This window comes from Miscanthus floridulus, chromosome 2 (assembly GCF_019320115.1).
Source record: "Miscanthus floridulus cultivar M001 chromosome 2, ASM1932011v1, whole genome shotgun sequence".
NCBI classification, from domain to species: Eukaryota; Viridiplantae; Streptophyta; class Magnoliopsida; order Poales; family Poaceae; genus Miscanthus; species Miscanthus floridulus.
In genome coordinates, this window is record NC_089581.1 from 139,480,459 (window position 1) to 139,551,118 (window position 70,660).

Consider the following 70,660-nt stretch of genomic DNA (forward strand, 5'->3'; position numbering starts at 1 on the left):
ATCTGTTGAAATAAATTTGTCTAGGTTCCTTATCATCAGATCTACTTGGGAAAATTTTTGCATGTCATTTTTGAGATACTTTGCTGTAGAATTTTATTTAATCATGTATATTGCTGATAGCTTGAAAAATATGTAGAAAAATCTATAGGTTTCAGAAAAATATGATTCTAAGTTTGTTAATCTTCTTATGTCATATACTTCCTAGGAAAAATATGTTTCATACATGTGTTGTGGGAAAATTTTGAGGTGTAGTTCAAGTACCTTTAATGGCTGATTTTTGTTATTTTAGCTAGAGAGCAAACTTTGTATAAAACATATATGTGATAATTTTTGTATAGTAGTTGTATGCTATGAAGAACATAGGAAAAATACTAACTCTATTGTTTGACACTTTTCCTAGTACAAAGTATTTTCATGTTCATAATCATGCCATAGCTTGTTATTTTTGTGTAGGCTAACCCACTCATTCAAACACCATGAAAATCTGATGGTAGACTACTTAGGGTAGTACTTTGTTGTAGTAATTTTCTAAGCAAGAAAAATAGATATTGCTATTCAAACCTATTATTAATTAGGTTTTAATTAAGTGTTGCTTTTTGTGGGATTAAGAAATTAGTAAAGCTTTGGTGTATCTTTGAAGCATTTAATAAGATGTGTTGAATTAACATATTAGTAGTAGAAGAGAATGCAGTAGATGACATGTGCTTGTAGTATATTTTCTTGGATGATGTTGACTACCTTGCATTCAAACATATCCATTGTATTCATCTCATCCGATGCACCGATTGCATAAGCACTTACGCACCTTGCATCATACAGGATCACAAACCGAGAACTCAGTCATCATACACGAGGAGCCCGAGGAGCAGTTCGATGTGCAGCCGCAGGAAGTGCCAGAAGCCAACGAGGAGGACGTTGAGGAACTTCCAGAGTGCCCCGATCACCGTCCGAGCTCCTTCGAGAGAGGCAAGCCCCGGAATATTTTCTCTCGGTTTGCAATTATTTAATTAAATGCTTTATTTTAATTGATGCATTACGTTCAGGAGTTGTTTGCAACCGTTGCTGCATTATACCTTGTTTACCTTTATTATACTATATCCTTGTTACCCTGGTATCCGCAGTCGAGTCAATGCTTAGCTGGCTTAGACCAGTAGAAGTTGGGTGATTTCCTGTCACCTGCGAGCTATAGGTGGTTACCTGGATCTGCTTGGATTGACTATGAAGTCATGGTATAACTAAGTGTTAAATGAAGTTGAGACCGGACGGAGACTTGTAGAGTTTTGGACTGTAGTGTTTTCGTCTGTGTCGATTAAGGACCGACCGTTGTTGGGCCTCGAGTCATGTTGAACGCATGCCTTACATTTAGCTGGTCGGATAAAGTACCTTCCGCCCATGAAGCTGGGAGATTATTCGGGCCGAGTAGATTGCCCGCAACGCACTGTGCCGGAGCAGGTGTGGTAGGACATGGGGGCGAGATGATAAGACCAAAGTGCAGTCGGTCGGCCCCCGGGTACATGTGGTTCCTGGTAAACTCGAGATTCCTGGATAGTTGACTCGGTGATCAATATCTCACTTTAGCGGGTGAGTAAGGTTTGTGTAAGGAATAAATCACCAGCTGGTTAGGAATCGATTCGAATCGCCATCGCTCCTGGATAGTGAGCACTTGACTTGAGTTACTTCATCGTAGTAAATGTTTATGGAACACTTGGACAGTTATAATGAATATGACAGTATGGAAGTTGTTTAATGATCATTGGTTATCATTATCTGCTTAATCACATGTTTGCTCTAGTATAGGTGCAAATTTAGTCGACAGGTTAATAACAATTAACTTGACAATAATGCTTTAAAAAGAGTTTTGAAATGCTAAAAATGCTTCTTTTTGCAAATGAGTCAGCTACCCTACTATAAAGCCCTTCATAATCCTTGGTGTCATTATTTTCGGTTATGTCGGGTAAGTCTAGCTGAGTACCTTCTCGTACTCAGGGTTTTATTCCCACTTATTGCAGATGGGCAGATGTATTACGGCTACTGTATCAACTGCCTTTATCCTACGATGGGTGATGCTTAGGACCATGGGCATGGTCATTCCTTACGTCTCGTCTGATGCTTTTGTTGGAGATGATCATTCGTTGGCACTATATTTGACTCCACGTGAGTGTGTGTGGTTTGAACAAATGACTTTCGCTACTTTTATTCGAACTTGTTTTGTAATAACTATGTTGAAACTCTGATGTATCTGAGATGCAAACTTTTATGTAATATGTGATGGTGACCGCTAAACTTATTACGATCTTGGCTGGAATGGAAGTTGGCTTGAAATCCTTCGTGATTTCACGGACTACCGGGTTATACGGGCTTAAGTTTGCTAAATCGTCTGCTCTGGCGGATGATTTTCTTACTTAATTTCGTATAATTGGTCGGTTCTGTTACAGTGCCGCCGTCAAGACGAGCGTGCGAGCCTACAAGGCTTTGAGCGCATTGAGCTTCTCGGCGAGCGTCGTCGCCGGGCACGAGCGCGCGCACGGCGTGGGAGCCGAGGCAGAGCGGGCCGAGCAGGCGCGCCGCCTCCGCGTCAGAGAGGGAGCTGTGGAGGTTCGCCGCGCGCGACATGGCGCTGGCCACCTCGAAGGACAGGATGCCCACACTGTCGTCGTCTGCGGCTGCCGCCTCGGCGCCGCCCTTGGCGATGTCGTCGCCATGGAGAGCACCTTGTGCACCAGCGGCTCCGCCAACATGCCTCCGGCCTCGTCGTCAAGCGCTCAGCTCAGGAGGATTTCGTGCCTGACTGGCTAGGTGCCCATGGACTGCACGAGAGCTCCTCCCCTTCCTCGCTGTGTGGTGATGGCCGAAGGTTGAAGAAGAATATGACTTGTGGGACCCGTGTGCTAGTAACGGGGGAGGGATAAGCCAGGGGTAGGGGCGGTCATTTTCCCTGAGGCTGCTGACTCGGATCCGAACTGGACAGCGGAGTTGGCGTGCCATACGAGCATAAGTGGTAAATATGTATAGTTTTCTCTCTCTGCTGCTAAAAGCGTAGCGCCAAACCTAAAACTGCTATTTGAGAAGGTATCATCTGTTATAATGGTAAACAGTTAATTATCCCTATTTCTCTCTGTTCCTCAGATCTGAACGCCCACACCACACCGTTCTTAACCGTAAGCCACTCCATCTTGATTATTGTGTGTTCTCTGATGGCCGATTTTTTACCTGGTGGCTGTTTTCTTGCTGTGTGATCCTTTGCTGCTTGTTCTGTTGCAGCTGGGCTGTGCCAGAGATGGAGACGTGACCTGCGATGCCGGGATTTTCACGTTCTTCGTTGTGTGCATCGCGAGAAAAGGTTTTTGCTGTGATGTTTTCCACTATGCTTGTGCCTTGCATTATCCTGTTCCTTACATTAATTTGCCAGCAGATGTGGCCTAGGATTTGTTTGTTGCGTGATTATTTTAGTTGTACGGTCTGTTCGCTGGTTGGTTTCTGGACTGGTTTAGGCTGGCTGGTGCTGATTTATTGTGAGAGAAAAACACTGTTGGTTGGCTGGTTTGGACTGACTGAAACCAACAAGCGAACATGTTGGTAGTTCGGAAGAGTCCTGTTCGAGTGTGTATTGGTGGACTACAATTTCACCTTATCTTGAACCCGACGATTAGCACAGAACATTTCTTTCCGTGGCATTTAGAGTCTGAAAGATGAAAAATTTGTGTTGTACCCCACCGCTCTTCGTTGATCTTCCAATCTTCTTGGGTTTGGGCTGGTATCTACGATCTTAGAATTAGTACTCGTGTTAGCCATTGTATGGGTGAAAATTATAGCTACGCGGGAGCAACGACAGCATGGGGGGTGCCTTTTAAATCTAGGACAATTGGATGACCGCAATTGGGGCATCCCTTTTTTATCTGATCTCTGTATGCATACATCTTATGGTCGTAGCTAACCTATACAAACTGCTTATATGTTCCTATTCTCTGCGGCAGATGTCATTGGTGTTGTCATGATGCTCTTGCATTTTTCGTCGCTGCGAAGCAGAGCACGCCAAGCTGAAATACTGAAGAGGACAGTCACTATATGCGATGCAGGGTCAGTACCACACGACTGTTATTCATGACATGTTTTTTGGATTCTTGTATAGTATGGTTGTGTCAAGTTCCAACACATATGTCCTTGCTTCGAACTGATGTTAAGTTACGTTTCACTGGTGATAGCGGTGCCTCAATGGATATTACACTTTGGGGCTAGCGGGCAACCACATTTCTAGCTGAACAAGTCCATAAAGATGGGCATACCACCCCACAGGTCGTGATATTTGTTAGCATTCTTGCCGAGTGTTTCACGGGTACATGTACTATGTCACCATGCATTGTTTGTCGATGCAAATCTTCTCCTATGTGTTTAAGATTTCTACCTTGCTGTTACAATGGCTACATTGTGTGTAGGGTGCTCTACATAAAGACAATAGCCTTGCCTTAACCTCAGCGATGACTATTCCAGATCCTATTGATGCTCCAAACGTGCATCTGGTTTCACATATAACTAAGGTAAACACCTCGCTCCTGAATTCATGCCTTTTCGGTCTACCTGTTTACTAGGTTATAACGTCTCTGGTTTTTTATGTTGTGTTGTGCTTCCCTGCAGATTCTACAGCTGATCAAAATGCTCTTGATATAAAAACATGACAAAGAAAAGCATTGCAGAAGTAAATTTCTATAATCATTTTGCGTGCTATTGCATGATATCCATATGTCAAAAAAACAGCAAAGAAACTTTTCACTGATGAAGATACCACAGATGGTAACGGTGATGAATGTGCAGATGCTGATACAGATCCTAGGTACCTCCTTGCTCCAGCTTATGATTCGATGCTCATCCAGACACTCATCAAATACGAACCAGCAGCAGCTAATAGATAGAAGAAAATTTCCTATAACAACTCACCCTCATGCGTGTCTGAGGTTATTAGCCACCGTGGTCGAGTTTGGGTATCAGTCACTTTCATAGGATCTGTTGCCTGATTTCTACCATGTGCTCATGTGTGCCTGTTTAGCATATTGCATCGAATAGAGACTTGTATTGCATACATGAAAAAGGTCTAAAATATATTTATAATCTTCATGCATGTACCTTTTTTTATGTTCATTGATATGTTCGTTAGGCAGTGCATAATTCATTCGTATAGTTGGAACTCATATTTTTTTACACGCTCTCGGTTTTATGGGTACCCTTTCCTTTAATTACAATGAAGTATTAACTTTTAAAATAATTTGATGGAGGTAACTATTGACTTTGGCTTTTGTGTTCTACTATTTTGTACATTAATCCCTGATAAAATCTATAAACATCATGGCTGATGACCTTTCCGGTTTACAGTGCAGTTAAGGATACCTGATCAACGAAGAGGAAGGTCACAATACTTTTGTCTGTCCCAGTTGCAGCCAGATATTTATGTGCTAAGTGCTGATTCCATAATCAGCTATGTCTTTGAAAACATCATGTCTGCAAACCTGTAGTTCGCCACTCTTTTGTCTCTAGCATTATTTACCTACTCTAATGATCTCTATATATTTGGATCGACATTCTAAGCTACCGGCTATGGTGTTTGCCTGTTTGGTAGTCATGAATTTCGATTGTAAACTGTAATGTATGTCTATTAATGTTTGGTTGAATAGAACCATAATAGCTACGATAGCCATGCATGTAATGAATGATCCTGTAATGTATGGTTGAACTGAACCATGAAGGTTGCAATGGCCAATAAACCGTATTATATGCGGATGCTTCTAGATTTGTGCCAAGTATGTGATATCTTTGATATTAGGTGCTGATGCTCTGAGAATAGTAATAATGGTTGTGCTTTGTACCTTAGCCATTTCTTTGGTCATAAGTTTTTTTTTCTAGAGTCATTGTAGGACGCCCGGTGCCTGATGTTCTAATCTACTCTTATTAAAGCAGTTTGCTTTGGCCGATGCTCAGGGTGTCCACGTCAGTGAAAAAAATTTACAGCGTCCGATCATCTTTCCACGGTCCAAATTTATCCCACCGTTTGTACAGTATAACACTTCAGCTGGTAAAAAAAAGAACTCCCTCGTCCTCTCCACCTAAGCCTCAAGGGCCGCATCCTCATGCCGCTTTCTGCCCTCGCGCCCACCGCACCGCCCTCTACCGTCGCCTCCGCCGCCCGCCAAGGCCGCCAACGCGGAGCTCCGCGTCCTCCTCTCCGCCCCCAGAGCAGCACGTAGGCCTGTGCGGACGGCCCCTGGTGCCGCCGCCATATCGACCTAGGGGTTCGACAAGGAACCGGCCCTAGCCCTAGCTCAGCCGGCGTGCCGGCGCGGGTGGTCACGCTCCGCGGCCAGCTCACCATGCGGCGTGCTTCCGGGCCGGCTGCGCCCCCGGTTTGCTGCGCCCTTGCTCCGGCGCCTCCCAGCGCCGCCCCCATCGCCCCTCCACCCCTGCTGAGCGCCTCTTCCTGGACATGGCCTAATCGACGACTACATAACTAGGTAGCCGCATCAATTCCTGATTTATCTGTCCATACTAAATTAGCTTCAACATCTTATTTCTTCTAATATTAAATTTGGGATAAAATAAATGCTGACAGTATTTCGCTCCGTCAAAATTTTACCTTCCTGTATTCTATGGTTGTTGCCCCAAGGTAAGCCCCTGCTCTCTGAGGGGGTACAGAACATGGAGGACAGGAACCTAGGCAAGCTCAATTCGTGAGGTCTTACTGACCAACCATATTTGATTATTTTGTTTTTAAATTATTCTTGACACATGCATATTTGCCGTGTTGGCTTCTTGTCTTTTTAGATCTATGATTCAGTGTGCTTTGAATTGACACGTGCATATATCCTGTGCCAGCTTTTTTTTTATGATTTAGTGTGCTTTGCATGGAGAAATATTGATGTTGTCGCATCACCTACAAAAACTCTTACCAGTTTCCCTCTTTTTTGGTGTAGCGGAGTAATAACCCAAGAATAAGATACTATGCCATTGATATTTGGCAAGTTCATCCTAAAGCAAATTTCTCGATCTGTTTAGGGAGTAAGTTCTGTCATGTTGTTCTCACATCGATTAAAACTCTTATCAGTTTCCTTCTACTTTTGGTGTAGTGGAGTAAAATTGAGTACCCAAGAATAAGATACTCAGCAATCATCAATATAAGTATTGTGCATCCATTCTTAGTTTAAAGAATTGCTGGCAACAAACTTTTATATGGACTCGGTTCTGTCAGGATTATTCTACAATAGATATCCTATTTAGATCAATACGTTTTATGGTTCGAATTTTGATACCTATATTATCTGATTAGATGTACCTAATATTGGAGATCTTTCCTATAATTGCGGTGCCTTAATTAACATGTTCGCTAAGAAAATTGATTTTCCATGAGATTAAATTTGAAGCATTATATTGATTTGCTAATTTAGTCGAGAACACGCAAAAAAATTAGGGAACATCAAACGGAGGTGTCCCAATCTGTTATGGGAGTTGAGAATTCTCTTATGTTACCTGCTTGATCTAATGATGTTGTTTACACCACACCATTGTATATTCTGGTACCGACATTCGCTAATTACTTCTGCCTGTTATCGGAGTTTTTTTGTTTAGTTAAACTTCCTGTTCATCCAGTTAACTGCTGAGCTAACAAACATGGTGTTGGATCTTGTTTACCCCAATCCACTGTCTATTTTTATTGCTACATTCGCTAATTAGTTTTTCGTGTTATTGGACATTAGTTAAACTTCCTGCTCATCTGGTTAACTGTTGAGTTGAGCTTAAAACCCATGGTGTCGTGTAACGTTGGCTGGATTGAACCACTTTGTCTTCATCCCTCGGTATAACCCATTTTGGGAGTAATACTAGGCTAATATTGGGTGTTTAGTTAGCTGCTAATTTAAATTAGTTGGCACTGTTGTCCTTACCTTCTTCTGCTTCTGGTTCTGCTGAAATGCATTAATCATTAGGTTGTACTCCAAATTGGCCCTGCTCTACATAAAATATGATATTGGTTCTACTCCAAATTGATTAGGTTCTGCTCCAAATTTGTTCGTAGCGGTGTCAATGGTGTCTTCTTTGGGTTAAACCTCGCGGTTCTACTGTTTGGTCACATGAAGTTTCACCTTAATTTGGCCAGGTGCCTCTCTTTTTTGGCATTGTTTTTTCTGATTCATCTTTTTAGCTAACATGCCAGATTAGCTGGTTTTCTTAAGTTGTTTTCCACCTGTTCTACCTCTGTCCTATGTTTGAGTAGACTTAGATATGCTCATTTGGGACACAGGTACATACTACTATCTGATACAAGCATTTGCTATAGGGAATTCATTCCTACATAATATTTCATACTTTACACCCTTTGCACATTTTGTTGCTCCCTCCATGTCCACACTGCTGCTTTATCCCTAGTGCCTGCGGCAAGCAGTGAACATGCTTTTTTTTTTGTTGTTTTATCCCATATCGCTTTACTTTTTTCGCTTTTGCTTCTCCTAAATATTTAGTCCATCAGCAAGTTCAGTCCACATAGAAAAATATGTTCTGAGCAAATTTTAGTTAGCCAAGCAAATATTGTAGATTTCTAAACATAATGTGTGTGTTTATATTACAAATTGCTCTAACATGATAGCTTCCTGTGACTGCTCTACCTGCAGCATATTTGGAATACATTGATATATCTTAACATTATGATTTCCTAACCTCAGTGTCCAAATAAGAACGATGTGTTTTAGTATCTTTCTTGATGTCCATGTATTTTTACTATATGTGGTTAGTCAGTGATTTCTTCTTTCTTCATATTTTGTATTGTGGTCATTGGAAACATATTGATTGGAATGCCACATTTTACAGCTCGTGTTATTTCCTAGTGCTGCTATTTATTGAGTTCTTAAATCCTTTTTTGCTCTGCAGTACACTTTGGAGTGCCATTACAGCAACCCTAGCTTTGCAGACCTATCCACACGCCACAGGTTGTGCCTATTTGTAGATTCATATTTGTACATTTGATGTACACTGATTGGAAAATTATATTTCACAACGCCTGTTACTTATTGATGGTACTATTTATTGACTTCTTAAATTCTTCTTTGCTCTACAGCAGACTTTATGCTTCCATCATAGCGAGTAAAGCTTTTTCAGGTCTTTCCATACGTCGTAGGTTGGTGCCTATTTTTGGATTCATGCTGTTTGCGTTGGATATGTATTGATTGGAAAATCAGATCTTACAGCGCCTGTTATTTCCCGCTGATGTATATTAACACATGTACACTTGATTATGCAGTACTGAATGTTCATGTAGTTACAACCTCTCTATTTCGTTCTGTTCATAGACACATCTATATCTGGCCTTGATCAATTTTAGTTCTCTTCTTTAGTAACCTTTGAGTAATGTTAGATGACAATATGCGGTCATGATTATCACTCTTTTATGATTTTTTTTTCTCATTTCAAGTGAGGCATTGCCATATGTCAAACCATTCCAGCTACCTACCAGAATACCCAGGGAATTGATTCTGTTAGAGATCCAAACAATGCTTGTCGGTGCAAAAAGTGACTAACAAGTAAATATTTGTAGTTTTGCCGTACGTTGTGATCGGAGGTGGCCTAGCACTCAATGACACAGGGTTTATACTGGTTCAGGAAACGTGCCTTACGTCTAGTTTGAGTCGGTCAGTGACTTTATTCCTGAGCCCAGGTGCTCGAAGTTTGCAGTGGGGTTACAAACGAGAATGAGAAAGATGGCGGGTACAAGAGGTCCGGTCGGACTCTGGCTAAAAGGGCCGAGAGTGACGGGAGCCCCGCTATGAGCTAAGTGTTCGAGCGTGTGCTCGTGGTTTGAACCCGGTGGTTCTGCTGTTGTGTGCTAGTGAACTTGATCGATCTCAATGAACTTATCTATTGGGAGCGCGCATCCCCTTCTATAGATGAAGGGGATAGCCTTACAAGTGAGAGGGAGAGAGTATGTATGCTATTGAGCCTTACTTCCCACGCCGACAGGTACAAGATGATGGTAGGCACCCACAACACTGTTGGATGTTAGATGCATGTGGAAGGTTGTGTTGTCTTCTTCGGGCATGGCAGACGTCGGCGCCTACGACATTGTTGATACCTGGAGGCATGCAAGGGGTTTTATCATGTTTGCCTTGTATGGTAAATGACGGCGCCCACAACACTGTTGATGCCTAGAGGTATGTGGGGGAGCCTTACCGTATGGGAGTTAATGGCGCCCACAATACTATAGAGGGAAATGTCAGTGCCTACAACACTGCTTGGTTCTATCGTGCCAAGGAGGTCGCAGAGTGCTGTTTCTACAGGTGTGCAGGGTACGGTCACTGGTATTGTGGTTTGACTCGTGTGCCCTACCTTACTTTCTTTGTCCGTTTCCTGGTCCTTACCGAGCGGGCATCCTCAGTCGATTGGTTCCAGTCAACTCTGATCACGCCAGTCAGAGAAGAGTAGTGAGTAGGGGTCTGGCGCATCCCTGGTCGGAGACACGGGTCGAAGTTGGAAGCGGTGCTTTGGCCAGGCCTTCTGGTCGGAGAGGCCATCCGAAGGCGGGCTGGAGACCAAAGCGAGCGCTTCGGTCAAAGAGGTGGGCCGGAGTAGGAAATGGTCGTCGTTCCTCCTCTGCCAGGCCTTCCGGTCGGTGATTGGATCGCTCTTCTGGCCTGTCGTTAAGGTACTTGGGCCGTCCCATGAGTTGCGCGTTGTTTGTAAGATTGTCTGCTGGCCCGAGCCTCTATTGGGAAGTCGGTTCGTGAGAGACCCCGGGTTTATGAACCCTATAATGCTACTGAGGGTATCTGTAAATACTTTTTTCTTTTACAAATTGCATGGTCAATGTTTATTGGGATAATTGGTTTCGTAGCATTGAAAAATCAATGCATTCATAAAATACCATCAAAAGACGATCGTCACGTAAAATACCATTAAAAGAGTGGAATGTTACCGTCAAATAGCATTCCGTCATGGTAGACACCAATGTCGTGAATCCCTCCATCAAGCCCTCTTCTTTCTCAGTCTAGCAGCTTCTCCGTTCGCATGCAGGAGGTATAGCAGCTCCGTGCCCCTTGGTCTGGCAACAGGGTGAGCACCGTGCCTGTACCCAACACCGCGTGAGAGCGCTCCGTCGTCGACGCGACCAGGGTGATCGAGGCCTAGGACCTACCCATCGAAGTGCCATGGCGAAGCAGTGCCAGGTCAACGGGGAAGAGGCAGACGACAGCAGCGGGCACAGCGATGGCAAGGCGGACGAAGACGACCTAGGAGCTCATCGCCTAGCTAGGAGCGCGCAGCCACTCGGCCATTGGGATTTTCCATGAACCGCTGCAGCGATGCCTACCATGAATATGGACATGTCTGTGCCAGGCATAAGAGGGAGTACTGCCACCGTGCCCGTAGAATGCGCCTCCACCGCCGCCGTACGCGTACTAGCATGGCAGCATCTGTGCCGTAGTAGTCAGTAACCGCGTATAGTGATAAATGCCGACATGAACACAAGCACCTTGAACGATTGGTCGCTCATGGTCTGCAAACACATCCTTGCAGAAGAGTAGTAAAAAAGGTAGTGAAAATCACGGAGGCCAGTGCAGCCACCATCACCAGCACCGCCGCTTGCATGTTGATTATTTAGCTATGTTCGTGCAGGATGAAAAAATAGTGAAAATCACGCTGGCCTGGCCGGGGTCTTCGCGATAATGAAGCATTCCTAGGTTCCACAGTGACGTAGTCCAGGTTCCTTGCCATGTCCACAGCAAGCAGCATAAAGGAACAGCTGATGCCGGCGGCGGCGGTAAACAGGACGCAGTGGTCAATCACGACGCCGTCGAGTAGCCCGTGGTAGGGTCCCACCCGATGTCCGGTGCGGCGAGGAGGGGAGGAAGGTTCGATTCAAGATGGTTGCGGCATCGGTGCGTGCTGCGATCTCCCAGGAGGTTCACCGGGAGCTTTGGAGCCGGTGGTGCGCACATTCAACAAGGCTTTGCGTGCAGGGGTTGTTCGCTTATACGTGAGGTCCTTCATCCTCGGCGGTGTTGCCTCGCGGGGACAGAGGAGGCGAGGAGCTGCTAGATGGAGAACTCATACGGACGATGGAGGAACCGCTGGATTGGGGAAGAAAGGTGCCTGACGGTGGAATTCACGGCGATAGCAGCAACCGTGACAGAATGCTGTTTGTAGGTAACAGTCTACTCTTTCAGTGGTATTTTACGTGACGGACGTCTTTCGATGGTATTTTCCAAATGTCGTGATCTTTTGATGCTATGAAACTAATTTTCCCATGTTTATTTTCTAGACTTTATTATTTGCAGGTATTTGTTTTTGGTCTTGACCTAGGTGTGACAAATTAAATTCTGAAGTAAACCTTTAGGTCCATACGGATGACTTCTCTATGTCAAAATATCTGCACGAAAGTGTTGTTGATCTGTCCAATATTCGAACAGGTATGAAGAGTATCCTCTTCTGTGTATTATGCAGATCAAGTTATAGAGCAGTCGATGCTCAGTAGTAATGCCATCTTCAGTATTCGTTCCATGTTGAAACCTTTTTTTGTCAATATTTTACTGCCAAAATTAGCACCCAACTGGTTATAGTAATTCCACATTAACTGAGGAGTGTATTTTATAAATTTAAACCATATGACAAGTCATTCGAAATTTATAGTGAATGTTTCTATAATTTTCTGAACCACATACTACTATATGGATTTTATCTCCTTAAAAAAACTATTTCTTTACAGCATGACCTAAGGAGGCCAAAAAGGTGCTAAATGGAAGGCACATGCGAGGCCAAAGCATGAGGCTCTTAAGGGGTGGTAATGAGGTGGAGCCAGGATTCAAACATAGGGGGGCCATGGTGTCCGCGAAGATTTAGGATCCAAATAACATGGGAGTCAAGGTGTCTACGGAGATTTTTAGAGGCTCATATCCAACAATCTTTAATTATTTGCCCTTTGTTCTAAATCATAGGACATTTTGGCTTTTCTAGATTCATAGCTTTTGCTACGCACCTACATAGACAATTATGTCTAGATACAAAGTGAACACTATGAATACCAAAACGTCTTATAATCTGAAATAGAAGGAGTAGCTGATGAAAATCAGAATGTAGCCACGTTGAATAGAAACCATAAGAGTGAAAAAATATGCCAGCAATTAAGTAAGAAAGGAAAATGAGATATGTATCCAATCCAGAATGTATATTTATCTAATGTAGAAAAATTGTAAGGTATAGAATTATACATGCAACTAGATATCCATTACCATTAGTGATTCATAGCCTTTGTGCTACATCCCACTACATAGCGATAGAGCGGCTGACAGTGCGCTGGACTGTGCCTCTGTGCGGATTGCATTTCTAATTTGGGCTATGTTTAGTTGCCACCAAATTCTAGAATTTGGTACTATGCAAAAAAAAAAAGATTCTCTGTCACATCAAACTTGTGGTACATGCATGGAGTATTATATGTTGACGAAATTAAAAACTAATTGCACAGTTTGGTTGTACTTTGCAAGACAAACGTTTTGAGCCTAATTAGTCAATAATTGGACAATTATTACCTAATAAAACAAAACGACACTGTAGCTACAGTGTCGCTACAGTTATTCGGCGGCGCCGGATCTGGCGAACTAAACACGGCCTTGCTGTGACGCGTGTGATGGACTAGTTCTCTTTATTTCTGTATACCAAAATCGCCGGCTCCTTGCACCACGTCATCATCTCTTACTTGCCGTCCGATTGCACCTGTGCTTCCAATCCGTTTGCTCCCTTCGCCTCCTCCTAGAACTCCTCGAATCTTGTGGCCTTCTCCAGCGTACAGCCCAAGCCCGTGCTTTTCCCCTCCCCCGCTGCACCGCACACAGGTGCCGTTCCATGCTGCCTCCGCTCCATGCCGTACCCGCTCCAGGGCCGCTACAATCGCGGCCGGCCATCGCGTCCCAGGGCGGCCACCTCCATGGCCGCCCATGGAGCCATCCCCACGCTGCCTGCTCTGCCGTCGTCGGCCCCCCGAGCGTCAGCACCGGTTTGAGCGCCCTCCCTCCCCCACCACACCGTCGTCCGCGCACTGCCGGTGTGCCTCCGCTACCACCCTGTGTTGCTGCTGCTGCTGCTGTGCTTCGTTGCCAGCGTTGGCGTGTGTGTTTCGTGGCGTCTATGGCTGGTCGCCGTCGCCGCCGCCTCCGTGACGCCGATTTCGCTGATTCGTCTTCACTTGCGACTACGCCGACCCCGCACTCATGTCTTTCCCACGTTCTCTTTCCTCTCTGAGCAAGGTACGGTCCGGTAAGGTCACACGCTTTGGTTTTGTGTACCTTGGTTGTTCTCTGCCCTTCAAGTGCTCGCTAAAATGCCCAAAACGAGCCTGCTTGCTAACTTTGCATCTCTCCGTTGTCTTCTGCTGCTCCTACGACATCAAAGTCACAGGCATTCTATTATGTGTAAAAAAGTCTTCAATGCTACAGAGGTATGCTCTATCTTCCTACAAGAATTTTATGGCCCGTGTTGTTTTAAGGTTAAAAAATACGTTCGCTGCACTCCTTGGAACATAACCACCTAATGCTCTCCAATCCAAGTTACTTCAGCGCTGCTAATTGTAAATTTATTAATTATCTATATGAAAAAAACATATTTGTGATTCTAGGTTACTTATGTGTGCTTTCAGGTTACTCTACTTCTAACAGACTAAGGTTCCGTAGTTAAAGATGTACGACCAACTTAGCAGTACCATAGTTATGTGTGATTCTAGGATACCATGTCAATATCTGTAGTGGCCAGCCTTGCTTCTATATATTTATTTTTCTTTTCGAGTTTGGATCCCAGATCACTACCAACCTCATCTGCAATCCAACCACACAGCTTTCACATCTTTGAGTTCACAATGTCTGCGGCAGCTCGCAGGGTTGGCACCAGAAGCACGGAGAGCTCATGATTTTTCTGTCTCATTGCCGATCCATGTTTACAGACTGCCTTCTCACCAAACCTACAACAACACAAATGTTTAGTGCCCATTATACTAATTTTGCAAGTTACAAATAAATAAACATAGGTTTAATTGAGATTTAATGTATGCATATTTGTACATACCAGGATGTACTTCTGCCATTATGGATGGCCAAACCCCATACATTGAATCTTTAACTCATCAGGTTTTCACGTGTGTTTTTTCCTCGAACAACGTGGTAGAGCTAGGTGCCAGGAGAGCATGTGTTTTACATTTACCGTTTATTTTATCATTCGTTTAGGTTCTTATTTCCTTATCACGACTCACATGCTTCCATTATACAGTTATCATAGTTTGGTTCCTCTCATTATGTCTTATGTCAGGTTGGTTGCTAGGATCTACACTTTGCTTCACTCTGTTTTCCTTCTCACTCCAAGAATAGAATAGCTGAACTGAAGGAAATAGAAGGTACGATGCAGGAGCACGAACTACATCAATTTATTGGTGAGATCCATGGTTTGTATTGTCTTTGCATTCATAACTAATCTGGTGGTAACGAGGTGCTTATGCTATCATATTGTTCTTCCAGGGTTTATTTGTTGCCAAATGGAGCAGTGACTTGGAATAGGTTCACCTTATCCAGCGAGGCTTGTGTGCAACAGCAGCTGATGCCAACCATCAGTTCATTTGCCTGAAGTACCAATGTCCTTCCATAATTCTTTTGTGCTCATCACCTGACACCAGCCCATGATATGCTGCTTTATACATCATGATGAGGACATCGCCAAGATGGAGTCGAGGACGACTCCAATTCTAGAAGGGGAGGATGATGAGGACATCGCCACGCTGGACACATCGACGCCATGGTCTTCCCCAAGTTGCAATTCGTTCCCAACTCAGCTGCCACGTCGCCCTCGGATTCAGCAGACACGTCGTCGCTGTTTCGGTCATAACTTTCTCATACGACATCGAAACGGGCCGTTCTTGGATGCGTTGGAAAGGGGACGACGACGCCGTCGTTTTGGATCTGGTCCCAGCTCCAGAAGGTCCGTGGATCATTCTGTGTGACCACGGCAAGGTGCTGCGTCACCTATTTGGGCCAACTTGGCCATGTATCGTGTCGGGCCTTAAGCCCAAGTTGTGGGCGCCCAACCCCTGGCCGTCCTCAACCCTAGGTCGAGTCTTAGACTATAAACACAGCTGCCGCCGCTACTACACAATTGGGTTTTGTTTAGAGTTTAGTTTTCCATCAAGAAACTGAATCGTTCATTGTAACTGTGGTGACAAATCCTTTTACAGTGATCCAGGGCCCCCGTTCTTGATCTCCTCCACTGTGTCGATTAGTCCTTTGGAACCGAGTTCTTGAATCCTCTATTGATATTCGCGTCATTCATATTTGCAATTTCAGATTGCGTGTTTTACCTTCTTGCTTGTGCTCTTCGATTCGCTTGCAGGAAAAGTCTTCTTGGCGAGGTCAATCAAGTTGTGCTTGGTTGATAACCAACGGAGCAGTGGTGTAACGGTTGCAGGGTTCGAATCGCGTCTGATTTGAAGCCGGATCGCCAACGTCGAGATCTCCACAAAATCGAACTTACCGGCTACCTCTCGGAAGATTGGGTCTGTACTCATCAATTGGTATCAGATATTTCAGGTTTACCGCGAGGTATAATCTCGTTTGCCTTAAATTCATATTTGTTCATTACCTAGAGTCCACAAAAAGCCCAAAAATATTTCAATTTCCGCTGTCCTATCGCCCTTTGTGCCTTTGCAATTTCGTTTCAGATTCGTGTTGTTGAGTTTGTGTCCGTGGTCGAGTCTTGTTGCTGGTTTAGGATTGTGTTCGTGGTCGTAGTTCAATCGCCCGTTGCTGTGATTTTTGTTTTCCGCCGCTATCCCATCCACCATTCCCAAACAACAAGTCGAAGCCACCACATTACTCGACTTGCCCCGCTAGCCGTCTTGTGTAACTTCTCGTCGCCGCGCAAACCCTAGATAGGTTGCCAGCCGCTTTTATTTTGCCTGCATCGCAGCCCTCTTTACATCATCAGGCGAATACCTACTTCTGTTAGTCACAGTGACAATCCTGTGATCGGTGTTAGAGTTTAGGGACGCTTTGCCCTAACTGCCGCCGCCGTGTTATGCCTTCCGGAAAACATACCTTGAGATACCTTCGGTAAAACAGGCATAACTTTTCGCTCGTTTATCAGAAAAATCTGAAATTTTTTCAGCAGCTTCTTGACACCATTTGGAGCCGACCCAAACTCGGCTACACCCTGTTTGGTTTCATCAGAATTGCCAAAAAAATTCAGGAAAATATAGAAAAAAAATTGTCAAAGTTTTTGCACGTTTTTTAGAGAACGTGCTGAATTTCTGTAGACCACATCCCACCTCAGTTGTAGGTGCCAATTTTTGTGGTTGCATCTTTTGTGATCCTTGTTCAGAGAAAAGTATATAAAAATAGTGAAAAAAATAAAAAAAGTTTGTTTCCTACTAGTGCCTTTTGGAAGAATCCGGGAAAAAAATTCAGGAAAAACGGAGAAGTCTGGGCTATTTGCTTGTTCTGTGAGTCCTTTCGATCGTCCTTTGTTTTCACCTTGTTGCGCTACGTCTCGACACGTTTTAGCCAGCACCTGTGATTTGTACTTTGGATCCGGATTGAACAATCGTTACTCTGCACTCGTTAATTGCTAATCCTTGCTGTCATATTGTGTGCCTACCCATAGCTCCACATATTCTTCTGTCAGCACAGGTTCATCTTGCAACTATTACCCACGCTCAACAACAGATTGCTTCGCCACTTTGGTTTTGCTCCTGTTTGGCGTTGGTAAGAATACAGGCAAGACGGTGGTAAGCCGCTTGTGATTTTGCATTCCACTTTCACCATCATCACCACCACCACCACTTCTTTCCTTTTAGTTGATAGGGATAATACTTTGGTGTTGTCTTTTTCTATCTTCTAACCATGGCAGGAACTCCGACGGACTTCAATGAGTGCGTGTCCAAGGGCGAGCTTACAACGTTCATGAGTGAATAACGCAATCTTATGACCGAGCTGACGCACAACGTGAACAATCTGGTCACCCGCATTGAACAGCTTGAGCAACACCCTCCACCTTATCGTGCTGATGATGAAGATATGGATGCTTTTGGTGATGAAGATGCGTATGCTGACGGTGGTGCCCGTCACCGCCTCAACTTCAATCGTCGCGGTATGGAAGGTAATAATCATGGTAATAATGATCCTTTTGCTAAAATTAAATTTAGTCTACCTCCTTTTGCTGGTAATGTTGATCCAGAGGCATATTTAGATTGGGAGCTTGCTGTTCAACAAAAATTTGATTCTCATAATGTTCCTGCTGAGCATAGAGTTAGATTTGCTACTAGTGAGTTTACTAATTTTGCTTTGTTCTGGTGGAGTGATCTTTGCAATGCCAATAATGCTGCTGCTGTGCCTCAAACTTGGAATGTTTTAAAGCAACATATGAAATCTCGTTTTGTTCCTCCTTATTACCAACGTGATTTACGTTTGAAACTACAAACTTTAAAACAAGGTGATAAAGGAGTAGAAGCATACTATCAAGAATTGCTTATTGGTTTAGCACGTTGTGGTATAAATGAAGATGATCATGATGCTAGTGCTAGATTTTTTGGTGGTTTAAACCATGATATACAGAACATACTTGATTACAAAGAATGACGCAATTTTTCTCAATTGTATCATCTTGCTATTAAGGCAGAACGAGAAGTACAGGGACGCAAACAACACCAGCCTTTCAGGTCTAACAATGGAAGGAATTTTCAGCAGCGTTCCGAGCCGGAGACGCCCAAACTTCCTGTTGCACCACAGCCATCTACACCTTCATTTTCTTCTGGGGTAAGTAAATTGTCTAATGTGCAGTTTCCACAGCTGAAGAAAGGTGGCACTCCGGGTGCTTCTACTAGCTCCTCCTCGTCTAGCTCTAAAATCATTTGCCACCGATGCAAAGGCATGGGACATGTCATGAAGGAATGCCCCAGTCGTCGCGCTTTCATTGCTACCGAGGATGGATATGTAAGTGCTAGTGATGTTGAAGATAATTTAGTCCTTGCTGCTAACATTGATGCAGATCCCACCGAGGGTAATCAAGACAAGGAGGCCATCACCATTGATTCCGTGGCTACTGTCGCGGACTACCCTAGCCTTCTTGTGCAGCGTGTGTTGAGTACACATGTGGGACATGAAGAAGAGATGAAGATCCAACGCCACAATTTGTTCCACATGTATCTCATTGTGCAGGGTTATCGTGTTCTCACTATCATTGATAGCGGGAATTGCAACAACTTGGTGAGTTCAGATTTGGTTGACAAGCTTGACTTGACCACACGATAACATTCGTATCCATATAAACTTCAATGGTTCAATAATAGTGGTAAGACTAAGGTAACTAAATCAGCACGCATTAGCTTTTTCACAGGCTCTTATCATGATACTGCTGATTTTGATGTTGTCCCTATGCAAGCTTGCTCCATTTTGTTAGGTCGCCCATGGGAATTTGATAATGATGCTTTACACCATGGTAGAACTAATACATACACTATCATACATAAGGACAAGAAAATTACATTGCTGCCTTTGTCTCCTACGGATATTATTAAACATGCTAATGAGATAAAAAAATAAACCTCTAACAGACATTGCTAAAAATAATGGGATTAAGTTAAAAGGAGGTGCTTTTTTTGCTACAACTTCTGCTACTGCTAAGTTATGTGATAATCCTGATGCACCATGTTATACTATGTTTTATCAACCTGTTATGTCTGGTGCATTGCCTGTTGTCACTAACCTTTTGCAGGAGTTCACTGATGATGGGATGGAGTCGAGGACGACTCCAAATCTAGGAGGGGATGATGAGGACATCGCCAAGATGGAGTTGAGGACGACTCCAATTCCAGAAGGGGATGATGATGAGGACATCGCCACGCTGGACACACCGACACCATGGTCTTTCTCAAGTTGCAATTCGTTCCCAACTCAGCTGCCACGTCGCCCTCGGATTCAGCAGACATGTCGTCGCTGTTTCGGTCATAACTTTCTCATACGACATCGAAACGGGCCGTTCTTAGATGCGTTGGAAAGGGGACGACGACGCCGTCGTTTTGGATCTGGTCCCAGCTCCAGAAGGTCCGTGGATCATTCTGTGTGACCACGGCAAGGTGCTGCGTCACCTATTTGGGCCAACTTGGCCATGTATCGTGTCGGGCCTTAAGCCCAAGTTGTGGGCGCCCAACCCCTGGCCGTCCCCAACCCTAGGTCGAGCCTTAGACTATAAACACAGCCGCCGCCGCTGCTACACAATTGGGTTTTGTTTAGAGTTTAGTTTTCCATCGAGAAACTGAATCGTTCATTGTAACTGTGGTGACAAATCCTTTTATAGTGATCTAGGGCCCCCGTTCTTGATCTCCTCCACTGTGTCGATTAGTCCTTTGGAACCGAGTTCTTGAATCCTCTATTGATATTCGCGTCATTCATATTTGCAATTTCAGATTGCATGTTTTACCTTCTTGCTTGTGCTCTTCGATTCGCTTGTAGGAAAAGCCTTTTTGGCGAGGTCAATCAAGTTGTGCTTGGTTGATAACCAACGGAGCAGTGGTGTAACGGTTGCAGGGTTCGAATCGCGTCTGATTTGAAGCCGGATCGCCAACGTCGAGATCTCCACAAAATCGAACTTACCGGCTACCTCTCGGAAGATCGGGCCTGTACTTATCACATCATGCCTAAATGGTCTTTCTGATTGAAACATATTTTCCAAAGTACTTATAGTAAAGGAATATTTTGCTTGGTTTTCCATACCAAAGTGTACAAATCTGTCACTTGATAGTTTCACCCTTTCTCCACAAGATTAAAATGTCATAGTGCTATCAAAATTTTTTAATACAATATTTGAGTTCAGCCCTTTATTTTCTATGTACTCATAACAGGTACGTACCCTCAAATTTTCATAAATACTTTCACAATGTCACAAGCAACAAATATGCATAATAAATACATGGATCCAAGGAGGCATTTTCTACACCGATTGTTGCCTTTGGTACACGCGCGGGGTACTGCCTAGTTAATATTATTACTAACTCCGTCTCGAAAAAATGCAATCCTAAGTTTGAATTGGGCGAAAATTCTTTGAAGTTTGATTAAATGTATAAAAATATTATTAATATTCATAGCTCAACATAGATACACTATAAAAATGTATTACCTGATTAATATAATGAAACCTATTCGTTATTATAATATCAATATTTTAATAGTTCTGGTTAATCTAAAACTATTTGACTTTTTTGATAAGTGAGAATTACATTATTTTAGGAACAAAGGTAGTGTATATTATAAATCAATAGTGGTACATACTAGAGAGAATTCCTTATTTGACACTAGACAAATGACCCGTTCCTTTCTTGGCCCTCAAAAAAATTTTGTTCCCTATTTGACACCGAGTTCAACTTTCGTTCCTTATATGACACTCCGTTGGATTTTCCGTCCATGGACCATTAACTGCCATGTGAAAAGACGATTTTGCCCCTATGGGCTCCACCACCCTTCTCCCTCTCTCACTGCACTGGCGTAGGCGGCGAGATCGTCGGAGCAGACGGGGCAGGCGTCCGTCCGGGGCTCGCACGCCTTGCACATGCACAGGTGCCGGCACGGCAGCAGCACCGACGCCTCGCCTCCGTCGCACGCCCACTTCGCCGTCGGGGTCAGCATCGCGTCCTCGGCCGCGTCCACGAAGCAGCACGACTCCGTGTCGTCCGTGCCGCCGGACTCGCCGAATCCCTCCTCGGCGGCGGGATGCGCCGTACCACAACCACCACCAACGCTGGCGCGGAGGAGCAGGGCGTCGAGCGTGGCGCGCAGGCCCGACGCGGCGGCCTCGTTGCTGCGCGCCAGGCCACACCACAGCTGCGACTCGGTGGCCAGGAGGGAGAAGGGGAGGAGAGGAGGGAGAAGGGTGGTGGGGCCCACTGCACTGTGTGCACTGCTTATACGGGCGCGGACAAGAGGGAGAAGGGGAGGAGAGGAGGGAGAAGGGTGGTGGGGCCCACAGGGGCAAAATCGTATTTTCACATGGCGTTTAACGGTTCACGGATGGAAAATCTAACGGAGTGTCATATAAGGAATGAAAGTTAAACTTGTTGTCAAATAGGGAATGGAAATTTTTTGAGGACGAAAAAAGGAACGGGTCATTTATCTAGTGTCAAATAAGGAATTCTCTCTACATACTATGGGGGTGTTTGGGACTGCTCCACAAACTCCATCGTGGAGCAGCTTCATAAAAACCTAGAGTTTACAGCCCCTTTAGTTGCTCTCACAACTCCACCTTTTTTCGTGGAGCAGAGTTGCGTGGAGCTTAACTTGTTTTATTGGCTGAAAAACATGAAGCGGAGCTGAAAAAACACGGAGTGGAGCACTCTCAAACACCCCCTATATGAGATCGATTGGATCCAAGATACATTTATGAAAGACTTCCTCAACAAGGCATTGATTCCCATGTGAGGTGTAAGGTAATTTGCAAGTAGAAGATCTGGCCTAGGAAGAGAATGTGCCATGAGATTACGAGTTCTACAGATCTTGTAATTATGATGACGTACTTCTGTGTTGTTATTAGCAAAATCTATCAACAAAGGTTTAACAATCCAGTTCTCTATAGTAGCATGTTGTCGGTGATCATCTTCACCAATACCTCATCGTTGGAGATGTAGGCTTATTTGGTTCGCAATCTCAGTCGCAAGGTGATTGAAAATCGATGTCCAGGAAAAGTTGCCTGGGCGCCGAACCCAGTCCCATGGATTACTTCTCCGAATCTCAAGATGCAAATGCGAGAGATATTGCTTCAGCCATTAGAACTGAGTATGTTGTAGTTGTTCGAGCTCTGATATATAATAACAGCAGGGGGTGGTTGTGCGCTAATATTGAAGACAACTCCTTATCTCCATCTGAGTATCTATGTTGTTATCCGATGCTAGAGCTACACTGGTTTGAGAAGAAGAGTGACAACATCTTGCTCTTCTTGTCTCCTTGATGTGAATTGTGGGCCAATAGTGTGATGTTGGTCATGTGAGTTGGATTTTCTCATGGCGCCATGGTGGTATAAGAGAGCACACAAACAATAAACCTTGACGAAAACTTCATATATAGTACGAACCAACATGAGGACATGGATTTCAAAAGTTTTTTGTTCGATATAAGAAGATGCCTATTATGCCGTTTATGAAGTCGTTTGTGTTATGTGTACAGTGGAGGTCAAAAAGAGAGTGATACTTCATTGGCCAAGACGCCAAGTTAAACTAATCCCTGAATCGATATACAAATAAGAAATTAAAGGAGGGTGTGCAGAAAAAAAAAAGGTAAATCCGACGGCCCACAAGAGTCCAGACTGAGCCCATAAATCTTCCCGCCCCCATCACTCTTGTGTCCTAAAACCCTAACCCCTCCGCCGCCCCTCGGCCTACCAGCAGCTGCCGCCGCCATCCGCCGGCGAGATGGCGCTGTACCTGCTGTTCGAGTCGGCGTCCGGCTACGGCCTATTCCACGCATACGGCATCGATGAGATCGGGCAGAGCGTGGAGGCCGTGCGCTCCTCCGTGCTGGACCTCGACCGCTTCGGCAAGGCCGTCAAGCTCACCGCCTTCAACCCTTTCTCCTCTGCCGTCGACGCGCTCAACCAGTGCAACGCTATCTCTGAAGGTTCTCTCCTCCCCACCTAAGCACGCAGCCTCGCTGCGAGATGCTTTTGTTTTGACCCGGGCTTTGGACTTTCCTTTGATCAGGGATCATGACCGATGAACTGAGGAGCTTCCTGGAGCTGAACCTGCCGAAGCCTAAGGTGGGGAAGAAGGCCAAATACAGCCTCGGCGTCGTCGAGCCCAAGGTCGGCTCCCACATCTCCGAGGTCACCGGCATCCCCTGCCAGAGCAATGAGTTCGTCCAGGAGCTGCTCCGCGGTGTCCGCCTCCACTTCGACCGTTTCATCAACGAGCTCAAGGTATCGCCTTTTCCCCATCCTATGTTCAGAGGCTCAGATTCTGCATTGTTAGTTTCCCGTGTGGCTCAAAGTTGCGTGAATATGATTGTGAAGCTTTGCCTGCTCGACTTGTGTTTAGCATATCATAGGCCTTCTTTTTTGGTAAAGCTGGATGGGTGGTGTGTAATTTGGTTTTCGGATGTTGATTGTCTCAAAATTGTGTGAATATGCTTGCGAAGCTTTGCCTGCTGGGCTTATGCATAGTGTATCATATATCTAAATTTGTTGTGAAGTTGGATGCCTGTTGCTTAATTTGTGTTTCCGATGGTGATTGTAGGATTCTGACTTGGAGAAGGCCCAGCTTGGCCTTGGGCATAGCTACAGCAGGGCCAAGGTGAAGTTCAATGTGAATCGTGTTGATAACATGGTGATCCAGGCAATCTTTCTGTTGGATACACTTGACAAGGACATCAATTCCTTCTCCATGAGAGTCAGGTCTGTTCCTTGTTCTCCTATAACTGTTTATTGTTAACTTTCTGAGAGGCGTAATAGGCCGTATTTATACAGTCTCCTCTGGTAAGAAACTCCGAGAACATGAATATGCCAGTATGCCCTTAGTATGATTATTTATTGCTTTCTCAATAAAACACTGCAGGGAATGGTTCTCATGGCACTTCCCTGAGCTTGTCAAGATTGTGAATGACAATTACCTATATGCCAAGCTTGCTAAGTTTATCGTGAACAAATCTGATTTGGCGGAAAAAGATATTCCGGCTTTGGCTGATATAGTTGGTGACGAGGACAAGGCTAAAGAAATTGTTGAAGCAGCGAAGGCTTCAATGGGTAATGGGATATGATGCAGTCAATTTAGTTTGACTATGCTGATTGTAGTAAATGCTCTTATGTTTTGTTTTCTCTTGTTTGTTTTCAGGCCAGGATCTGTCACCAGTTGATTTGATCAATGTCCAGCAATTTGCCCAAAGGGTTATGAATCTGTCCGAGTATCGTAAAAACCTTTATGAATATCTTGTGACTAAGATGAATGATATTGCACCCAACCTGACATCGTTGATTGGTGAAGTAGTTGGAGCTCGCCTAATCTCTCATGCTGGCAGTCTTTCAAACCTTGCTAAGTGTGCTGCCTCCACCCTTCAAATTCTTGGTGCTGAGAAGGCCCTATTCAGGTTGGTAAATTCTTAAAACATCTTATGGTTTCCCACTGTTTCAGTAAATTTGAGTTAACTCTCTAATTTGTGGTTATAAAATGGTCGTATTTGAGTAAATTTTGCTAGTAGGAAGATGTCTCTTACACTTCTCCTTTGTCCACCAGAGCACTGAAAACCCGAGGGAACACACCGAAGTATGGGCTTATATTCCACTCCTCTTTTATTGGCCGTGCTTCAACCAAGAACAAGGGCAGAATGGCTCGTTACCTGGCAAACAAATGCTCGATTGCTTCACGCATTGACTGCTACTCAGGTTAGTTCTAGGAAGCTCTGTTACCGGACTCTTACGTATGCTAAGTTTGCTCATTCCAAAAGCATCATATTGATTGTTTTATACGGTATATTTGACTCCAGAGGCTAGTACCTCTGTCTTTGGGCAAAAGTTGCGCGAGCAAGTCGAGGAGAGACTGGAATTCTATGACAAGGGTGTCGCTCCTCGTAAAAACCTTGATGTGATGAAAGCCGCTATTGACAGTATGGTCAATGGCACCTCAATGGATGATGATGGTAAGCATAGGCTAATTCCATCTCTTAGAAATGCAAACTGTTTTAATTTTAATTGCCTGTAGGACAATGCATTATTCAATGCATTTATGGTTGAGTAATATTTCCCTGTTCTTCAACGTGTGCAGATAACCAGAAGACTGATGCATCTGCCAAGAAAAGCAAGAAAAAGAAAACCAAGGCCGAGGCCGATGGTGATGCAGTGGATGTGGATAAGCCCTCCAACGTTGCTGATGGAGAAGCTGAGCCTGGAACTGAGAAGAAGAAGAAAAAGAAGCATAAGCTAGAGGAGGCACAGGAGAACGGTGCAGCACATGCTAATGGCGATGCTGAAGAGACCGAGACTCCCAAGAAGAAGAAAAAGAAGAGCCGTGAAGTTTCGGAAGAAGCTGAACCTAAGACGGCCACTGAGGGGAAGAAGAAGAAAAAGAAGAAGGCCAAGGCTGAGGATGACGAGTAGCCAAGTTATCTGTTGTATGGCGTATGAATCCGAGAGTTTGTTGAGAACATAGATAAACACCTAGCTTCTAGTTCATGAGGCGTTTGATGCAATCCAACTCAACTATGAAGTTTTCCTATCGTCTCTAGCCTGCTTGTATTTTTTTGGTTGTTGGATAGGCTATTTAACTCTAGTGACTGCGTATGAGTGCAAAACAGCATAACCAAACAGTAACCTAGTTTGGTGTTCGATTGTTATTGAGTGCGAAAACTGAGATTTGAAGGCATCTTCCCACTGTGTCATGCTCACCATACATGATGTCAGTGGATAGGCTGTAGGCAGGGTAGCATTGAACTGTGAAACAGATGATGCCTTCCAAGTTCCAACATGGCTTATCCATGACCAACGACTATTTTATACTCTCCATTCCAAATTATAAGACGTTGGGGTGGAGTGAGTATATATCACACTGAAATACGCAACAAGCAACGAACTGAAACGAAATCAGACCCAGCATTCAACCATCCATGTATCTCAAAAACAGCAAGAGCCCCAATAGGGACGGTTATAGACAAATCCCACAGTAACAGCGACGAGCCGTGCCAAAAGAAACAAGTATTAACTCATTTTCAATGTTCTATATATACACGCACGAAGCTAAATGGCAAACGGAGTATAGTGCTACGTCGTGAGTGCATAGGAAGATGTCCTACACCTAACACAAGTTTTTTATACATATTTACAGTCCACTGAACCTGAACTCCTAAAGCACTGAGCTCATATCGTCTTTCTGTCTCCACTGAGATGTAAGTTACATGCTTGAGAATCCTGCTTTCTAGTTTAAATTGAAACACTTATAATCAGAGCAAAAGCAAGCTTCATCTTAACACCCAAAATTTAGCATCTAGGAGCATCAGATTAAACTCTTAAATTTCTCGATCAATCACTATGTTCTGCATGTATACTGACTCCTGTCTTACAGTTACAGATCTGATCGTTTCGGATGATCCTATAAATCTAGTAAATGTAATAAGATGATCCGATGTTTATTGCAAGATTGGCAGAGGATGTATTTCTGATGCCTGCACATTCGTGGAAAAGATAGTTATGTGAAACCCCTAATGTTTATTGCAAGACTGACAGAGGATGTTTATTGCAAGACCAGCAGAGGATATGCTAATCTTTTTGAAGAATCACGTCAAGATTGTTAGAATTGGGATTTTAGGTAGGACCGTTTTTAAAATGACAATATCGGATCATAGAATTTAAGAATAGTAGTGGAATTCTTTCGGATTGGACGAAATATGTACTTGTATGTAAGGTTTGTAATAAGTTGTAAAGATTAAAGCATATAATATTGGTTTCTAAATAATTTAATTGACTCTTTTATTAAATTATTAAGTAGATTCATTGACATTTTTAATCCACCTTAACTTTAAATGATATTTTATCATTATTATGTAGGATGATAGGACCAAAGGTTCTATGTAAGATATTGCCAATATTATGAGATGCATGTTTAGAATCTAAGGTTCATGTTGAGATCATTATCGTTTTAGTTTGGTAGAATTATAAGTTTATAACGTAAGATTCTAGGATCCAAATCGGGATCCTGACAAGCTTAAAACACTGCTCGTTCCTATCTATTTTATGATTTACCAGCCCGTGGAAAAAGTACAGGTGCAAATGCGGTGCAGCACAAAGAGCCGATATTCCAGTATGTTAAACCAAACTGAAATGCAAAGCAGTATGTAAAAGCACATCGAGATATTCAGATTTTTTCTTGTAACAATAAGTATTCGTGTATGGCACTTTGAGAAATGTTTTACACATACATGCGTGACAAGCTCTTTTCTGATACATTCGACAATCCATTGAAAACCTAATTACAATGCTGTTTTCATCTTTCAACCTCCCTTGAGATGTAAATGCCATTACTTTGGGGCATGAATGTCGGTAGGGTGAAGCTTGTTTGTTTAGGCACAAAAGCTTTCATACCTTCGCTCTTGCTGATTTCAAGTCCGCATATTCCACAAAGAGATTCCAGTTCCGATTCCTAAGCGTTTGCCAATAAGCTTCAGATAGTCAGTTTTGAACCTTGAGATTCAGAAACAGCAACTTCCCAAATGCTCATCAGTAGTGGATCGAATGGTTCTAGTTTACAGTAAGATTACCTCGATCATCAGGATTCCTGATAGATGTTCCAAAGGGTGGTGTTGGAGTTTGTAGCCACTATGGTTGAAGTACATTAAGGCCCTAGCTCGGACCTTCAGCAGAGAAATGGGAGGAGTTAAAGTTGATGCCAATACAAATGATCAGTGACAGTTTAGCTTGTGCACAAGGCAAGAATAGTATTTTGTTTATTTGCCCCCTAACAAAATGGTGCAGGTTTTGATATAGAACAACTGAGCAAATGTCACTAGCGCCAGAAACTTCAGGTAGTAGTTTTTTATCTGCAGGGATCAAAACACAACCAAAGGAATAATTGGGAATGAAACTAACTTGAAATCTTTTATTCCTTTTGCCACGGAAGAGATCATCTGTTCAGTATCATTTAGGCTTCAAACTCATTTCAAGGATTGTTTTAACTTTTAAATAGCAATCGTGTTTGTAAGAAGAATAGGCTAAAAATCCAATATATAAGGAAAATGTTATGCCTTCAACTGAAAATGCCGAACTTGCCATCATGGACTCACCTCGTTGAGAAAAGGTTCTACAAGGCGCAACTGACGATCGGTTGCTTCAGCTGCTACCATGCAAAAGAAACGCTTGAAGTTTCCTAGGCGATAGCATCTACAGAAGATATATACAATTATCTAAGATTGAAAAAAAACATGGCGCAGCATGAAAGTAGTCAACTATGAATCAACAATAAGTACTTATGACCAAATCATACAAGTGGTCAGGCACAGAGAAAATGAAAAAGCATAAAGAATGAAGGTTTACATTGGCAAGCAATTCGTCTAGATATTACCTTAACAAAGTTCTAGCAAATATCATTTCCTTCGACCGTCTGACTGGACTAGCCAATTGACCATACCACAAAGAGAGTGAATCTATCTGAAGATAAATAGAAAGTTAGCTATGAATACAAGCTGTAAGGTAAAGTATAAAGCTCTTGAATAGGAATAAAACAAATTTGAACATGGAAGCAGTAGGAAAACGAAAACAAATTACCATTTTGTGTATTTTGCAGCCCAAATGTAGAAGCACATAGAAGGAATAATACTCGGCCTCCTTTTTGCTGTGTGAATCACGCTTATGAAGTACATGATACATATCATACAGAGAAAGCAGGCATTTTGTTAGCTGCTCCATGTTTAGGTAACACAGGGAAGATGCATCTGAAACCTGGCAAGACGTGGAAAGTCTTTGATGGGACCTGATATGAAATGTTACCTGGGAAGTAGGCAGGTATTAGATAAAGCTTAAAGAAGATTATTTTAATATAAGTTTACACTTGAAGCAATGATATTTAGCACCAGGAAAAAAGTATGCCAGCAACATAATAAAAAGTAACAGTGCCAAAAAAATAAAAGACCACCTAATGGATAAAAACTGATGGCTAAAATGCATGACAGAAACTAGCACTAATAAAACAGTAGTTCAGAAAGAAACATAATTTCCCTCCCAAATTGGAACAAAAGAGAGACTAAAGAAAGATTTGAGAATATCTAGTTACACTACCAGATATCATATGCATAGAGTGATCAGCCGCCAACATTATTAAAAATACTGCAACATTGCTTCAAGGAGAAAAACGAAAATGAAGACTGTTCTGTAGAGTACAGAAAATCTAACTTAAAAAGATGGAGTTTGAATCAAGAAAAAAGCCTACCCCAACTTGCTTGGGACTGAAAGGCTATGTTGTTGTTGAATCAAGAAAAACTTCCATCTGATCAGACCAAACTTAGCTTCAAGGGTCATCAGACTAAACTCTATTGAAAGTTTGATTCAACAAAGCTGAAGTTTCAAGAAGAACAGAACAATCTAGGATCATAAAACATGTTCATGCAATAAAGAGAGTTCACAAGATAGGAATATACCACATCCTCATATATTTGAACCGCTTGATCATTCACTATATTCTGCATACTTAAGTCTTGTCTTATAGATCTTGTCCTATCAAAGATGAAATCATGTATTGTCTCAAATGGATGTTCTGAAGAATCCAGTAAATGCAAAAGATAATCCATTGTTTCTTGTAAAACCGGCAGTGGACGTATATCTGACGGCAGTACATTAGTGGAAGATATAGTTCTGCAAAACTAGCGGGAAACCAGGGGTTAGTAAAAATAAAAATGAACTCCATAGAATACTTATTGGTTATTATGTTCTTTTATAATGTAGACAAAGTCCACGCAGTCACTCAGACAACAGAAAAGCATAAACTGCTACCTGAAACAATGTTTCAGTTGGTAGATCAGCTATACCATGTGATTGGTAAATGGAACGATCACATCAACACAGTTTGCGATTTTCTAGCCATAACTAATGGCGTGCGTTCTTACTCCCAATTCATGGCAGCATGAGAGAATTCATGTTTGAATCAACATGTAAAACTAATAAGTCTTCAATATCCATATTACTACTTAACATTTATAATTCAGCAGTTAGTAAGGACCACATGAATGTAGAACAGGAGCTTCTATGAGCTCATCATTTTAGGAGATAAAACATGTGTGTCTCTAATGACCTGCTAGGCTGCTCCACTGCTACAGAAAAGCTCTCTACTGATTTACCACCACCTACTATGACACACTTCCTTCTTTCTCTGAAAGTGTGATTCCTTTGCTGATCTTCCATCTGAGCTTTTCAGGGAAACAGGATTGTGTCCTATCTGATAACTTGAAAAAGAGGGAATCCCAAAGCAAAAGGAAATGCTAGCCTAACTATATGTAGGACCATTTGCACATGAAGGCAGGTGTTGTCATTGGTGGCATATGCAATGCAACAATAGTTGGCAAATAACATAAAAAGTTCACCAGTTCCAGCCATGCTTACTAACACATGGATCTCCCTGTGAGAACAAATGGACAGTTGCATGAACATAAGCATACAATGCCATGAATCCACAGAGAGCAGGAGCTAACCTAACTACCACACGGAAAAGCCAAGCTAGTTAGGCCATTTTGCATCGGGGGAAGATTACAAGCAGTCAAGTGCATATACGGGCAAAAGGACCAGAAAGAAAGACTAAACCTTACACATCAGCGTGAATAGACGCAGGACCAATAGCAAAAGGGTACAAGCATGGGCGAATGGATGGCTCACCTTCTTGACGGCGAGGGAAGGAGACGTGCGCGTGGGGTCGCCGCCCACCCGCTCAAGCACGGCCAGGTCCCTCAGCCGCTCTCTCTGCGCTCGTTCCCTCGCTGCAGCAGAAATCATGGCAGCCATAAGCTCGAGCATCGACAACTGATCCAACCGGACCGCTGCTCGCGCAATTTGGTCGAACAGGTTGTGCGCGTTGGCGCCACGGCAAGCAACACCAACGCCCGGCTGCCGGCTGGTTTCATCGCCTTCGCTGAACAGGCGGCTAGCGCCGATGTAAGAAGGGAGGGGGTTACCTGGGCACATGTCGGGGCAGGTGCCCATGATCGGCGCTGCGTCGTCGACAGGAACGGCCGGGGTTGGGGTGGGGTTGAGCGCCGCAGGGGAGGCGGTGGAGGAAGGTGGTGATGGGGAGGGCCGGCCGCCGCCGCGTCCGCGTCCTCGCCAGCCGCGTCCGCGGTAGGAGCTCTGGCCACGGTGGCTCGCCTCGACGCGGCGGTCCATGGCTGTCTGTCTCTCCGGGGCTTCGAGGCTTCGATCTAGACCGGAGGGGAAGAAGAAGCAGTTGGAGTAGTGGCTCAGTCAACTGATTAAACTGCCTCAGGTCACTTTTTTGAGAAAACTCCTTTAAACTGATTCGAGCCATCGACTTTGTATAAAATAATATTTTGTTTTAAAGGATACTCGTAACACGTAAACATCTAGGACATCAAACAAGATTGATTAGATACATCATGATATTTATTTTACTTGTGTATTTATTTGATAATGTAGATGTTAATATATTTTTATAAAACTATTCAAAAATTGAAATTAGATAGATTTAACTGAGGACAAAACTAATGACGTAGTCCATGAAAGAATCAATTCCTGGAGTTGTTCGAAGTGAAACTTTTTAAACTTTGACCGAATTTATAAAACAAAACATCAAGATTTATGATATCAAACTAGTACCATTAGATGTATCATATAATATATTTTCATAATATGCGCATTCCATGTCATAGATGTTGTTATTCTTTTTTAAAAGCTAGTCAAACTTAAAAATGTCTGACTGGCACGGATTCTTAGAATTGATTTATTTGGGGATAGAGGGAGTACAACTTATATAACTTGAAAAGAAGGGAGCGTGGTTGAGTAAAAAGACATAAGTTTTAGTTTTCTGTGTAGAATAATGCTTTCTCCGTTCTAAATTATAAACATTTTGGTTTTTCTAGATAGTTTTTGTGGCTGATAAGTCGACTGATTTTATTTTATTGTGAGAAAAAAACATTGTATTATAATTGACAAGCCAGGCTAATAAGTTCAAATGAACAAAGCATAGCAAACTACTTACTAGAACGGCCAAACTATCTTGTAATTTGAAATAAACGGAATAATATTTATATGTACATGCCATTGTTACAATGAAGAGGTGTAATTCATGTCATGCATAGAAAGGTGTTGCCCTACCATAACACCATTGGGGTTAAACAGTGAAAAATCAAGCATGACATGTAAAACACTATTTCTTTCGTTATAGCTTTTTCTAGTACATGCTCTTTCTATTCTAAATTGTAAATTATTTTAGTTTTTAGATATAATCTATGTCTAAATACTCCCTCTGTTTCAGAATAAATATCGCTATGGTATGGCAGTCAAACTTTCTCAAGTTTGAAAATATTAGCAATATTTGTATCTTCAAATAAGTTAATTATGAAAAGAGATTTAATGATCTATCTAATTATACACTATAAATATTATTAATTTTTTATATATTTTGTCAAAGTTAAAAGCGTTTGACTCTCTAGGAAGCGAGAACAACTCTTATTTTAAAACGGGGGAGTACATAGTAAAACTTATAAATCTAGAAAAGTCAAAATATCTTATAATTTAGAATGTAGAAAGTAATAACAGATAAAATAATTTTTACTATGCACTAGATATATGCTAAGCCACATTAGCCACTATTTTTTGTTAAAGCATACTTAAATATGATAAATCTATACTCTACGAGATTTAAGAGAGTACACTCGAAGGAAGTATTTCTGGGTTTTTGTTACCATCTATATGTTTTTAGAGTCTTTCGTGGCTATAACTTTTTTAAATTACATAATACAACGTAGACGCCCACAATATACGCACACTTATCCCTTTGAACAAACGCACGTATCTCCATAGGATTGAGCCTACAAATTTTGAAATTCACAAAGTCATCATTGGCGCCTCGCTGTCGACGGAGACATCACCTACCATTAAAAACATAGCACAGTTAAATCCTAAAATAAATCTAGAAAAATACGAGCATCCGTGCCAAGTCGAGAACTTGAACCTAAGTGGCTAGGTTGAACCCAACCGACTGATCTATGATCAGTTCGCTTCATGGTTTCAACCTTAAAAATTTGAATGGCTCTATCCACAACAAAGTACTCCGTCCGTTCCAAAATAAGTGGCATTCTCGTTTCTTGAGCAGTCAAATGCTCTTAAGTTTGACCAAATATATAAGATAATATTAATATTTGTAGTACACAATTAGTATCATTAGATAAATAGTTGAATCTATTTTTTATAATAAACTTATTTAGAGATACAAATGTTGTTAATTGTTCTGTTCTGCAGCACTACTTTAGGAGTACTTTTCAACGAACGAACAGTGTTTTTCTCTCACAATAAAACAGCATAAGCATTAGAATAAGTCAAATTTTCGCGAGACAAACAGGGCCAATATTTTTTTATAAACTTAATTAAACTTAAAAGAATTAACCGCTACATATTTATTTTGAGATGGATGGAGTATTTATTTATGAACTACTAGTGGGGTATTGTGGTTCCTTTAGGCTGTCTCCAACAGAAGATCTATTATGAAACCCAATCTTAAAATGGGTCTCCAATATAATACCTATAGTCTTCATCAGAGTATTTATATGGAAGACCTATTTTAGATGTCAGGAGAGGCGTAACCCAAATCTGAGTATCCTCTTTTCTATAGACCTATTTACAGAAATGGTTGTCTTCTGGGTCTTTGAAAGGTCCTAATGGCTAGAGGGGAGGTGAATAGCCTAATAAAAATTTCTACAACAACACTTAACCAAATGGTTAGACAATTATGAGATGAAGCAAGTGTTACGCTAGCCTACTCAAAATGCAAGCCACCTACCACAATTTTAGTTTAGATAGTGTCAATTCACACAAGAGCAATGACACTACCCTATATTAGTGTGCTCTCAAAGGCTAACTAAAGAGCCACACCAACCAAGCATACAAGCTCTCACAACTAGCTACACTAAAAAGCTTGTCAACTAGTTTACGGTAAAATAAAGAGAGTGATCAAGAGGGTTATACCGCTGTGTAGATGAATGAACCAATCAATCACGAAGATGAATAACAATGATGACCAATTACCTCGGAATCAATGATGAACACAATGATTTTTATCGAGGTTCACTTGCTTACCGGCAAGCTAGTCCTCATTGTGGCGATTCACTCACTTGGAGGTTCACGCGCTAATTGGCTTCATACGCCAAACCCTCAATAGGATGCCGCACAACCAACACAAGATGGGGATCACACAAGCCACGAGCAATCCACTAGAGTACCTTTTGACGCTTCGCCGGAGAAAGGTCAAGAACCCCTCACAATCACCATGATCGGAGCCGAAGACAATCATCACCCTCCGCTCAATGATCCTCGCTGCTATAAGCCGTCTAGGTGGCGGCAACCACTAAGAGTAACAAGCGAAATCCATAGCGAAACACGAACACCAAGTGCCTCTAGATGCAATCACTCAAGCAATGCACTTAGATCACTTTCAATCTCACTAAGATGATGAATCAATGATGGAAATGAGTGGGAGGGCTTTTGCTAAGCTCACAAGGTTTCTATGTCAATGAAAATATACAAGAGAGTGAGCTTGAGCTGGCCATGGGGCTTAAATAGAAGCCCCCACGAAATAGAGCCGTTGTACCCCTTCACTGCACTGAACACGGGCCGACCGGACGCTCCGGTCATGTAACAGAACCGACCAATTATACAAAATTAAGTAAGAAAATCATCCGCCAGAGCAGATGATTTAGCAAACTTAAGCCCATATAACCCGGTAGTCCGTGAAATCACAAAGGATTTCAAACCAACTTCTATCCCAGCCAAGATCGTAATAAATTTAGCGGTCACCATCACATATTACATAAAAGTTTGCATCACGGATACATCAGAGTTTCAACATAGTTATTACAAAACCAGTTCGAATAAAAGTAGCGAAAGTCATTTGTTCAAACCACACACACGCGGAGTTCAAATATAGTGCCAGCGAATGATCATCTCCAACAAAAACATCAGACGAGACGTAAGGAATGACCATGCCCATGGTCCTAAGCATCACCCATCGCAGGATAAAGGCAGTTGATACAGTAGCCGTAATACATCTGTCCATCTACAACAAGTGGGAATAAAACCCTGAGTATGAGAAGGTACTCAGCTAGACTTACCCAACATAACCAAAAATAAATGACACCAAGGATTATGAAGGGCTTTATAGTAGGGTAGCTGACTCATTTGTAAAAAGAAGCATTTTTAGCATTTTAAGAACCTTTCTAAAAGCATTATTGCCAAGTTAATTATTATGAACCTATCGACTAGATTTGCACCTATACTAGAGTAAACATGTGATTAAGCAGATAATGATAACCAATGATCATTAAACAACTTCCATACTGTCATATTCATTATAACTATCCAAGTGTTCCATAAACATTTACTACGATGAAGTCACTCAAGTTAAGTGCTCACTATCCAGGAGCGATAGCGATTCGAATCGATTCCTAACCAGCTAGTGATTTATTCTTTACACAAACCTCACTCACCCGCTAAAGTGAGATATTGATCACCGAGTCAACTTTCTAAGTATCTCGAGTTTGCCAGGAACCACATGTACCCAGGGGCCGACCGACTACACTTTGGTCTTATCATCCCGCCCTCGTGTCCTACCACACCTGCTTCGGTACAGTGCATTGCGGGCAATCTACTCGGTCCGAAAAATCTCCCAGCTTCACGATCAGAAGGTACTTTATCCGGCCAGCTAAATGTAAGGCATGCATTCAACATGACTCGAGGCCCAACAACGGTCGGTCCTTAATCGACACAGACGGAAACACTACAGTCCAAAACTCTATAAGTCTCCGTCCGGTCTCAACTTCATTTAACACATAGTTATACCATGACTTCATAGTCATCCAAGCAGATCCAGGTAACCACCTATAGCTCATAGGTAACAGGAAATCATCCGACTTCTACCGGTCTAAGCCAGCTAAGCATTGACTCGACTGCGGATACCAGGGTAACAAGGATATAGTATAACAAAGGTAAACAAGGTATAATGCAGCAATAGTTGCAAATAACTCCTAAACATAATGCATCAATTAAAGTAAAGTATTTAATTATTAATTGCAAACCAGGAGAAAAATGCTCCAGGGCTTGCCTCTCTCGAAGGAGCTCGGACGGTGATCAGGGCACTCCGAAAGTTCCTCAACGTCCTCCTCGTCGGCTTCTGGCACTTCCTGCGGCTGCACCTTGAACTGCTCCTCGGACTCCTCGGGTATGATGACTGGGTTCTTGGTTTGCGATCCTATATGATATAATGTGCGTAAGTGCTTATGCAATCGGTGCATCGGATGAGATGAATACAATGAATATGTTTGAATGCAAGGTAGCCAACATCATCCAAGAAAATATACTACAAGCACATGTCATCTACTGCATTCTCTTCTACTACTAATATGTTTAAGTCAACACACCTTATCAAATGCTTCAAAGATACACCAAAGCTACATTATTAACTAACTTGCATTAAAGAGGATTATTTTATTTTATTTTAAACTAGGGCTATAACAACAACCTATATTTTTGGTGCTTATAAAAATCTAAGAAAATTACAGTAGTATAGTACTACTCTAAGTAGACTACCATAAAATTTTCATGGCATTTGGATAAGTAAAATAGTCTACACAAAAATGACAAGGCATAAGTGCTTAAAAGGCATAAATAGGAAACCTTAGTTAAAAGTGTCAAGCAACAGATTTCTCATTTTTCCTAGTATCACTCTATCATAAGAATAGCACTCACCAATTTTTACCTTTACTGGATCTATAGAAAAATTATAAAAATTCTCACAAGTATTAATCAATGATAAATAGAAAATCTATAATTCAAAAACTACACATGCACTAGCTCTGAAATTTTAACCAGAGCTTCTACTAAGCAAGACTAGCATACCCACAAAATTTCATAATTTTTGGACCATAGAAACTCAAGATAAAATTTCAACAAGTTTGCATGCATCCAAAAACACATTTCAAAGTCCTATTTAATTCATCCAAAATTTCTAAAACCTGTGCTCATATAATATTTTTATTAAATACTAGACATTACCAGAAACTCAACAAAATTTGAACCATAATATTTGGATCTACCAAACTTGATTTACAAAATTTTGAATCGTGCACACAAATCTGTGAAAAACAAAATAAACAAAACAAAGAGGAAACCTAATCAGCTACTGGGCCAGCCCGAACGGCTTAGGCGGCCCACAATTGCGCGCGCACACAGCCCAGAATAGCGCAGCCCAGCTCCGGTTCCCTCGCAGCAGCGGCGGCTGACAAAAGGGGCCCGCGCATCAGCGACCGAAAAGCAGAGCACGATGGCGAATGGCGCGGAAACGACGCCATCTCGTCGGCGGTGATTTCTCCGGTGGAACCAAGGGCGACGGCGTGACCACCTCGGCCTCCCACATCCATAGCACTCCTAAAACTAGACTCTAGTGGACTCCAGGGATGTCAGCCATGGCCCACGGCGGCTCGGCCATGGCGCACGGTGGTGCTCCGGCGAACCCCGACGGTTGGTGGCCATACAAGGTGCACGTAAGCTCTTGGTAAACAAGGCGGACCTTCCTACGCTACGGCTAACGGCTACGATGAAGCGGTCAGGCGGGACCACATGAGATCACCGGCGGCGACCACGGTGGCCATGCCGCGGTGGTGCATGGTTCGGCAATGTCGCTCACCTATAGCTTGGCTGGCTCCGTGAGGGCGCTGGCGAGGTCCGTGAGGCGATGGCGGAGCTACAGGTTGGATGGTGGTGGCTGTGACGCCGCGGCGAGCTCGAGCGAGCTTGGCAGAGCTGATGGCGTCGATGGTGCGCTACGGTTGTGAATGGGGAAGGCAATGGAGGGGTGAATGAGGGCAGAACGTGTGCGAAGGGCAGCAGGGCGCGCTCCTCTTCAAGCCAGCCAGCGCGCTGCGTGGTCAGGGCGAGCCGAGCGCGTGGCGGACACGCGGTGGCCACCATCTGACCTCAGTCGGCCATGAATGGTCTAAAGCCGAAACACTGTAGCTCGATTCAGAGAACAAGGAACTGACTGACAGCGCCAAATGGTGATGCTCTATCTCCAAATCCGTTGATCGTTAGCGAAAGAATTTAAAACGAAAGTTGTACACCTACATGCCAGCTACAAAACTCATTTAGAGATCACTATCTAATTCGTAAAGGACAGAGAGTAAAATCATGCCAAAGTCATGTTCAAGAAACTAAAAAATAGAGTTTATACTTAGAAAATTTCTAAGTGTTGAACCCAACCTAATTTCTGACTTGTGGGACCATTTTGAGCATGTTGTGCACATTTTCATGACTTGGTCACAAAATAACTTTTGTCCCTTATATAATTTGCTACAACTTTGTTTTAGGTTGCTCAGACATGCAAATATTCTAAGTGGTACTTTTTGAACAGTCAAACCAAAGAGTCCTAGGGTCAAAACAAGTCAACCCATGACTTGGAAACTTAATTAGGCAAAATGATCAACATGAACATTGTTCCTAATGACTTTCTAAGCATAGCTAAGATGTTTAACAATATATTTAGCCATACCACACATTGGTCATACAATAATCAAGCACTGAATGTACTGAAATGATGAAAAACAATTGAAATGATACTTTTGTTTCATAGTCATGTTTCACATGTTTCAAGTGATATATGCTCATGAATGGATGAATGATGCTCATGTTTATGGAATGTAAGTGCAATTAGGCAAGCCTAACACCAGGGGTGTTACAGGTCATATTGACCGGACGCTAGACCTCAGCGTCCGGTCGTGCGATGTGCGCCACGTGTCATCGTCTTCAAACGCTGTTCGTCAGATTTCAACGGCTACGAAGCTGACCAGACGCTCCGGCAAAACTGACCAGACGCAGAAGCCTCAATGTCCGGTTGTTTCCAATAAGCTCCCCGAGGCGTATTTCTTCGACCGGACGCGTCCGGTCCACCTTGATCGGACATAGACCAGTGTCCGGTGCAATACCCTCGGTACTGTGCAGACCCGTCAGTTTGACCGGACGCACGCTGCTAGGGTCCGGTGCTTCCAGACCCAGCGTCCGGTCAGTTGACCGATGCCAGCGTCTTCGCGATCAACTCGTTTTCACTTCTAACTTCTTCACCCTTGCTCCAATGTGCCAACCACAAGAATTTGTATCCAGCGCAATAGAAAATAGGTATTCCATTTTCCCGAAAGCGCCGAATCTCGCCCATCTCAACCCTGCAAACACCACCTCCTTTGTAGATGTGCCAACACCACCAAATGTATCACCTTGTGCACAAGTGTTAGCATATTTTCATAAATATTTTCAAGGGTGTTAGCACTCCACTAGATCTTAAATGCATATGCAATGAGTTAGAGCATCTAGTGGCACTTTGATAACCGTATTCCGATATGAGTTTCACTCTTAATAGTACGGCTATCTATCCTAAATATGATCACACTCACTAAATGTCTTGATCACTAAAACAAAAATGGCTCCTATATTTTATACCTTTGCCTTGAGCCTTTTATTTTTCTCTTTCTTCTTTTCCAAGTTTAAGCATTTGACCATCACCATGCCATCATTATTGTCATGATCTTCGCCATTGCTTCATCACTTAGAGTAGTGCTACCTATCTCATAATCATCTTGATAAACTAGGTTAGCACTTAGGGTTTCATCAATTAACCAAAACCAAACTAGAGCTTTCAGTCTTGTTGTTGGAGAAGACTAAAAATAGATATTAAACTCTTTGCATGTAACGTTACTCAAAGAACGAATGTGTCTTATATTTTGAGTTGTGGTTGTTGAAGACCGTCTTATAGGTGTATATTGTGAAAGGGTCCATACGGAAGCGAGCGAAGCATGTCCTGTGCCACGAGATTACAGTTCCTCCTAGCGTTTACCAAGTGCCTGTTTAGTTCCTAAAATTTTGCAAAATTTTTCAAGATTTCTCGTCACATCGAATTTTTAGACGCATGCATGAAGCATTAAATATAAATAAAAAATAAAACTAATTACACAGTTTAGACAAAATTCACGAGATGAATTTTTAAGCCTAATTAGACTATGATTGGACAATAATTGCCAAATAACAACGAAAGTGCTACAGTACCATTTCCCAAAAAAATCGCCAACTAAACGAGGCCTGCCCGGAATCGGCGCGCCGAATACTGTAGATTACTTTAGCACGCTGTAGCATTTTGTTTGTATTTGGTAATAATTATCCAATCGTTGACTAATTAGGTTCAAAATGTTCGTCTCGTAAAGTACAATCAAACTGTGCAATTAGTTTTTTATTTCGTCAATATTTAGTACCCAATGTATGTACTCCAAATTTGATGTAATAAAGAATCTTCTTTTTTTATAGTGCCAAAGTTTGAATTTCGACGAGAACTAAACATGCCCAACAAACTTATGGCAACCCACTCCCGAGTCCCGACACAATGACGCAGCACCACGTGACAGGACCTCCCCATCCGTCCGTCCGTTCTTCCCACAGACGGCCGATCCAGCCTCGTATCGCGCGGCATGCGGAGCGGAACATTTAGCGCTGGGCCCCACCCAAACCACGGGTGGGCTCAGCTCCATTACTGGGCCCACATGTCGGCGGGGTGCGCGGCACACTCCCCGCCCGGCCGGTCCCGGCCACTAGCGGAAGCATCTCGCTGAAAGCAAGGGCCAAGGGGGCGCGCGCCCCCGGGCTCGGGACACGAGGGGGCATCGATCGATGCCTTGCTTACCCGCCGGGCCCGCCGGGACGGCCTGCCGCTGCCGTGTGGGCCCAAGAGCGGGGACAAGGACTGCGGCACTGAGGGTGGGGTGTGGGCCCAGGGCGGAGTCAAGCGGGTGTAATCGCGGTCTCTGGCGGCCCCCGTGTCTTCCTTTTCATCATTCCGCTCCCCACACGCTCTGTTCGTGGCGGCCTCCGCTCCTCCCCCCTCTCCCCCGTCTGGTGGTGGTTGCGCGGCGCCGCTCCTCCCTCGTGGTGGCGGTGGAGGACTAAGGTCGGGATAGACGGTTTCTTCATCCGTTGGGTAAGTAATCCGTGCTTCCGGGTTTGTGGATTTCCTTGTTCCGTGCCCACTCGGATCCAAACATTTCTTTCTCCATTCATTCAGTCTGTTGTGGGGTTCGTGTGCCACGTGGTGCCCCCACGAATCCAACCCGACCCGTCCTTCCGTCCGCGGTTGGTTTAGGGTTTTCTTGGTGCTGTTCTTCAGCGTGGGAGATCGATCGAACGATCTCGGTAGGCGCCCCTCGCGCGGTAATAACTTGTTGGTGCTCAATTGAGGAGGGGGACTGTATGGTGACGGCCTGACGGGTGCAGTTTCTTTAAAAAAAAATCTTGGATTTCATCCATTTTGAGTTTTCCACTCTGTTACCTGTTTTCAGGAACACATCGAGCCAAAATCAGGAGAAACCTATTCACGTATGGAATAAATCATCTTTGCCTCTCCCCTCTCCTTTCGCTGCCTTCCTATTAAAGAAAATAATAGTGGGAAGAAAGGCATGAGATTTGTTTGGAAAGTCGGTTGGAGAAAAGCTTTAGTAGTTTCTGTTGCCTGAGGCAAAGTTTAACAATTTCGATCGTTCCAGTTCACATCTTGGTCCTCATAAGACATGTGAAGAGTTTACTTACTTGACTCGTTACGAACAACTGCACGAAAATACGCATAGTTGTATTATGTTTCTTGGAATAATCTGTTCACTGCAAAGAGAATTGTTATAGCTGCTTATCTGGAAAGTTTTTTTTAAAAAAATATATATATTCTTGGCTACTCAATTGAGTCTTCTCGGTTTTAGATTTTATATGGCTCAGATCATAGATTCTTATCGACGTAGTTGTATTGGGTGTTCTAATTGGATCATGTAAGTTGTTTTCAAATTTTATATGACTATATCTGTCTAGTGGAGCTTTGTGCTCAGATCTTGGAAATTTTGTCTGTTTTGCAGTTGGGAGGCGATACATTTAGAAGAAATGTCAGTTGGCAGGCAATCACACTGGTGTTACCAATGCCGACAGAGGGTGAGGCCTCGTGGCCGGGAGATGGTGTGTCCCTACTGTGATTCTGGGTTTGTGGCTGAAATGGATGATGTAGATTCTCTCATGAGCCACTTCGTAGGGATGGATCCTGATTTGCATCGTGACCCAAGGTTTGGGATCATGGAGGCGATCTCCGCCGTGATGCGGCATGGTATGGCAGGGATGAACAGGGAGGTTGATGTCAGAGGAAGGCCAAACATCTTTTCGGACCTGGAGATGGAGTTTGATTCAGGGCCATGGCTGCTCTTCCGTGGTCAGCTCCCTGGTCATCTCACGGAGGACAATGGTTTCGATGTTTTCATCAATGGACGACGCGGTGTTGGCATGAGGAGGGCCAACATTGCAGACTACTTTGTTGGGCCTGGATTGGATGATCTTATCGAGCAATTGACTCAGAACAATCGTCGAGGACCACCACCTGCTGCGCAGTCCTCGATCGATGCTATGCCCACAGTTAAGATCACTCAGAGGCATCTCAGTGGGGATTCGCACTGCCCTGTCTGCAAGGAGAAGTTTGAGTTGGGATCGGAAGCAAGAGAGATGCCATGCAAGCATTTATACCACTCCGATTGCATAGTTCCTTGGTTAGAGCAGCATAATTCCTGTCCCGTTTGCCGTTACGAGCTCCCAACACAGGGTTCTATTACAGGAGCTAGCTGCTCACGCACAAGGTCAACCAACCAAAGCCAGAGCTCAAGTAGTTCAAGCAGCAGCGGGAGAACCAATGGGCGTCAAAGGAGAAGGAACCCGTTCTCGTTCCTGTGGCCTTTCCGCTCATCAAGTTCTCGCTAGATTAGTCTCTGGTAACCCTGCTCAGGTTTGAAATACTGTTTTAGTCAATACGCTGGTCTAATGGGCCTTAATGTGTGGGATCTTTAGTACTCAATCTGTACTGTATGGTTTGTTAATGATCGCCACATAATGTTTCTTGTTGCAAGTATATTATTTTACCACGGTATCATCATTTGCTACTCGATTTTGTTTACTTGTGAGCTTGCAAACAATTATAAGCCTAATGGCTGTTCAACTTCTTTTTAGAAGAGGCTACAGTTATGATTGCCCATGTTCGGCTGATTGTTTACAATTATTCATAAAGTCCACAGTTACCAGAAAAGATAAAGATGACGACTATGATCTGATAATAGTGAAGCCAGAAACCTGACCGTTCGTTTACCATCTGCTCTAGCACCTCTTGGTTAGATGTTTGTGCTTTCATTTACGAAAGATTTGTCCCTGTGAGAAAAATAAATATATGGACATAATTGACTGGAAAAATACTCACATTGGAGTCAATGCTATTTGGTTGGTTTATCTGCCGGCTACTGTTTACCTAGCTTCCCTTAGCCAGTTGTTGCTTTGTTTTCACCTAATGGTACCTTGTGCATGCCAACCTACTCAGGGTTATATTAATAATTAAGCCAATGGCAGGCATTTGTATGGATCTTGTATTGAAATTGGGCGTTGTGTTGATTTCTGTATTAAGCTACTTGCAGTTAACTGATTTTTTTTTTTGTGTTAAACTTGCGTTGATTATGACCCTTCTGATGACTTACCCAATGGTGGATGTGCTTCTCTGATGGATGTCTCGTTTGTAAACTGGTAGCTGATCCATGATGCATACAGAGTTCGGCTGAAATGGATTATTTATGGTTCATGCTAAAAAACACTGTTTATGCTGGAACGTTGTGAGAGAAAAACACTGCTCCGGCTGGAGAAAAAAAAAAACAGAAACAAGCCTCAGCCAGCATTCGAAAACCACTGCTGAACTTGACGCGGTGTAACCCTTCAATGAGATCACTCGAACTCAATTTCTTTGTTTTTTACTCTACTATACCTGCCAGTGCGTGAGTTCTACGCTAATCACTTTGGATGGTTATCATCATCAGATACGAAAAAGGTGATGACAATGACAAGCTGTTTTTGTCAGGTATAACAACTGTTGCAGTCGGTGCTTCTTTCTCTGTCACTATATATTATATATTCTTATTCTGATCCCGATGGTAGCATAGCAGACGGTAGACTAGACTAGAAATACCGGCCGTCGTCTTCGTGTCCACGGTTTCGCTAGAGTTTATCTCCAAGTGGACTTTCGCCGGCATGTGCTGATGTGGTGGCGCGAAGCAACCCTGAATTTCCAGCCATGGGGCAGGGCAGGGCAGTTGATGGAGGACGCACGAGTGAGAATGATTGGATGGCGTGTACCTGTCCTGATTCGTCGCGGCTCGTTGGTGCCTTGCCGGGTCCTTATCCTCGAATTCCTGCGAAACTTCCGCCGTTTTGCTGTCATCGTCCCAGGGGGGGACTGCTTGTGGTGACCACGAGAGGAGAGCACGTTGCTGTCCGGCCAATTTTTCCCACTGGGGCTGGGGTTGTGATTGCGCAGCCTGCTGGACGCGCAGGCGTTCCTGGGCTCGGAACGGAACCCATGGCCCATGGGATTGGGAATGGGCCACCAGTCATACAGGCGCGGCGCGGCGCGGCGCGGATGCACAGTAACCATCTGTGGCGTACACGGCATAGCTGTAGACCACGGGTGTCGAACGATCGCGAGCAATAGCAAAACGCCACGCAGGTGAAAAAAACACACACACACATTTAGGTCCTGTTTGGTTGAGCTGTGGCTTTGAGAAAAAGCTGCTGTGGACTGTGAGCTGTGGAAAAGCTGCTGTGGACCGTGAGCTGTAGAAAAGCTGAAAGCTGTTTGGTTAAACAAGTATAAAATATACCTTTTATCTTTATCTCTCTTAAAACAACTATGGAAGAGCTTTTTATTCCACCAATTTCGAAAAGCAAAAAGCCAAAAGCCAAAAGCAGGGTCAACCCAGCTTTCAAAAATGAACTACGGAAAAGCAGCTACTTCTGAAAAAGCACCCTCCAAAAGCAGCCCCTTTGGTTGGGCTTTTGGCTTTTGGGGCCAAAAGCCAAAGCCAAAAGCTCAACCAAACAGGGCCTTAGCTTACCAGCTCCTGCTCCTGTTATACTCTTGTTCTTGAGTACTACTTTAACGTAATGTTTTTTTCTCGCAACAAATCAGCATAAGCAAAATTTCAGCGAAACAAACAGGGCATATCCACCCTTCGACAAAGGAGGCAACGGCACACGGCACACGGCACACGGCAGGTACTAGTACAATAACAGCATAAGCTATAAAAACATATTCCATGATAAATATAACGATATTTATTTTAGATCATACTACTTAATTTGTATAAATTTGGATGAAACTCAAAATAGTTACCCGTAACTACGTAGAATTGTTAATTTTATTCTTTCCAGGGCTAAGAGAGTAACGTATAAATGATTGAAACTACTACCATACTATAAGTTTATTTGTTTGTTAAGTGTTAGATTCAAGTCAAGATGTCCTCGCTCTTCTTCTGCGCCTTGGGGTCAGACGGGAAGCTTTCAAATCTGAACCCAACAAGGGCCAAGCATCGAAAACATGTTTTTATCAAGCCAAATGACTACAACTCCGAATGCTGCCGAAACTGAAGTGTGCAGTGCTTTTCTGGGCTCTTTCTTAGGAATTGCTTGCAAAATACACCAAAATGCATATCCTTCGTGATACTGATAGCCAGGTCAGGACACACACCGTTCCCGCTGGAAACCGGAGTACTGCCCGCTCAAACTGTAGTGGTTGGTGTATTGATTTTTTTTTTTGAAATGCAGTGTGTGCGAGTTGTCTATTTTAAGAATAGATTGGATCTATCCGGCTGCACTTTAGAATATTTTTAGTATTTTTTTATAAATAAGAAAAGGTGCACGATCTCGATGAATTACTTCTGAATAACTTTAGAAATCATACGGAAGAACCATAGCATTTCGCGATTCATTGATAAATTTACTTTGATTCTCTATAGACCAATAATGTGAGACCATTAACACAGTTAAAGCTAAACTGCTTGAAGTCCGGATAAAAAGGGATTCTCTATAGACCAATAATGTGAGACCATTAACACAGTTAAAGCTAAACTGCTTGAAGTCCGGATAAAAAGGGATACTCTTTCTACAACTATATTAGTATTAGTCTCGAAATGCTTTAAATGAGAAATAGATCTTTGCGCCTCTGTCTGATGGTATATCTCATTATAGAAGATGGAAATGGCGATTTTTTTTTTTTTTTTTTTTTTTTATAAACTCCCCTGGCGGGGGACGACCGCGATTCTACCGTCCCTCACACCATCCTCCAGAGCACCAAAGTCTCATAAGACTTTGGCTTCACCAAACCCATTGAATCTGTATTTGCTCGTCAGTGTTTCAAGGACATCGACTCGTGTATGTTCCGAGGTTTTCCATCGGTAGACGGTAGCACAAAACGGGATTTTTGCTTAATTTCCCTAGCCGAACAGAGCAACTGCAAATCGCACAAAACCCGAACACGAGCCGCCCTGCTAGGGCTACAAAAGAGCAGCAGAACTTAATGGAATAAATAAAAAAAAATGGCTGACGAGAGATTCCGACACTGGAATAAAAAGCACTACTGGAATAAAAAGCAATAGAAAAATGCAACAGAGGAGCTGACAGTGATCATATCACAGCAGAGGTAAAGAAAAATGCAACAAAACTGTGGCATTGCAGAAATACCAGAGCCATAGAAAACTGTGACATTACTGAAATACCAGAGCCATAGAAAACTGTGACATTACTGAAACAGCCTGGGCTATAAACTATTGCCATATAGCAAGCCAGCAAAGATGACACCGTGTTTGAATGACCTTGACAGAAGAAGTAATCATGATAACATCATCATCTAAGAACATGGTCCACAGATAACACTCCAGTGGCATTCCATAGCACTCGAAAGGAAAATTGGTTCGACAGAAACAACACTCTAATTTGTCAGATCCATAATGGCAGTGACAATGTCCCCATTAGAAGCCTTGAGGGCCTTGATAGCCTTGGGCCTCGAAACAGATGCCTGGGTCATCACCAGCTCAATGTCCTTGGCCTCAACACCAGTATCATCGACCTCCTCCTCGTTGTCTTCCTGGCCTGGGCCAGATGTCTCTGGGCTCGAGATCATCTGGCTCAAGTCAGGAGCCTTAAACTGTTCTGCGGCCTGGGTCTGCAGCTGGGAGCTGAGGTCCTCGATCTTGGCCTCGCCGAATATGACATAGGTGTCCGAATTCGGGCTCTTGAACACATCTGGCTTGGAGATGACAAACAGTATCTGGAAAGAAAATATATATCTGGTTAGCCGGACAACACAAAAGATATACCAGTTTGCGAGATCTGAGTGAATGGTGGTGAATTACATTCTTGCTTTTCTTCACAGTGACACGGCTGACACCAGTGATGGACTTCATACCAAGCTTCAGCATGGCCTTGCGGCTCTTCTTCTCACTCCTGCTTTGCTTTGACTTGCCACTGGCATCCCCTTCGTGTCCTGAAGATGAAAATGTGACCAATACTTGTCAGACACAGGTGTTGAAATTGTTCCACACACCAGAGATAAAACAGACAGCAAATTCAAAAGGTACAGGGAAACAGGAAAACTATCTACAAGCTAAGCATAACCTCAAACTTAACAAAATCCACTCTGGACCTTCATACATTGATACAAAAGTCAATAACAGGCTAAAAATACACAGAAATATGATACATCAGATATGGGGAAATCCTGCTCACGATAAACTTCACTTTACACTCCAAATCACATTAACATATCAATTTACAGTGCCAGAAACAAAACTATACATGCCCTTTGCTCTATTATGTACAGCAGTTCACGATTAAGGATCCAGAACCACTAGAAGTGCCAAATCATTTCACAGAAATGAGACAGACAGGTGAAGGGTGACAACAAATTATAAACATTACAAGCTTAAGATATCAAGACATTTCTTTCGTCACTATTCCACATATTATCAACCTGAATAGCACTAAAGAGACATTCTCAGATCATTGTGACTCACCATCGAGTTCATCATCATCCTTGTCATCATCGTCGTCGTCCTCATCGTCATCCTCCTCATCCTCCACCACAACCTCCTCTGCCTGTCCATGGCATTCAACAGATAAGTATGCCGGTGTCACACATGTCAGAATATTGATGGACAACAGTACCACGAAAACATATTGCAAGACGGCAACCGAGATTAAAAGGATCGCGCCGTCCCGCGTAAAAAAAAACAATAACAATCCGCAAAAGACCAAAACTATCAGAACCAACCATTTCCTCACCGTCCATAATAATAAAATAATAAATAATATAAAAAGATGGAGCTTTACATGATCCAGCAAGAACCACCTACGAAATTAATCTACTCCAGGTTCGTGGATCTGCAGCTAGCAATAAAACATCAAATCTCTTTTGGATCACAGTATCCATAGCCTATGCGACACCGATTCCCCTTCTGATTCGGACCGGTCGGGAGGAGTGTGTGCGAAATCTCACCTCGGTCTTCTGCTCCTCGAGCTTCTGCTGCTCGATCTGGGTGGCGAGCTCCTCCGCAGTCTGCGCCGTCATCTTGGTGTCTCGGTGTTGTGGAAGGGGATGCGAGGGCAGAGCGGCGGCTTGGCAAAAACCCTAGAGCAGACTCGCACAAAGGGAAAGGGCGGGGGGCACTTTGCTCTGCCGCATTATTTATTCAAGGTTGGATCACAATAAACACCTCCATTTGTTGGAATTTGCATATCCCTCTAAAAGGGTCGTACAAATATAGCGTCTGATGGAGGGTGGTTGGTGACGCCGTGACGAGGAGGCGGGGAGCGCTGGTGTAGACCCCACCCAAGGCTACACCCTAGTCATCATATGCCTCAGCCAGTCAGCAAAAGAGGGTTGCAATAGGACATAGTTAGAGCATCTTTAAGAGTTTTTTTTTTATTTTTTTTCCTAAAAACACCATGTTTTATAACTCCTAAAATGATATCGGAAGGGAAAAAGAAGTCTATCTCCAGTAGCACCCAATATTTTAACTAAAAAATCAAAATTTGGTCCCACTTAATTTTTTTTGCAATACTTTTTTTTCCACGCGAAAGTCTTCGTGCTCGCGTGTACCTACGCCGCCGCCGCCTCCTTCCTTCGTGTTGCCCTAGCAGTGGCCTCCTCCTAGCCGGCCGAAGGAGACTTCGCGAGGCACGCAGGCCATGCATGCATATGCATGTGGCCGGTGTCGTTGCCTACAGCCTCACGAGATGGCTACGTCGCACGGCACGCTCTGGAACCCGCGCAGACAACGGCGCGAGGCCGATGACCACGGGCGAGCAAAACGCCTGCAGGTCGTAGCCCCTGCTCCTGACGCCGGTGACCTTGAACTGGACACGCGCGCATCCGGACGTCGATGCCCACCTGCCCCGCTGCGAGGTCGTGCGGCAGCTCCCGTGCGGTCTGCTCCCCGACGGGCACTGACCGCGCCACGGCGCACATGTCCAACCGTGTCATGTCCGAAACGCCGATCCTCGATCACCAGCGCGACGACGAACTCTGCTTCGCGCACGAAGTAGCCTTCCATGCCAAAAGACCGCGCCAATAGGGAAGCAGGCGCGGGAGAAGACCGATCCGCGCGATGTATACGACGCATAACTTTAGGCGGTTTGTTGGAGTTTCCCCGAGCGCTAAAAGAATAGAGGATACATTAGGAGTTGTTGGAGAGGGCTTTTTTTAATTTTTCTAAAAAAACAAGGATTATGAGGAGATTTAGGGAACTATTAGAGATGCTCTTACATCTGCAGAGGTAGTGATAGTCTTAAGTGTCTGTTTGATTTGCACCTCCTAAAATTTAGTTACCTAAACCAGCTCCTAAACTTTAGTCATCCCATGTTTAGTTTGGTGGAGTAAAAGAGACTAAAAGAGGTCTTTTAGTCCCTTTTTTATGCCCTATTTGGTTTCCCATGACTAAAATTTAGCTACTAAAACCAATGACTAAACTTTAGTCACCACTCTTTGGTTCTAGTGACTAAAAGTGACTAAAGGCCATTAAAGCAGTTTAAAAAAGATCAAACTATCTTTAATTAATGCCCAAATCAGGATTAGTGACCAGCAATAATGAGGGACAGTTCGTGTTCACTGGGCACTTTAGCCCACTTTAACACCTCCTTAGAGTACTAATGTAACTAAACTATTTTAGTCAGTTTGTTTGGTAGTTTAGTAGGTAAAGTGACTAAAGTTTAGTAGCAGGGGAAATTGTTTGGTTCTCCCTGCTAAAGTTTAGCTACTAAATTTTAGTCACTTTAGCTACTAAACTACCAAACAAACTGACTAAAAAGGGACTAAAGTAGTTTAGTCACATTAGTCACCCAAGAGTAGCTAAAAGTAGGCTAAAGTGCCTAGTGGACAAAAGATGCCCCTCATTATTGCTGGTTCTCCACCCTGATTTTGGTATTCATTAAGGGTAGTTTGGTCTTTGTTGAACTGCTTTAATGGTCTTTAGTCACTTTTAGTCACTAGAATCAAACAGGGGTGACTAAAGTTTAGTCATTGGTTTATTAAAAAAAATTGATCATTGGTTTTAGTAGCTAAACTTTAGCAGGTGGGAACCAAACAAGCCCTTAGTCAGGGTGTTTGGCTCCAAAGTGACTAAAAGGTGAGGTTTAGTCCCATTTGGCAACATTTGAGTGACTATTTGGCTAAAGCCCATTTAGTCAAAGTGTTTGGGTAAAAAGTGATTAAATGGGACTAGAATTAGGAGGTGAAGAGTGAACCAAACACTCCCTTAGGAGAGAGACCGAGAGGGTGAAATAAAGTTGTTGTTTCAATGTTTCTTCTTACTTCTTGTGCAAAACAATTTGTCGTTTCCTTTTTTTAAGTTGTCATGCGTGTGGCGTTGATACCTTGGCACGGGTTTAAGAGCATTTAACATCTTTACTCATCTAAGACCACCATTCCACCAATATTATATGTTTGCATTGAACATGCTCTAAGTGCCAGACCCATAGATACGAGCGGGTTCAACCATGGGCGAACCCAGGGCTCGGGGGATTTTTAACTTTTTGCCATCCTTACGGATGACACTCCTTCGTTTGCCAACTTTGTGTGCACCCCTACACATTTGTCATCGCAAACAATAACCATCCTATGTTTTGCCATTTTTGCTGAGGTGGCACGCCAGATGGGCACGCCAGTGCGGCAGGGAGCCTAGGAGCCCTAACTTGGGACGCAAAATGACCACGCTGCCCTCACCTCCTTCTTCTGTCTCTAGCCGGCCTAGCCCCAAGTCAAACCCAGTCCACTCCCCCTTCTTCCCCACTCCTGGCGACAACAACGGCGGCTGTGGCGGACATGGCGGCGGTGGCATCGAGTCTCCTTCCCCTTCCTTGGACACAGGACGACCATACTAGGTGCTGCCCGTACTCCCCTAAACCCTATTTCCCCAGTTGCGTTCCCTAATCTAGGGTTTTGATTTGATTGGTGGTCCATTTGATTGTAGTAATGTTGCGGTACCCATTATTGTTGATCGTATGCCTTAAGATGAAGTGGATTGACTGCCCTCCTTGGTAAGTTCGATGTGTTGTAGTGTTTGGTGTAGTTTTTGGGGTCCCATAGTGTTTTGGAGTTGGATGTCTCCTAACTCCACATGTTTCTTTATTTGTTTATGATTATTGTCTAGATTGATCCTGACAATGCATTTAGAATCCACATTAGCGTTGCTAAGCACACAGCCAATGTTGATTATGGATCTATCGAAATGGATGACCAAGAGCATGATGTTTGGATTGATCTTACCAGTCACTGCTCTCTGTCTAAATTTGTGGATGAAATGGCTAGAAAGATCATTTAGGGTAGTGGGCAGTAGCTAGTTGTTTGGGGCCTGGACAAGGAGAGTGGGACATAATAGAAGGTTACTACTGATGAGCAGTTCAGGGAGATGATAGAAGCTAGATGAGATGAGAAGGAAATGGATGTCAGCTGTGAAGTACTTGACAAGGACAAGGTATCATCTAGACAGAACAGAGATGCAGCAGCAGGAAATGTGCCAAATGAGCATAGTGTTCATGCCACATCCAGTGTAACAGCAGAGCAAGGAAATGTTGAATGCATAGATGATGCTTGTAGCAGTCTAGAGCATACAAAATCAGATGATGTTGTTATTGATTGGCCAGCAGACATCTTACCTTGGCTAAATGAGCATCACAAGTTACTCTAGGCTAGAAGCAAGTTCTCAACAGACATTAAGTGTGACTACATAAACAATAATCTTGTTGAGTGCTGGAATGCTTGGATCAAACAGCTCAAAGACCTGCCACTGGACTCCCTTGCAAATGCAATTAGGATCAAGACAATGGTCTTGTTTGAGAAAAGAAGCAAGATCTCACTAGCTTTGACTAGTGCCATCCTTCCTGCTGTCATTCACCAGCTAAATGCTACCAGCAAGGGACTAGATCATCTCCAAGTGACTAAAGGGAATCCCTAAGAAGCTAAAGTGACTGTGATGTACAAGGGTGAGGAGATAAGAAGGCATGTTGTCTACCTAGATCTGCAGGAGTGTACATATAGGGAGTGGTAGGTTAGTGGCAAGCTCTGCCCACATGCCCTTGATGTGATCACCACTAAAAGGCAGCTAGACATGGAAAAGTATGTCAATGGGTACTACTCAGTGGAGAAGTTATAGGCAGCTTATGCAGGTGTGATACCCAACATAACTGATAAGCAACAATAGCCTATAGTTGACAAGGGCTTCAAAGTGTTTCCACTAGTGGCCAAGAAAAAGAAAGGACCTAGGAGACAAAGGAAGAATAGGATTCTCAGCTGTTTGGAGAGGATAGGGAAAGCAACAAGGCAAGTGACATGTAAGAGTTGTGGTGAGCTTGGCCATAGAGCCACTAGCTAGAGGTGTCCACTAACAGGCACCAAAAAAAGGTATGTTTCTTTTGCAATTTCATTAGTTATTGTTACACTAATCTATCTAAGTTACTAATACATTATGTATAGGAAGAGGACCAAGAAGACAACCACTAAGTCTGGAAGGAAGAAGTAGAAACCTAGTGAGGATGAACCAGCAAAGGAGGGAGAGGAAACATCAACTCCCACCACTAAGGCAGCAACAACAAAGACTACAAGGAAGAAGAAGAACACTGCTAACAAAGAAACAACTAAGGAGGGAGAGGTAGTGTCGAGGACCAATATCAGGGTACCCAAAGAGGAGGAGCTAATAACCATCAACATTGATTCATCCAAGCAGTCAAGAGCATGACTACAACTCCAACCAACCCCTAGGTGCGCAAACTCTACCTCGCCGGACCCCTGAGGGTTGGCTCCGCCTCGCCCAACACCAAGTCCATGGGCTTCGCCTCGCCCGATCCCTGAGGGTTGGCTCCACCTTGCTCAACACCGAGGCCACAGGCTCTGCCTCGCTCAACCCCTAAGGGTTGGCTCTGCCTCGCTCGACACCAAGGTCGTGGGCTCTGCCTCACCCGACCCCTAAGGGTGGCTCCACCTCTCCTAACACCGAGGCCATGGGCTTCGCCTCGCCCAATCTCTAAGGGCTGGCTCTGCCTCTCCCGACCCTTGGGTTTGGGCTCTGCCTCGCCTGACACTAAGGCCATGGGTTCCGCCTCGCCCAACCCCTGAGGGCGGGCTCCGCCTCACCCAACACCATGGCCATGAGCTCTGCCTTGCCCGACCTCTAAGGGCTGGCTCTGCCTCACCCAACCCTTGGGTTTGGGCTTTGCCTCGCCCAAGGCTTGGGTTTGTACTCTGCCTCGCCCGACCTCTGGGGGAGGACTCTGCCTCGCCTGACCCTGGGGCCGCTGGCTTCGCCTCACCTGACGGAGACCCATACCACCACCAACCACTCTAGATCCAAGCCAATGGGCCTAGGTCAAAGCTCTGACACCAAGAAGGTGACCGGCCCACCCTGATGTAACCCATGGTCGTGACGAGCCATCCTTGAGGATTCACATCAGGAACAGTGTCGGGTGAACCAATATTGTTCCGCCTAACCCTTATACGAACACTAAAAGGCACGTTAGTTCGCCACGACGTCTACCAGGATGAAGTGGAGCGCTATGACCAGGAGATGATGCATGTGCATGGCGCTAGTGACAAACAGGGCCATGACGTGAAGCTATCCCTGTTGACGTCTATAGGGTCGGTGGGACCCACATAGAAGAGAAGAAGGACCTGGCGATCCTAGAGGACTTCTTCTCCTTCTGATTCTCCTTTTTTCCCTCTGCTATAACCTATTCTTTCCCTTAGCCTATAAAAGGGAAAGCAGGGCATCCCATTAGGGGGCATCGAACCAACGATCGAACCAATGATCGAAACCAACAATCACAACACATCACAATGATTCAGACTCGAACCCTGACTAGACTAGAACACATGAACATACAACGAAGCAGGGACCGAGCTCTCAGCACCGGTTCAACCTTTCCATCAAAGACTTGGGACATGTCCCTCTCTCGCCTATTTATAACCCCTACTATGAACTTTTAGTGCTAGTAACATGAGCAGCAGCAATGAACTGGATGTAGGGACATTCTACCCGAACCAGTATAAACCTCGTGTCATCTTAGCACATCATCCGAGCCAGATGCACAATATTAGAAATTTACTTGTTGGTGGTAACTCAAAACATCGACAATTGGCACACTAGGTTGGGGCTTTTTTTGTGTCTCGACATCCACACCAGACCTCGGATGGCTAGTCACAACCTCGGTTGGGTCCCGAGTGCGCACATGCGCTTCAAGGACCTAGACTTCATCGTCACAATGGAGGGAGAGTTGGCGATGGCTACCACCATCATTCGACCTCTTCACTCTGCCAGCCTCAACACAATCACCAAAGCGCTTGAGGAGCTGCAGCAGCACGCCCTAGAGGCCTATGCCCCTGAAAGCAACTAGCTCCTCAACTTCAACTATGGGAGGCTTGAGCGCCAGCTCGGTGTCTTCCTAGGACCCTAGCCGTCCTAGGAGGACCTACACCACCTTACCTTCTCATTCACTAGCTTCATGGCGCTGCTTGCCAGAGGGGAGCCGCTCTCTTTGGAATACCTCATTTGGAGCGCTCCTGTTCGGTCTCTGCAACACTGCGGAGACCGATGGCCACCCTATGACGCAACGCACGCCTCCATCCCCCGCAAATGATGAGTTCATGGGGATGACCAAATATGTTGCAGAGTCTTTCTATGACCTCCTCGCTAGAGAATCGGAGTTGCCCTCTGGCTCTAACTCTAGTAGGGGGAGTCATCACCCCTCTCATGAGTGTTTCATGATAGGTACCCCTAAGGGACACGTCACAAGCGTCCACGAAGAGGAGGCTAGCCCGATGAACGACCTCGATGATGAGGTCGAGGGGGAGACAGGGGCCCTACCCCACCTATGAGTGGAGCAGCTAAAGGCCCAGCACCTAGAGCTCGAGGAAGCACGACTCTAGCTCGAGCAGGAACGCATGGAGCTCAATTAGGAGATCAAGCACCACAGAGAAGGTGGGCACATGCGCGCGTCATGGCACATGATGTGAACCGAAGGATCATCATAGACTATGAAGCCCTCCCACACTTTGCCCGGGTGAACTAGAACATCGCTGGTATGGCGGTCTTGCTCCGTGGGCTTTTGGGGCCCATGATGCCTGAGGATCATCGGGCCCACCACGAGATTCACACGCTGCTCAAGCTTGCTATCTTAGCGATGTGAGCTCGATGCTAGCTAGCGCATGCCCTTATAGTGACCTGACAAGGATGTGTCAGTCCACAAGGCACCACAAGGCGGTAGGCAGCGCACCATGGTCCTAGTGCATGAGCGTCTCGGACGCAACCATGACGCATGTGACACCCTCAACACCCGTAGATGTACCCATGATGAGCTAAGGGAGGGAGCTAGCTGCAGCTATCACCCTCGTTGTGGTAGACTCTATGACAACAGCGATGATCGAAGCCCGAGCCCCAGCCTCCCGAGGCCTCAGGCCTTTGGCCAACACATCCTCAACACCGCCTTCCCTCCAAGGTACCGATCACCAACCAACATCCTAAAATACTCTGAGGAAATGAACCCCAAATTATGGCTCAAGGATTATTGGCTTGCCTACTAAACCGATGGAGCGAATAATGATGATTTCATTATCCGCAACCTTCCATTGTTCCTAGCTAATTCGGCGCGAACATGGTTGGAACACCTTCCACCCAATAGAATCCAAAGTTAGATAGACCTAAAAGAGATCTTCATAGGGAACTTACAGGGCATGTATAAGCACCCTAGGAACCTATGGGATCTCAAGAACTATCGATAGAAGGCCAAAGAAACTCTTTGTGGATATATCTGGTGCTTCTCTAGATAGTGCAACAAGCTGCCTAACATCGCTGATGCTGATGTTATAGGAGCTTTCCTGTCTAGGACCAACTATGAGTCCCTAGTTCACAAGCTGGGATGTAAGGGCACATGAACCACCAAGGAGCTCCTCGACATCGCCACCAGCCATGCCTCGGGCGAGAAGGAGGTCGGAGTGATCTTCGACCGCCTCAAGGGCAAGACGAGATGGGATGAGGACATCGACAAAGGCGCCTCCAACCATCCCTTCAAGAAGAGAACAAGCAGCGGCATGAGGGTTCGCTCATGGCCATCGCCGACCGTAGTGGGGTCAAAAGCCCATGGAGGGCACCCGAACCACTTTGAGAAGCTACTCGAGGGGTCATGCCTGAACCATGACTTCCCCATCAAGCATCTATACAAGGACTGCGACCTCATGAAGCGGTTCTTGTTCAGAGGCTCCAACAAAGGGGAGCATGGGAAGGATCCCAACCCGACCACGGACGACACCGAGGGAAAGGACGGTGGCTTTCTGATGCTAGGTGGCTGTCTCATGATCTTTGGAGGGTCAGTAGCCTACGTCTCCAAGCGCTGTTAGAAGCTCACACACTGCAAGGTCTATATGACTGAGCTAGCCACGCCTACCTTCCTCCGATGGTCGGAGTCCACCATAACCTTTGATCGGACTGACCACCTAGAGAGCATCTCACAACCAGGGAGATACCTGCTCGTGGTCAACCTGATCATCAGCACGAAGCGGCTCACCAAGGTACTAATAGATGGAGGCAGCGGCCTTAACATCATGTATACCGAGACGCTCAATGCTATGGGCATCGACTAAGCGTGCATCCAACCGACCAGAGCGCCTTTCCACAGCATCATGCCTGGAAAGCAGGCCATGCCACTTCAGTAGATTGATCTGCCTATCACCTTTGGGGATCCATCTAATTATAGGATGGAGACCCTCACCTTTGAGGTGGTTGGGTTCCACAGAACCTACCATGCCATCCTAGGACGACCATGCTACACAAAGTTCATGGTCGTCCCCAACTACACCTACCAAAAGCTAAAGATGTCGGGCCTAGGCGGGGTCATCACCATCGGCACCTCCTTCCAACGTGCCTACGAACGCGAGGTCGAGTGCTGCGGTCATGCCATGGCAATCATCGCCTCCAAAGAGCTTGCACCCAAACACAAGTGGTTGGCTAGGTCTTTCGAGCCAGTGGAGGGTGCTAAGGAGCTCCTCATAGACCCTAGCAGCCCTGAGGGCAAATTGGTGCACATTGGCACCACACTTTCCTCCAAATAGAGACATCTTTTTGTGGAAACCCTCGAACATGCTAGGCATTCTGAGGGAAATTGCCGAGCATGCCTTGAAGATCTAGCCAGGCTCCAAACTGGTGAAGCAATGCCTTTGTTGCTTCGATGAGGGGAAACGTAGGGCCATCGGTGAGGAGATCATGAAACTTTTGGTGACCTGGTTCATCAAGGAAGTGTACCACCCCGAGTGGTTAGCCAATCCTATTCTTATACAAAAAAGAGTGGGAAATGGAGGATGTGTGTTGACTACACGAGTCTTAACAGAGCGTGCTCGAAGGATCGATTTCCTTTGCCACAAATTGACCAAGTAGTCGACTCTACCTCAGGGTGTAAAACCCTTTGCTTCCTTGATGCGTACTTCAGGTATCATCAAATCATGATGAAAGAGTCTGACCAGCTCATGACATCTTTCATCACCCCATTCAGATTGTTCTGCTATGTCACAATGTCGTTCGGTCTAAAAACACTGGGGCTACATACCAGTATTGTATGCTCAAGTGTTTTGGGTACCTCATTGGGGGGCCATTGAGGCCTACGTGGACGACATCATGATCAAGTCCAAATGGGCTGACTAGGTCATAGCTGACCTTGAGTAGACCTACGCAAAACTCTGAGCAAATGACATTAAGCTCAACCTTGAGAAGTGTGTTTTTGGGGTCCCGAGGGATATGCTGTTTGGTTTCATCGTCTTCGAGCATGGCATCGAAGCCAACCCAGAGAAGATCTCAGCCATCACAAGGATGGGCCCGATTCAGAACATAAAGGGGGTACAACAAGTTATAAGGTGCCTCGCCATGCTTGGCTGCTTTATCTTGTACCTTAGCGAATGAGGTCTCCCCCTTTATCGACTTCTGAAGAAGGCCAACCACTTTGAATGGATGTCTAAGGCCTAGGAGGCACTTGACACGATCAAGAAGCTTTAGACGAAGGCCTCGATCCTAGTTCCTCCGACTGATGGAGAGCCCCTTCTGCTCTACATCACGGCCACCACGCAAGTGGTCAGCGTCGCCCTGGTAGTGGAGCGAGAAGAAGAGGGGCACACCCACAAAGTATAGTGCCCCCGTGTACTTCATTAGCGAGGTCCTATCCGATTCTAAGACCCGCTATCCCCAAATCCAGAAGCTCCTATACACCATTCTCATCTCCAAGAGGAAGCTAGGCCACTACTTTGAGTCACATCCAGTGATGATCATGACGTCCTTCCCCCTCGACGAAGTCATCCAAAACTAGGATGCCACGGGAAGAATCACAAAGTGGGCACTCGAGCTAATGGGTCAGGGCATTACATATGCCTCCCAGACGGCCATGAAGTTCCAAGTATTGGCTAATTTCATTACAGAATGGACCAAGGTCCAAATGCCACCAGCGATCGTCGACCAAGAGTACAGGACGATGTACTTCGACTGATCGCTGATGAAGAAAGGCGCTGGCGCGACGCTAGTCTTCATTTTGCCCCTTGAGGTACGCATGAGGTATATGGTAAGCATCTGTTTCCCCTCCTTCAACAATGTGGCTGAATATGAGGTGCTCATCAACCGCTTGCGCATCGCCATCGAGTTAGGCATTTGACACCTTGATGTCCGGGGTGACTCCCAGCTGGTCATTGACCAAATCATGAAGGAGTCAAGCTACCATAATGCCAAGATGGCTGCATACTATCGAGAAGTCTACTAGCGGGAGGACAAGTTCGACAGCCTCAAGCTCAACCACATTCTAAGGCATCTCAACAAGGCAGCCGATGCGCTAGCAAAAGTGGTGTCTAGCTGAGAGCCGATGCTAATGGGCATCTTTGCTAGCGATCAGCACAAGCCCTTAGTTCACTTCGAGGGACCAAAACAAGCTAGTGATGGGCCGCCCGCCCTGGGCTTGGGGGCTGACCAACCGTTGGCTCCATCTGACCCTAAAGTTATGGAGCTCGAAGAGGACCAAGCGATAGAGTCCGACCCTCTGGTCGACTAGAGGATGCTCTACCTTGACTACATCCTCCGTGAGGCATTGTCGACAGACAAGATGGAGGCTTGATGGCTCACCCATCGTGCCAAGTCCTTTGTCCTTGTTGAGGGGGAACTCTACAAGCGAAGCCACATTGGGATCCTGTAGTGCTGCATCCCCATCGAACAGTGAAAGCATTTGCTGAGTGATATCCATGTTGGGGTCTACGGTCACCATACCACACCTAGAACCTAGGTTAGAAACACATTCCAACAAGGCTTTTACTGGCCGACCATAGTAGCCGATGCTGAGCAGATTGTGCGCACCTATGAAGGGTGTTAGTACTATGCTCGGAAGACTCACCTACCGGCCCAAGTGCTCTAGACAATCCCTATCATGTGGTCATTTGTGGTCTAGGGGCTCGATCTGGTCAGACCCCTCAAAAGGGAGCCCGAGGACTACACCCACTTGCTTGTCACCGTAGACAAGTTTACAAAGTGGATAGAGGCTCAGCTGATCTACGCGATCAAGTCCAAGCAAGCCGGGCTATTCTTCCTCAACATCGTCCATCGCTTTAGAGTCCTAAACTCCATCATCACAAACAACAACATGCAGTTCACCAGAAAGAAGTTCCTCCGATTCTATGATGAATACCACATCTGGGTCAATTGGGCCATCGTGGTGCACCCCTGCATGAACGGGCAGGTTGAGCGCATGAACGACATGGTCCTACAAGGCCTCAAGCCTAGGATCTTCAACTAGTTGAACAAGTTTGGTGGACGATGGGTCGCGGAGCTTCCCACGGTGCTCTAGAGCCTGAGGACGACCCCTAGTTAGGCCACCAGCTACACGCCATTCTTCATGGTCTATGATTCTAAGGCTATCCTCCCGACCAACCTCGACTATGGAGCACCAAGGGTCAAGGTGTATGATGAATAGGGAGCTAAGGTGTCCCTTGAGGATGCCATGGACTAGCTGGATGAAGCACGCGACATTGCCCTCCTTCGCTTAGCCAAGTACCAGCAGTCGTTGCGATGGTACCATAGCCATCGAGTGCGGGGTCGGGCCTTCAATGTGGAGACCTAGTCCTCCACCTCATCCAGAGTAGCAAGGACCACCACAAGCTCTCCCCATCGTGGGAAGGACCATATGTCATCACGGAGGTGCTCCAGCTAGGTGCCTACAAGCTCAAGACCCTCAACAGCGAGGTCTTCGCCAATGCCTAGAACATCAAGTAGCTACGTCGCTTTTACCCTTAATAAACACACACTTTCTCTTTTTAGTTTCGCTATCAAACTCCCTGACCATTAGTGACACCCTACCCCAGCAACGGCAAAGGGTCGAGCCTCACTCAGGGGCTAATAAGAGCATATCTATCTAGTAGAAAGTCTCTACATCCGACCCTTTCTCATGATTCTGACCTAGAAGCAAAGTTTGTGGAAACAAACACTGAGTAAAATTGGTCGGACTGCGAGAAACCTACGCCTTGATGGCTATGGCGCCTTTGTTCACCAGCGTGATCAGAGTTTTTTTTCCATACCCTTGGCTTTTTGGCCTTAGCCATAGAAAGAGTCAGTACACGTTTAAGAGTCTATCTACCTGGCGAACATTCTCCATGCCCGACCCCTCTCACGTTAAGACCTAGGAGCTAGGGTTGTGGGAACAAGCTCTGAGTATAACTGTCGGACTGCGAGAAACCTATGCCCTAGTGGCTACGGTGCCTTGCTCACCAGCGTGATCAAAATTTGCTCACCCACACCCTGAGCTTTATGACCTTAATGACAGAAAGGGTCATAATGCACTAACCTTTTTACACAAAAAGGGGAGAAGGGCTAAAAAGCCTTTTGGCTATAACAAAATTTAAGAGCTTGTCTATTTATTACAAGTTCGCCGCCTAGCTTATCTGCCTAACTAAGCTTTTGGGCAGGATGTTCTCATCCCATATCTCTACAGGTAAGTCCTATCCTAGCGGGTAACACAAGTCGATCGAATGTCTTGGCCGCTGCCGAGAAATGGGTAGGGAGCAGCAGGATACCCCACATGGGTTATGCTAACCCTGTCACGAATAATGGACCTGGATTCCACTCGATCATATCTCATAAGAGCTCCCTAAACCCATCACTCGTATCATCGAGGTAAATCATGTGCCCAAGTCGATCGAACGGCTCAAAGCCGCTGCCAAGAGATGGGTCACCCTTAATTTACACATGATTTCTCCTATCAATTTCGCTATTGAGCCTCTGACCCAGCGATGGTAGGGGGTCAGGCCATGCTTGGGGGCTAGCAATGGTGTCTATTTGGTAGACATTCTCTATGCCCGACCCCTCCTCACATTAAGAAACTAGAGGCAAGGTGTGCGGAGACAAGCACTAAGTAAAGCTAGTCAGACTACGACAAACCTATGCCCCAATGGCTACAACGTCTTCGCTCACTAGCGTGATAAGAGTTTTTGTCCCCGCACCCCAAGCTTTAGACTCCACCTTCTCGAGAAGGGTTTAGAGGGGCCCACCTATGAAATCTCCAACGTGGAGAGGCCGGTAGGTCACCAAATTGATCGAATGGCTCGAACCACTACCGAGAGACGGATAGGGAATAGTAGGATGCCTCATGCAGGTTACGCTGGCTCTATCACGAACGACGTACCCAGACCCCATGCGGACATATCTGGTAAGAGCTCCCCAAACCCATCATTTGAGCCATCGAGGTAACTCAACCAACCCCTACTTTTCTTTTCCATTGCATGATCATTCATTCATCCATTCTCATGCATGCATTCATTCATTCATTTATTCATCCATTCATCCATACATTCATCCCATACATCCAAGCATTGCATATACAATTGCTGCATCACAACGCTTCACGTCATGTCACGAAGCGGTAGTTGTCTCATTAGATATGAGTGGCAACCGAATAGGGTTCAAAGGCCAGCCAATGAGGAATAGGGTTTAAAGACCAAACCACGAAGGGCTTGAGGCTGCCTTGCATCAAACAGAGCTAGGGAAGAAAAGCCGAGATGAGCCCCAGTGGCCTTGCCTGACCCCACTCAGAAGTGGATAGGGACACCTTGACCTTTCTTGTTCGATCCTAACCTTGAGCTAAGCCCATAGAATCCCCATCTAGGGGAGGCCAACAGGCCACCTGAGTCGCTCTCCAGAGTGACACGAGCATCTGCCGAGAGGCGAGTTAAGGAGCAGTGGAATGCCACATGAGGGCTATGCCGACCCCGTCGACGAATGACGGACCCAGATTCCGCTCAAACAAGCCCATTAGCGAGCTCACCGAGCACAACACTTGAGCCATTGAGGCAAGTGTCATTAGCTCAGCCCCTCCAGTTGCAGAAACCGAGGATAGGGTGACACATAAAACATGATCGACCCCTACCGAGCCCCACGGAGCTCGGGGGCTTGAGCCACCTAACCCTAATCGGGAGTCTAACTAACCAGGATTCAAAGGCCGGCCCACAAAGGGCCCAAGGCCACCTCGCATCGAACAGAGCCAGGGGAGAAAACGTAGATGAGCCCCAGTGGCCTTCGCCCGACCCACTTAGAAGTGGACAGGGTCATCTCAACCTTCTCGTTTGATCCTAAGCTCGAGCTAAGCCCACAAAATCCCCATTGAGGGGAGGCCATTGGGCCACCTGAGTCACCCTCCAGAATGGCTCGGGCATATGCTAGGAGGTGGGTTAAGGAGAAGTGGAATACCGACCCCGTCACAAACGACGAACCTAGATTCCACTCGAACATGCCCATTAGCGAGATCGTTGAGTGCGACACTCGAGCCACCGAGGCAAGTGTCGTTAGCTCAGCCCCTCTAGTTGTAGAAACTGAGGATGGGGTGACGCTTGAAACACGGCTGACCCCTACCAAGCCCCATGCGGCACGGGGTCTCAAGCCACCCAACCCTAAATTAGGAGTCCAACTAACCGAGGTTCAAAGGCTAGCCCGTGAAGGACCTGAGGCCGCCTCACATTGAACAGAGCTAGGGGAGAAAACATAGATAAGCCCTAACAGCCTTTGCCTAACATGCTTAGAAGCAGATAAGGTCATCTCAACCTTCTTGTTTGATCCTAAACTTGAGCCAAGCCCATAGAATCCCCATTGAGGGGAGGCCATTGGGCCACCTGAGTTGCCCTCCAGAATGGCACAAGCATCTATTGGGAGGTGGGTTAAGGAGTAGTGGAATGCCGACCCTGTCATAAATGACAGGCCTAGATTCCACTTGAACATGCCTGTTAGCAAGCTCACCGATTGCGTCACTCGAGCCATCGAGGCAAGTGACATTAGCTCAACCCCTCTGGTTGTGGAAATCGTAGATGGGGCGATGATCACAAAGACGAGCCGACCCTCGATCGCACCCCTGCTACGTGTGGGGGCTTGAGAAAAGTTGGATTCGTAAGGAGACCGAACACATAGTCATAGAATGATGGCTCAGATCCTAGGGAGGGGGTACGTGCAAAAACAAGAGATGCTTTCTCCTCCTAGTTTTGCTATCCTCTCCTCGATCTTTAGTGACACCTGACCCTAGCAATAGCAAGGGGTCAGGTCTCACTCAGGGGCTGATAAGGGCATATATACACCCTTTCTGAAACAGTCACCACGCCTGACCTCTTCCTCATGTTAAACCTAGTGGCAAGGTATGTGGAAATGAACCACTAAGCAAGGCTGGTCAGACTACAAGAAACCTATGCCCCAGTGGCTACGACACTCTTGCTTACCAGAGTGATAAGAGTTTCCCTCCTACAGGCCCTATGGTCTTAACAAACAGAAGGGTCAGAACACATGAACCCCTTTTCACACAAAAAGGGAGGAAAAATAGATTCGATCAAACAAAACAAAATTATAAGTTTGTTTGGATAGTACAGAGGGGTCAGAGCTTATCCGCTTGTTACATGAATGATTGCCCAACCTATCTGGCTAACTAACCCTTCTAGGGGAGAACAATGCTCTCTATTCTATCCACCAGGTCCTACGAAAGGGGAGCCACCACCGTCTCCATCTCCTCTAGCTCATGGGCTTCATAGCTAGGAGCAAAGCCGTGGCTCATTGCCTCTAGGTCAATGCTATCCCTATAATGAGAGTGAGCAATCACAAAGGATTGGTTGACCCTAGCGTGAAGCACATTCCTCTCGAGATAGCGCACCTGAGTTGTGATCTCAACAGCATGGACCGCGAGCGAGCTGGTCCCCTCTGACCGCACCACCTCAAGGTCGTCACAGACCACTCTGAGGGCAGCACTCAGGATACCAAGCTTGTCGCTCTCCACCTAAAGATTCCTCCTCGCCTCGACAAGGTCCACGGCTAGCCTGATAGAGATGCTCTCGGCCTCCAGCTTCTAGGTTGTCTCATTTTCGAGCTTAGCCTAGAGGGAGCTAACCTTTTTTGTGCATCATCGCACTCTTGCAGGCCTAGTCATGCTCTTGGAGGGCCTAATTGTGCTCCTCATGAGCTGTGCCATGCTCTAAGTGGAGCCTCTCCGTGGTTTGGAGCAGCACATCCCACTCCTTGCACAGCCGGGCGATCACCGCGGCATCTAGACTCGCCCTCTTCTCTAGGGTCGTGAGCTTCTCCTCGGCCCCTAGCTTCAGCTCCCTTTCATTCTCAACCTTGGCCAAAAGGTCAAGAATCCACTGGTGGGTCTTGGCATCCTTTTGGAGTAGCTCGTCCCGCTCCTTCCTAACCTTGGTGGCCTCCTCATCGTCCCTCCGTGATCTCACCGATAGGGCCTCGAACGCCCTCTCAGCCTTGTTAGCATGCCGAAGGGCCTCGGCACCCATGACCAAAGATTGTCCACCTCCTCGATGAGGGAAGTCAGCTTGACCACCCTCTACTGGGTGGCAACAAGCTAAGTGATCACCTCCCCGTGCAACCGTGCCTCCTCGACGTGGTGGTCCTAGGTTTCCTTCTGCTCATGAAGGAACCGAAACTCCCCCCGGCTATGAGTGATAAGGGACTAAAGGAGACAATGGTCAGAATACAAAAAATATATAGAGAAAGAAAAGGGCAAGAAGTAGGGTCAAGAGAATACTCGGCCAGAGGGAACGACAATGTCGCATAAGGCACCTCGGGCGTGGTCCAGGGCTTCAAGCATGGACGTGACCTCCACATCAAGGCTCTCCCACTCCATGCTCTCTACGCCATCATCGAGAATGAAGAGCATCGACGTCAGATCCTCTAGACTTGCCCACCAGAGCAGGGGCTCGCCTTGCGTAGGGAAGTCACTGCCCACCGACATCAGGGCCAGGGATAGCTCCCCACCAGCTCCAATCACCGCCGACCCCTCTCACTGTGATGTCCCTGCCAGGACACTCCCTCCGGCAACGGAAGGGGTCAGCAGTACAGAGGATGACTCCTCTCCTAGCACTACGACCTTCGAGTACCACTCGCCCATGTCCCCCCTCCATGTGGCCCATGCCAGACACCGTCGCCTAGGCTACCGATGGTGCGGGTCACACCGGTTCCTCAGGCGCCACCATGATAGCGCCTGGCTATGACCCGCCTATCATAGCCACCAACACCTTCGCCTACATCGGTGGGGTCCTCACCGGCTATGTTGAGCCCGCCATGGTCGATGCCACGAGCGCGATCGATAGCCCCATCTGCCCTATCGTCAGTAGTGGTAATGCTGCCATCGCTGGCTGTTCCATGACCTTCAAAGGCATCCCTTGAGCCCTTGTGTCCACCTGTCCTACCGAGGGCTTGGGCGCCACTATGGGCGGCACTTGACCGGCCAGCGACATAATCACACTAGCGCCGCTCCCACCTGAAACGAGCACGACACCAGCCGATGGTTGCCACCTCGCTTGAAGGGCGAGGCTCTTTTTTGGCGCTGTTGCCAAAGGATTACGCTGCCTCCCAATGCTGCAAGAGACAAAAAGCATAAGTCATGATGAAATCCGACCAAAACAGAAAAAAATCGAGGAGCTAATGACTCACCTCAGTGCCGTAGGGCGATGAATATGATTGGGGGGTGAACCCCCTGACCTCTGCTCCACCTTGTTGGGGCGAGGCTATTTCGAGACCACCCCCTACTCTTAGGCAGAGGGGCTCACTCCCCTTGGATCTTGGAGCCACCCACCTTTGCTGGCACCTCGGGTGCAGCAGCAGAGCCACCCACACCTATTGGCTCCAAGGGTAGGCCAACGACATGGCCTGTCTCCGCTAGCTCCCGAGACGTGCCCTCCCCTTCATGGAATGGGAAGGGTCTCGACTCCTGCAAGGAAAAATTGATACCTATCAGCACATCCTTGTTCTCCAGGTCATCCCACTCGATATCGTTGACTACCTCATCATCATCTCCATCATTGTCATCACCATTGTTGTCGATGTCCTCCCTTTGCTCCCACGCCTGCAGCTTCCACTGTCTCATCTTCCTCTTGTCCTCCTTCGCCTTCCTTAGTCGCTCGCCCTCGGCACAATTCGCCGCCCTCACGGACAAATCCCTCAGCAATGGTGTCGGGTGATCCATGAAGATGAGGTCCCTTGTCTTGTCCTGTCCCTCTCAAAGTTAGTATCAAGGGGTCAGGAAATCAATTGAAGAGGAGGTATAAGGAGGGGAAACTTACAAAGACGACATGGCCTAGTTTTGGCCGCATCGGAGGATGTCCTAGCACTGGGTAGATGAAATCGAGGGGGTGCCCGCATCATCCCATGAAGGCTCCATCACCTCCTTAATGCGTTGCGTGACCTCAGAGTGGGGGAGGGCTCCCTCAGTAAGTGTCATTCCATCGAAAGACACCTCTAGCGCCATCGCGTATAGCAGGAGCGTGCATATGATCAATGGCACCACCCTCCTTGCATGGTAGGCCCTAATGATGTCTGACCCCTTTAGGCTGCTCTCCTTTAGGATGTGGATGGTGGTGATGTGGTCCTAGATCTTCTTCTTGTCCTTCTCCAGAATGCCCCACTTCCTCCATGACTCCAAGGTCTCTTTGATCAGGCGGCCGGTGAACTCCGATAGAGGGGCGGCGACATCGTTCTTGAGGTACAATCTCTGCGAATGCCACCCCTTATTGGACATTGACAGTCATATTGATGGGTACTTGCCAACCTAGTTGCTCTAGAGTTGGATGTCGGCGCACCCCATCGGCATGTGTAGTTCCTACCTACCGCTCTTCTCCCTCTTCTTCTATAGGGTGATAGTGAAGAAGTACCTCCACAGATCAAAGTGGGGGCTGATCCCTAGGAATCTCTCACACAGGGCGATGAACACTGCCATGTGCTGGATCCCATTGGGATTGAGGTGTTGTAGCTCAATCTTGTAGTAGTGCAGTAGCCCCTAAAGAAATCTGTGCGTGGGGGTCACAAACCCATGCTCATGGAAGTGGGCGAAAGACACCACATAACCGTTGGGCGATGACGGTAGATCCTCCTCACTAGGCAGGAGACACTCCTTGGCCAAGGTCTGTGCATGGAGAAGACCACGATAGATGAGGCCCTCCATGCGCTAGAAGGTGAAGTCAGAACAGCACCACAGATCCATTGGAGGTGGGGACGGTTGGATGTGGGCTCAACAACATCAGAGATGCAAAGATAGAGAACCCTAGGTGATTGGTGGTGGCAGTCATGGCTGTGGAGGCAAGGATACGAGGTATGAAACCCAGGGGCAAACCCTTTGGTTTTATAGGGGCGATGGGTGCGAGGAAACCAACCGCCCACCTAGATCTCTGTGCCTACCATGATCAGCCACAACATGTTGCCACAGGAAGTGCACATGTAATCTCTATCTGTTCCCTTAGAAAACTTGCCAAACATTTCACCTCTTTGGATGGGCCATGGCTCATCATGAGTAAGAGGAATACGGATAAAAAACACCTCTACGGCCCGCCTAGGCCTAGGAGTTCGAAGGTTGGCCCATCGATGGGTTCGACAACTGCTCTAGGCACCCTTAGAGTAAGGGGTGAAAAGGGATGTGCCTGCAAGCTGCTAGTACCCAGGTGCATGAGCGCCATAGGCATCCTGGCCCATGATCGAGTCTCGGCTAGGTACAATCCATGGTTTTTCCTTGAAGAAAGGTAGAGAGCCCTTAGGACCGGTCGAACAGACCCCGAGAACTATATGTTTTGACCACTGAGAATCTAAAGTCGATCACCAAGCTGACCCTAGCCGGATCCCCATGAACAGGATGTCGAGACTCCACTTGAACTAGCTAGCTAACAACTCACTGAGCACTATGACTTGTCCATAGATGAAAATCAGGGCACGGCTACCCCTTCGATTGTGGAAACCATTGAGGGGTGATAATCACAAAGGCGAGTTGACCTTTGACTAGACCCCCACTATGTGTAGGGGCTCGAGGAAAGTTGGACTCGTAAGGAGACTGGACGTGTGGTCATAGAACGATGGACCCCTATGGGGGTCAAAAATTAGGAAAGACCTTTTCCAACCCTCCAAAATCTCACGGTCATACTCGTGAAGGGTCCAACCTTGATGAGAGGGAATCATCATCCCTAAGACATGCCATGGGCAACAAAATAAGGCCAATGCCCTCAGAGTCCTCCCGTTCAGAAAAACCTCTGAAGGAGTATTCTACTCCTTCGTAGGATCGGGGGCTACTATCGGGGACCAATACCAAGGTACCTAAAGAGGAGGAGCTAATAACCATCAACATTGATTCGTCTGAGCAATCAAGAGTGCGACTATAGCTCCAACCAACCCCTAGGTGCACAAACTCTGCCTCACTCGACCCCTAAGGGTTGGCTCTGGCTCACCCAACACCGAGGCCATGGGATCTACCTCGCCTGACCCTTAAGGGTTGGCTCCGCCTTGCTCGACACCAAGGCCATGGACTCTACCTCACCTAACCCCTAAGGGTGGCTCTGCCTCGTCTGACCCCTGAGGGTTCGCTCTGCCTCGCCCGACACCGAGGCCGTGGGCTCCGCCTCACCCGACACCGAGGCCGCGAGCTCTGCCTTGCCCGACCCCTGAGGGTGGCTTCGCCTCATCCAACCCCTGAGGGTTAGCTTCGCCTTGCCCGACACTGAGGCTATGAGCTCTGCCTCGCTTGACACCGAGGGTGGCTCCGCCTCTCCTGACACTAAGGTCATGGGCTCTGCTTCTCTCTACCCATGAGGGTTGGCTCTGCCTCACCCAACACCGAGGCCATGGTCTCCACCTTGCTCGACCTCTAAGGGTGGCTTTGCCTCACCTAACCCCTGAGGGTTGGCTCCACCTGACCCAACACTGAGGCCGTGAGCTCTGCCTCGCTAGACCTCTAAGGGTGGCTCCGTCTCACCCGACACCAAGGCCGTAGGCTCTACCTCGCTTGACCTCTAAGGGTTGGCTCTGCCTCACCCGACCCTTGGGTTTAGGCTCTGCCTTGCTCGACCCATGAAGGTGGGCTCTGCCTCTCCTGACACTGAGGTCGTAGGCTCCACCTCGCTCGACCTCTAAGGGCTGGCTCCACCTCACTCGACCCTTGGGTTTGGGCTTTGTCTTGCCTGAGCCTTGGGTTTGCACTCTGCCTCACCCAACCCTAGGGTCGTAGG

At 45.6% G+C, this 70,660-nt stretch overlaps 5 protein-coding genes and 1 long non-coding RNA gene across 8 annotated transcripts; 3 read left to right on the forward strand and 3 right to left on the reverse strand.

The window, feature by feature from the left end:
• Positions 1-13,785: 13,785 nt before the first annotated feature.
• On the forward strand, positions 13,786-16,268 carry LOC136539861 (uncharacterized). The gene is made up of 3 exons (XR_010779777.1): positions 13,786-14,452; positions 15,313-15,433; positions 15,519-16,268. It is a non-coding gene; the product is annotated as an uncharacterized lncRNA (long non-coding RNA).
• Positions 16,269-21,485: 5,217 nt separating this feature from the next.
• LOC136537157 (probable BOI-related E3 ubiquitin-protein ligase 3) lies at positions 21,486-22,649 on the reverse strand. Its single transcript, XM_066529215.1, has 2 exons — positions 22,645-22,649; positions 21,486-21,939 (listed from the first exon to the last, which is right to left on the reverse strand). The coding sequence occupies exons 1-2, from the start codon at positions 22,647-22,649 to the stop codon at positions 21,486-21,488; spliced, it is 459 nt and encodes a 152-aa protein (XP_066385312.1).
• A 707-nt stretch (positions 22,650-23,356) lies between these two features.
• LOC136539862 (nucleolar protein 56-like) lies at positions 23,357-26,228 on the forward strand. Its single transcript, XM_066531855.1, has 8 exons — positions 23,357-23,648; positions 23,732-23,946; positions 24,263-24,420; positions 24,581-24,768; positions 24,857-25,109; positions 25,256-25,404; positions 25,506-25,658; positions 25,784-26,228. Exons 1-8 carry the CDS (start codon positions 23,444-23,446, stop codon positions 26,113-26,115), a joined length of 1,653 nt encoding a protein of 550 aa, XP_066387952.1. The 5' UTR covers positions 23,357-23,443; the 3' UTR covers positions 26,116-26,228.
• A 1,623-nt stretch (positions 26,229-27,851) lies between these two features.
• On the reverse strand, positions 27,852-31,977 carry LOC136539863 (SAC3 family protein C-like). 2 transcript variants are annotated; one of them, XM_066531856.1, is made up of 8 exons: positions 31,665-31,977; positions 31,369-31,469; positions 30,141-30,362; positions 29,272-29,493; positions 29,069-29,154; positions 28,791-28,887; positions 28,269-28,361; positions 27,852-28,150 (listed from the first exon to the last, which is right to left on the reverse strand). In XM_066531856.1, exons 1-8 carry the CDS (start codon positions 31,870-31,872, stop codon positions 27,995-27,997), a joined length of 1,185 nt encoding a protein of 394 aa, XP_066387953.1. In that variant the 5' UTR covers positions 31,873-31,977; the 3' UTR covers positions 27,852-27,994. The 2 variants fall into 2 exon arrangements, with proteins under 2 accessions (XP_066387953.1, XP_066387954.1); XM_066531857.1 differs by having other exon boundaries at positions 27,980-28,169.
• Positions 31,978-41,562: 9,585 nt separating this feature from the next.
• On the forward strand, positions 41,563-43,709 carry LOC136531131 (probable E3 ubiquitin-protein ligase RHC1A). Of its 2 annotated transcripts, XM_066523851.1 has the most exons (3): positions 41,563-41,728; positions 42,087-42,123; positions 42,648-43,709. In XM_066523851.1, exon 3 carries the CDS (start codon positions 42,673-42,675, stop codon positions 43,528-43,530), a length of 858 nt encoding a protein of 285 aa, XP_066379948.1. In that variant the 5' UTR covers positions 41,563-41,728; positions 42,087-42,123; positions 42,648-42,672; the 3' UTR covers positions 43,531-43,709. The 2 variants fall into 2 exon arrangements, with proteins under 2 accessions (XP_066379948.1, XP_066379942.1); XM_066523845.1 differs by lacking the exon at positions 42,087-42,123.
• A 3,621-nt stretch (positions 43,710-47,330) lies between these two features.
• LOC136531149 (nascent polypeptide-associated complex subunit alpha-like protein 1) lies at positions 47,331-49,303 on the reverse strand. Its single transcript, XM_066523857.1, has 4 exons — positions 49,136-49,303; positions 48,654-48,735; positions 47,994-48,124; positions 47,331-47,908 (listed from the first exon to the last, which is right to left on the reverse strand). Exons 1-4 carry the CDS (start codon positions 49,205-49,207, stop codon positions 47,570-47,572), a joined length of 624 nt encoding a protein of 207 aa, XP_066379954.1. The 5' UTR covers positions 49,208-49,303; the 3' UTR covers positions 47,331-47,569.
• Positions 49,304-70,660: the final 21,357 nt, after the last annotated feature.

Excerpts from the sequence above, each read along its gene's own strand:
- LOC136539862 (XM_066531855.1), top strand. The coding sequence starts at position 23,444 with ATGGCGCTGTACCTGCTGTTCGAGTCGGCGTCCGGCTACGGCCTATTC. Across the intron at positions 23,649-23,731 it reads GTGCAACGCTATCTCTGAAG|GGATCATGACCGATGAACTG; the intron begins GTTCTCTCCTCC and ends TCCTTTGATCAG. Across the intron at positions 23,947-24,262 it reads GTTTCATCAACGAGCTCAAG|GATTCTGACTTGGAGAAGGC; the intron begins GTATCGCCTTTT and ends TGGTGATTGTAG.
- LOC136539863 (XM_066531856.1), bottom strand. The coding sequence starts at position 31,872 with ATGGACCGCCGCGTCGAGGCGAGCCACCGTGGCCAGAGCTCCTACCGC. Across the intron at positions 29,155-29,271 it reads GCTGCAAAATACACAAAATG|ATAGATTCACTCTCTTTGTG; the intron begins GTAATTTGTTTT and ends ATTTATCTTCAG. Across the intron at positions 28,151-28,268 it reads CAGGAATCCTGATGATCGAG|GAATCGGAACTGGAATCTCT; the intron begins GTAATCTTACTG and ends GCAAACGCTTAG.
- LOC136531131 (XM_066523851.1), top strand. The coding sequence starts at position 42,673 with ATGTCAGTTGGCAGGCAATCACACTGGTGTTACCAATGCCGACAGAGG.
- LOC136531149 (XM_066523857.1), bottom strand. The coding sequence starts at position 49,207 with ATGACGGCGCAGACTGCGGAGGAGCTCGCCACCCAGATCGAGCAGCAG. Across the intron at positions 48,736-49,135 it reads TCGAGGAGCAGAAGACCGAG|GCAGAGGAGGTTGTGGTGGA; the intron begins GTGAGATTTCGC and ends TGCCATGGACAG. Across the intron at positions 48,125-48,653 it reads GGATGATGATGAACTCGATG|GACACGAAGGGGATGCCAGT; the intron begins GTGAGTCACAAT and ends TTTCATCTTCAG.